General features: G+C 48.1%; 1 protein-coding gene across 2 annotated transcripts; it reads right to left on the bottom strand.

Moving 5' to 3' along the window:
* Positions 1-1,830: 1,830 nt before the first annotated feature.
* Positions 1,831-39,337, bottom strand: LOC141564583 (NACHT, LRR and PYD domains-containing protein 12-like). 2 transcript variants are annotated; one of them, XR_012488659.1, is made up of 11 exons: positions 38,068-39,337; positions 36,936-37,028; positions 30,857-32,579; positions 26,486-26,656; positions 25,463-25,633; positions 25,201-25,371; positions 23,040-23,210; positions 15,467-15,637; positions 11,309-11,479; positions 8,329-9,525; positions 1,831-4,652 (listed from the first exon to the last, which is right to left on the bottom strand). XR_012488659.1 is itself a non-coding variant. In XM_074307222.1 (10 exons), exons 1-10 carry the CDS (start codon positions 38,351-38,353, stop codon positions 9,438-9,440), a joined length of 3,216 nt encoding a protein of 1,071 aa, XP_074163323.1. In that variant the 5' UTR covers positions 38,354-39,337; the 3' UTR covers positions 7,730-9,437. The 2 variants fall into 2 exon arrangements, 1 of the variants encoding a protein (XP_074163323.1); XM_074307222.1 differs by lacking the exon at positions 1,831-4,652 and having other exon boundaries at positions 7,730-9,525.
* Between the last annotated feature and the right edge of the window lie 21,611 nt (positions 39,338-60,948).

The following is a 60,948-nucleotide window of genomic DNA, read 5'->3' as shown; positions in this document are numbered from 1 at the left end:
AACCCCTCCCCCACCCGCGGGGTCATTCCTGGTAACAAGACTGTGGCTTCTCGAGGACAAGGCCAGCCCGCGCCCCCTCTGGGGCAGCCGGGGATCCCGGGCCTCGAGGGAGCGCCCGACCCAGGCTCACGGGAACAAGGAGGCCCGGCACCGCCCCTCGAGGGAGCGTGGATAGGCGTGGGCTGGCGGGGGGGGGGGGGGGGGGGGGGAGAGGGGAGGGGGGGCGCGGGGCGGCCTTTCAGGTTGTTAGGACGCCATTACCTTGGGACCTAGCTTCGGAAAACACTAAGGGGCGGAGGGAACGCGCTAAGGCTCCTCATTCTAATTCGAGGCCGCGCACCAATGGAAGCCCCTTTAAGGGGCGGGCAAGGAGGCGGGGCCAGAGCAGGGCGGAGCTTCTCCGGGAAAGAGCTTGGGGAGGAGGGGGTGCTCAGGGAGCCCTCGCAGGCGCGTTCTCTCTTCCTTCGAACTTTTGATAACTCCAGATGCTCTTGCCCCACCCCTTGCCCCACCCCTTCTCACTCCCCCGAGCACTCATGCTTCAGCTCCTGCCCTAGGCGCATGCGCACTCCCCTTCCCTTCTAGGGAAATAGACGTAGAACAGCTCGTGCTTAACATATATTGGACTACTTGCCATCTAGGGGAGTGGGGGAGAAGGAGAGAAAATGAGAATACGAGGTTTTGTAAGGGTGAAGGTCGAAAATTATCGATGTATAGATTTTGATAATAAAAGGCTTTAATTTAAAAAAAGAAAAACTCCCAAAGAAAAAGGGTTTCCTACAGAGAACCGGAGGGCGGAGAGAGCCTTCCGGCTTCCTTCTGTCTCTAGGCAGCTAGGATTTGGGCTTTTGGGGTTTTTTTTTTCAGTTTTGTTTTTTTTGTGTTTATTCCTGGACATGATGTCATTTTGTCTGCTCCAATCGAATTACGCATCACTGATAGAAGCAGGCCACACAGGTCAGCATGTGGTTCAAGTTTCCAAACCTAGGTCTTGCTCTGTGGGACCCTAAGCTGTGCTTCCAGTTCCCAGCAGAGAACTAGGATTTGAAAGATTCTCTTCTAGTTCATGGAAGCCGGGGTAGCTTTGTAACACTCTTGGCTTCTCTTAACGCACTTTTGTTCTGGTTGGATTGTACAGCAGGTATAATAGTTATCATAATGCTTTGCCTTCTCGATAGGTGGGGGGGGGGGACTTGAACCCTGGACCTTCAGATTAAAAGTCTGATGCTTTACTGACTTTACCAAATTTGTGTCTGACCTGTGACCTCAGGCAGACCTGAGCTCATTGGTGGGACACGTTGTAACTAGACTCAAATATAGTGACGTCATTTTGGTCCTCTGAGTACAAAGGACAGCAACCCACAAACAGTGAGGCAAGGACTGACAGAATGGTGAGAATTTGGAACTCAAAAAAAATTCTTTTGAATGTAAAAAAAACATAATTGGAAAATGTTTAACTAAATAAAAGTACAACAGAAAGTGAAACAATGTGCATGTTTTGCTTTACAAAACATTTAAATATTACACAAGCCGTTGACCGCAAAAAAATTTGTCATTGTGTCCCCTTTGGGGTTGTCTCCAACTCAGATTGGTCCTCCTCAAGGATGATTAACTCAGGTTTATGGCACTAAAACTATCATTTGTGAGCCCCCATCAAGGGTTTTACCTTTAATCATCTGCCAGTGAACACATTTGGCTTTGCTGAGGGCCCCTTTCACAAGGACTGTTGTAAAGAAAGCATTTTACAAAGCATTAAAGCCTTAGTTATATATATATATATTTATATATAAAATCCAATAAGTGTAAACATATTTATACAATTCTCTTGTTGTACATGAAAAATCAGATCAAAAAGAAAAGTAAATGAGTAAGAAACAAAATGCAAGCAAACAATAACAACAACAAAAAAAAAAACACAGTGAGAATGCTATGTTGTGGTCCACACTCAGTTTCCACAGTCCTCTCTCTGGGTGCAAATGGCTCGATCATTGTTGGAAAGAGTCCATCAGAATTCATATAATCTTGTTGCCATGTACAGGGATCTGGTTCTGCTTATTTCACTGAGCCTCAGTTCATGTAAGTCTCTCCAGGCCTCTCTGTATTCATCCTGCTGGTCATTTCTTACAGAGCAATAATATTCCATAACCTTCATATACCACAATTTATTCAGCCATTCTCCAATGGATGGACATCCACTCAAATTTCCACTTTCTTGACACTACGAAAAGGGCTGCCACAAACATTTTTCCACATGCAGGTCCCTTTCCCCTCTTTAAGATCTCTTTGGTATATAAGCCCAGTAGAAACACTGCTGGTTCAAAGGATATGCACAGTTGATAGCCCTTTAAACATAATTCCAAATTGTTCTCCAGAATGGTTAGATTCTTTCACAACTCCACCAACAATGTATCAGTGTCTCAGTTTTCCCACATCCCCTCCAACATTTGTCATTATCTTTTCCTGTCATCTTAACCAATCTGAGAGGTGTGTAATGTGATTCAGGGTAGTCTTAATTTGTATTTCCCTGATCAATAATGATTTAGAATACCTTCTCATATGACTAGAAATGGTTTCAATTTCTTCATCTGAAAATTGCCTATATCTTTTGACTATTTATGAATTGGAGATTGGGAAAGCCTTAGTTTTTAACACCCAGAGCAAGAGAAGCAGTCATGTGCCCTTAAGAAATATTAGATTTTTTTTTTTTTGCTGTTTTGTGTATTCTTACTTTTTTAAAGACACATATCCTACTAACATAGTTTTCTGACTTTGAAGAACCAACCTCTAGTTAAAAATCTTACTACATTCATTGGGGCTTCTCTCCAGGGTAAATTCTCTTAGGTGTCCTGAGTGAAGTCTAAATAATGGCTGAAGGTTTTCTCACATTTGTTATTGTTTCTCTTTAGTGTGAATTCTCTGCTGTGCCCTTGAACATGAAGCCATTACTGAAAACTTTCCCATACTCATTACATTTAGGTGACTTTTCAGTGTCTGTCTTGGTGGGTATTAATAATGAACAGGGGCTTCCCCTTTTTACAGCCAGGTTCTCTTCCATAGTATGTCCTCTCTTTCTACCTTATTTCCCACTTCTTTTTTGTCTTAGCAACCAGTTCTTTATGAAGTGATGAGTGATCATCATCTTGTGACCAGCTCTGGTGCTAAGCCTTCCCAAAACTAAGGGATGTATGGAAGGTTGAACACGGCCAGTGTAGACTTTGGAAACTCCCAGTCATTTTGGCACGTTGAAGAGGTATGGGAGGGGGATGGAGAGAATTAGTGGTGGGTTTCATTACATAGGACCAGGAAAGCACCAGATATCAGAATTTAGAACATGGAGATCAGGCTGGAGAGATCTTGGGATATAGTATTGTGGGACCCATCACTGGAGGATGGGGATGGGGGATCCTCCAGAAAACGCAGGGCTGCTTGTCAGGATACAGGGCAGGGGATTCTAGCTGAGGCACTGTTTGGATTGAACCCTCTTATATAGCTCCCTTGCAGCTCTGGGGTTCTGGGTTAACTTGCATTCATATGGTGCTTTAAGGTTTGCAAAAGGCTTTCTGCAGGATCTCATTCAATTCTTACAACGAGCATCTTGGGAGGCAGCATCTCCTTTTCACGGGGCACTGAGGCACAAAGCGTTGACACCCACAGGCCACAGAGATAGTAAATGTCAGGAGCAGCCTTCCTGACTGTGAGTTAGGGGCACCATGTCACCTGGATGCAAACATGGACTCTGCCCCTTTTGCAAAGAAGAATAATAAGAACAAACATCTTGCAGGATATTAAAAACTCATTATACTTTAACATGAATTTTCTCACTGAGCAGTGGAGAGTCTGAGGCAGTCACTCTCCTTGTTGTCCGACTTTTGGTTCTAGTCCTGCACGTTGCTGTCCCACAATTCCACCAAATACCCAGGGCTCCTTTCTGGGTCCTGAGAGCCTCCATTCAGAGGCTTTCTCGGGTGTGAGTTCTCGGATGTAGAAAGAACTTGGAGTGCTGACAGAAGGCCTTCCCACACTCACGGCCCTCATGGGGTTTTCTCTGGTGCAGAAAACAATTAGAACTGTGATCCGAAGCTTTGCCAACTCGGCACACTGGGAAGGATGCTCCCCAGCACTGGTCTGTCAGTGCTGAGCAAGGACTGAGCTCTGGCTAAAGGCCTTTTCACACTGGACCCACAGATGAGGCTTCTCTCCAATGTGAATTCCCCGGGGCTGAATCCTTGCCTGAAGACCTTGCCACACTCACTGCTCTGATAGGGCTTCCCACCAAGGAAGATTCTGGCCAAGGTCAGACGCCAACTGAAGCACTTCCCACACCCGTCACACACGTGCAACTTGACTTCGTCCTTGAAGAGTCTCTCCCGTGGGACTCTGCCCACACATTACTGGGTTGGACCGCAAATAGACACATCTCTCCAGCTCATCTCATGGGCCCGAGGCTGCTCGTGGAGGAGGGCCACTGGGATGAAATCCCATTGCAGGAAAAGAGATCTACTCTGGGAAAGACCAAAGATTGGCTTCCATGTTCAAGGCAGTCCCACACTTAGGCTCCTGGTCAGCAGTCCTGCTGGATCCCTCCAATACCACCTTCTATGCTTCTCCTTTGGTGAAATTGGGCTCTTTAGTCTCAGGTAAAGTCTTGCAATCTGAAACAAGAAATACGAACGATAAGAGTAAAAGTAATCATAACACTACTGCTGATAGCTAGTTAGCATTTTTAGAGTGCCTACTGTGTGCCAGGCACCAAACTCAGCCCTTTATAAATAGTATCTCGTTTGGTCTGCACAATGGGAAATAGAAATGACTGGTGCAGTCTCACACAGCTAGGAAATGTCTGAATTTGAATTCAGACTTTTCTGCTCCCAGGCTCAGCTTTCTAGCCACTGCTCATGAAAAGGCTTAATGTTCACTGTATCCCACACTTGGACAGGATCTCAGAGCTGATCTAGGTCAGGAGCTTCTTAATCTTTTTTGTATCCTGGACCCTATGGGCCAGTCTGAAGCCCAGAGACCTCTTCTCTGAATTATGGGTTTCCTTTCTTTCTTTTTGAAATGTAAATAGCACTTTATTTTTTCCAATTATATGCAAAGACAATGGTCAATGTTGCTTTTTTTCTTACAGATTTTGAGTCCCAAATTTTTCTCCCTCCTTCCTTCCCCTTTTCTTCCCCAAGACAGTAAGCAATCTGACAGAGATGATGGAGTGATCTTGTAAAACATGTTTCCATATTAGTCATTTTGTAAAAGATAGAACAGAAAAGTTTCATTGGGCTCCTGGCCTCCATTCCATGAGGTATGTGAAGGGCTGCTTCCTACCTTTGGTGTTCATCTGATCCACCTAACTCTTACCTGTGGCTCCAAGAAGCTGTAGCATGCAGTGGTAACACCCCAATAAACCATTTTGGCAAACAGGCTAAACCGGCTTGAGGGGAACCAAAGGGTCTCAAACCCTATGTTGAATTAGGGGGGTGTCTACCCCAGAACATAGCCTTCCTGATGGAATGGGCACGAGAACAATTCGTTCCAACAGCCTGAAGGCAGGGGAAGCACTGTGGAGCGCTGGCATGGAAGATCCCAAAGGTCCACTGCATCTTGAGTCATCAGCAGTCACCTTGATTCTGTCCTGCTTCTGGATAATAGTGGTTTTGGAAGAGAGAGTGAGGCTGATGACTTCGTGCAACTCTGCCTCACTTCAACCCAATTAACGCACAATCAAGACATCACCCCTCTCATTTTACCATTTCTATGTCTCAAAGCCCTGTGATGCTACGTGAGTCATGAAGCAGCAGGTGTGGATACCCTGGGAGCTGGAGTCAGGACCTGCAAACAAGTGGCTCAGGTCACAGGAGTGCCTTCTCACTGGAAGGAGCAGTGGGATGTGGCAGCCCCTCAGGTGTCTGAGCAGCCATTTAAGCATCACACTGCTCCCCTCCGTAGGTGAGGAAGGGGCTAGAAAAGATGCCCTAAAAATTGCTCACCCAGCCCTGGTCTGGTTACCACATCAGGTGGGGATCCCACTTTGTGGTTAAAACATTAATAAATGTACAAAAACTCCTGAAAAGCTATTCCTCTCCCACTGGCACAGGGAATGTGCACACACTTATAGGCAACACAAAACTCAGACCTGAAATAAGAATGGCTTTTGTTGCAGGAGAATTCAACAGGTATCACATCCAAATAGCAGCCCTGGGTGAAACAAGCCTGGCAAATGACAGCCAGCTTACTGACGAAGGAGCGGGACACATGTTTTTCAGCCACAGTGAAAGGAAGAGCTATGAAGCTGGTTTAGATTTTGCAATCAAAACTAATCTAAAAAACAAGCTCACATACCTTCCAAAAGGAGTGAAAGGCTCATGACAATAAGACTGCCCCTTTCAGGAAAACGCCATACCACCATCATAGCCTATGCTCCCACCATGACAAATCCTGATGAGGTCAAAGAATTGTGCTAGAAGAGGACAAGCTTATAATTCTGGTTGACTTTAATGCTAGAGTAGGCTGACTACCAAACATGGTAGGGAGTCCCTGGGAGAAATAGAGTTGGAAATAGCACAGCAATGGTTATTTACTATTGAAGACTTGTGCACCACATGACCTTCTTATCACCAACACTGTCTTCCATTTACCTAAATGCATTAAAACTTCACAGATGCACCCTCGCTGCAAACATTGGCATTTAAGGAGATTGTAAGGAGAAGAGATAGAATGTCAGAATGATAAAGGCAATGTGAGGTGCAGAGTGCTGGACCGATCAAAGATTTATCCTCTCCATACTGAATATTTTCATTCAACAGAAATAGCAGCTCCAAGGCCAAAAGGCTACTAGAAGGATTAATGCCGACACATTAGAGTTCTTCTCTGAGAGAGAACCGTTTGTTGCCAACTTAGAAGGTAAGTTGAGCCAACACACAGTTGGCAACAATATAGCAGAAAAGGAGTGAGCAGCTTTCAGAGATTTGGTGTACCACACTGCATTTGCTCATTTGGGTCAGAATCTTCACAAACATTAAGACTGGTTTGATGAAAATGGGGAAATTCAGAAGCTGCTAAATGAAAAACGAGAACTCCATAGGCTGTATCAGCAGGATTGTTCATCCATCTCAAAAATAAAGCAAAACTGAAACTTAGAGAGCTGCGGGATTCTTGGTTCAGTAAAAATAAAAATGAAATTCAGTTTTATGCTAATAGCACAATTCAAAGCATTTTTATGATGCACTGAAGGCTAACTAGCTATCATGCTAATGGTGTCACACTGATTAGTAATAAGGACATGATCCTAGAGAAAGGGGCCAAACACTTTCATAATATTCTCAACACACCATCATCAATCAATGCTGAAGCTATTGTTTACTTCAAGTTAAAATCAACCATTCCCTAGCTGAAGTTCCAACTGAAAAAGAGGCTTTGAAGGCCATCATACTTTTGTGTGGTAAAGAACCGGGGGCTGATCTATTGCAGTTGATCAAGGTGGTGATGGGAGGATCTACTGCTCATAGAAAAGTTGACTGAAATTTTTCAGATTATATGGCAAGAAATTATGTCCTAGGAGTTCAAGGATGCCTCCACTCTCCATCATTGTAAAGGTAAAAAGAATAGACTGCCCTGTGACAATCAGAGGGAGGTCTCTCTCCCTTGGTCAATCCTGGCAGAATCCTTTTTTTTTTTTTTTTTAATTTTTTAAAAATATTTTTAATAGTTTTTATTTACCAGATATATGCATGGGTACTTTTACAGCATTGACAATTGCCAAACCTTTTGCTCTAATTTTTCCCCTCCTTCCTCCCCCCGCCCATGGCAGGTTGACCAATACATGTTAAATATGTTAAAATCATTAAAACATGGGATGGAAGGCTATAAAAGCTCTTAATGTCAACAGCCTTTTGGCTGTGATCCTGGAGATCATGGGATTGTCAAGGTGGGCAATGATGCCTTTGGCAACTGAGGGAGACTGGGTGGCAGTGAGGAGCCCGAGGCAGGCAGACCCCCAGCAGCTGCTGGCCCAGTCCAGGTCTGAGGTGCTAAGGGCCAGAGGAGAGGATGGAGAGATTTGGGGAATGTGAGGAGGAAGACCTGGGCCCCAGATGGGGCACAAGGCGTTGAGAATATCGCTAGGAGGGCCTGGGACAGTCAAGGGGAACTTGGAGAGTCCCATTCTGGAAATGCAGTCTGAGATGTTGACTGGGTTAGCCAGTCTATCAGATTTAAATGGGTCTGCTATCGGTTGGGGGGGAGCCACTGGCTGAGACAATGGCCAGGGTCTGACTGGAGGCGTAGAAGGTGGAGGATTCTCCCAAAGGGAGGGATCACCTCTCCTGGATCTACCTGATCCCGGGTGCTTCATGATCTCATCGGGCTGAGTTCTTACAAGTGCTGGCAGTCTGGCTGCATTGAGGTCGCCCTCCTCTGCCTACTGTTTCTCAGCTTCAGCCTCTTCCCAGTGCACTGTCCAGTGTCTTTCCTGCTCTTCTTGGGGGACACTGAAGCTCTCTCTGAGGGCCCCCCAAAGTCCGCAGCTGGGTTCTAGAGTCTGAAATGTATGGAACCCTGGACCTGATGCCAGGAGACCCAGCTTTCAGATCCCATCTCTGGCTCGTGGGTGCACACTGGAGATCCCCCAGTCTCTCGGTGCGAGGCTGAAATGGGATGTTTTGGCCCCACACCCGGCTGGGCTGCTCAGGAAGTAGAGGAGGAGTCAAGTGGAACAGTGGAGATGAGGGGGTCTTCACTGGCAGGACCAGCCTCCAAGCCCACTCTCTGTGCCTTGCTGTCTCCCCACCAACGGGCACTCTTCAATTTCTTCCTCCTTAGATGGACTTGGCCAGATGCTTGCTCCCACTGAAAAGTCTGGTGCTTTTGGTCTCTGTCCAGCTGCCATTGGTGACTAAAGTCACCCAAGTCCCCTCCAGCCCATCACAAGGACGGCAGAGTCCCTGATGTCCTCAGACTGACTCAGGAAGGCTTGCCATTCCATTGGGACACTCTGATGGGGAGATCCCAGAGCGTCCAGCCTCCTGGGGTCTTTGCCACAACAGAGATGGGGGATCCTCTGAGATCCTCTCAGTCCACAGAGGAGTCGACTTCCACAGCTGGAAGGTCACAGGGCATCCCCGCCAGAATGCCCAGATAGGCCCAGAGAAGCCTCGAGGGCATCTCCTCCAATCTCTCACCCAGGCGGGAGTCCCTTGCATAGGATCAGAAACACTTGGGATTGGAGGCCATCACAAAGCCCATCTTCTCCCACTTGAGACCCAGAAGGGGAAGGCTCCCATCACTCGGGGACTCACATGTGGAAGTCCTGGCAGGGGTTGTCCGGTCATAAGAGAAAACTGGGAGAGTCTGGGATGGGCCGTGGGGTCCCAAGGTGAGCGTGGCCTCCCTGCAGGGTGATGATGAGTCCTGGGCCGGAGAGGCCTCATCCCTGGCGGAGTTCCTCAGGAGCCGATGTCCAGGTGTGGCTTGGCTCCTCGAAGGGCAGCCAGGGCCTGCTGGGTCCCTTCCGTCAGTTCCGTACCAAACAACCTACGGAGACAGGAGGAGACAGAGCCTTGGTCCCCACCCCACCTGCCTCTGCTTTCGGAGTCCTGGTGACTCGCACCCAATGCCTCTGGAGGACTGTCTTGGAGAAGCTTCCCCTCTGTGTTCTGGCAAAAAGAGGGAACCCGGAGCCATCTCCTCCGGCCTCGGGCCCAATGTGACCCCCAGGCAGAAAGAAATCCTCGCAAGGCTGCATGTGACCCGTCTCATTTAATGGCTGGGACCCTCCAGTGGGCACCCATGGAGTCTCCCACCCAGGGCCAGGCAATCACAGAATCCCCAGGCTAGATCTTAGCATCTCTTCCGGGTCTCATCGCCCAGCTTCCCTTTCCCCTCCACCCTAAACACCGGCTGCAGCAGCAGGAGACCTCTCTCCCTTATATAAAAACAGATTGCTAAAATTAGGCGCAGCCTGAAAGTTCACCAAGTCCAAACTGCCTTGTGTCCTCTGCAGGAGACAACCCCTCAACAACTGTCTCCATGTTCTGGCATTCTCTGTTCCTGGATCCTCCCCCCAGCCCTAACATACCAGGTTTCTCAGAACGTGCTACTCCAACACTCCCTGTCCCGAGGGCCCTCCTGGCTCCAATGCCCCCTATTCTGGAGGTGCTCCCTGCTCTAGCACCCCCTTTTCCAAGAGTCTTTCCTGACTCTAACACCCCCTTTTCCAAGTCTTTCCTGGCTCTAACATCCCCTGTTCCAAAGGCCCTCCTGGCTCTAGCACCCCCTTTTCCAAGAGTCTTTCCTGGCTCTAACACCCCCTTTTCCAAGAGTCTTTCCTGGCTCTAACACCCCCTTTTCCAAGAGTCTTTCCTGACTCTAACACCCCCTTTTTCCAAGAGTCTTTCCTGGCTCTAACATCCCCTGTTCCAAAGGCCCTCCCGGCTCTAGCACCCCCTTTTCCAAGAGTCTTTCCTGGCTCTAGCACCCCCTTTTCCAAGAGTCTTTCCTGGCTCTACACCCCCTGTTCCAAAGCCCCTCCCGGCTCTAGCACCCCCTTTTCCAAGAGTCTTTCCTGGCTCTAACATCCCCTGTTCCAAAGGCCCTCCCGGCTCTAGCACCCCCTTTTCCAAGAGTCTTTCCTGGCTCTAACACCCCCTGTTCCAAAGGCCCTCCCGGCTTTAGCACCCCCTTTTCCCAGAGTCTTTCCTGGCTCTAACATCCCCTGTTCCAAAGGCCCTCCCGGCTCTAGCACCCCCTTTTCCAAGAGTCTTTCCTGGCTCTAGCACCCCCTTTTCCAAGAGTCTTTCCTGGCTCTAACACCCCCTTTTCCAAGAGTCTTTCCTGACTCTAACACCCCCTTTTCCAAGAGTCTTTCCTGGCTCTAACATCCCCTGTTCCAAAGGCCCTCCCGGCTCTAGCACCCCCTTTTCCAAGAGTCTTTCCTGGCTCTAGCACCCCCTTTTCCAAGAGTCTTTCCTGGCTCTACACCCCCTTTTCCCAGAGTCTTTCCTAGCTCTAACATCCCCTGTTCCAAAGGCCCTCCCGGCTCTAGCACCCCCTTTTCCAAGAGTCTTTCCCGGCTCTAGCACCCCCTTTTCCAAGAGTCTTTCCTGGCTCTAACACCCCCTTTTCCAAGAGTCTTTCCTGGCTCTAACATCCCCTGTTCCAAAGGCCCTCCCGGCTCTAACGCCCCCCCCTGTTTGGAGGAGCTTCCCCACTCTAACACTCCATGGATGTTCTAAGCTCTCTTTCTGGAGGCTGAGGAGTCCCCCATGTTTCCCCTCTCCAGCCTGTCCCCCCCACCCTCTATCCCAGGGGCTCTCACCACAAGGTTCGGAGCCTGCAGTTGGGCTGGCTCAGCCTCTCACACAGCAGGTGCACCCCCGCGTCCTCCAGAGCGTTGTTGGTGAGGTAGAGCTCTCTCAGGGTCTGGTTGACCCCCAGGGCCGCGGCGAGGTCCCCGCAGGCAGCCCCGGACAGGGAACAGCTGTCCAGCCTGGGCAAAGGGCAGAGGGAGAGGAGGCAGTCTGTGAGGTTGGCTCAGCAAAGACAGCCCCGGAGCCAGTGGCTGCTGTTCTGGAGTCCAGGCTGGGTTTCCCAGACGCCCTCGGGCTCTTTATGGCCTTGACCTCAGGTCCTTCTGGCTCCCAAGCCAGGCCTCTCTCTACACAAAATCCCGCGCTCTGTCATTCTCTTTTAATATTTTCTTTTTCCCCAGGAACCGGCAAAACAATTTTTTATTTGTTTTGAAAACTCCAAGTTCCAGATTCCCTTCCTCGCTGGCCACCCCCACCCCCACTGAGAAGGCACATGGGAAATCACGCAAAACATTTCTATAAAAGTCAGAGGAAAACGCTCCCCCCTAAAGAAAAACCCTTTAAAAAGTCCGCTTCGATCCATCCGTAAAGCGAAAGCCTGAAGCGTGATTGCTTTGTCATTGCTTTGTCATTCTCCACAAGGCTTGAGTGGGGACTCCCCGGGGCTCCCTGAGGGTGGAGGCCAGCCGCAGTCAAAGCCTGCGCCTCCAAGAGATCCCTCCTGGCTCCAATGCCCCCTATTCTGGAGGCGCTCCCTGCTCTAACACCCCCTTTTCCAAGAGTCTTTCCTGACTCTAACACCCCCTCACACACAGCGCTCAGCAAACAAGACCGGCATTCATGAGGCACCTACTGGGTGATGGCACTGCCCCAAGTGCTGGGAAGTCAGAAGGGGAAAAGGCAGCTCCTGCCCCTCAGGAGCCTCTTGGAGGAGACCCCAGGCCCACAACTATTCCTACTAGATGGGGGGGGGGTGGGCGTAGGGCCTTTGAGAGGGAGAGGCGTTCACAGGGGGCAGGCAAGGCCTCCCGGAGAGGCTGGAATTTGAGCCTCTTCCAAGGGGGTCAGGCAAACTAAGATCAATAAGTGGGGTGCTGTGGGGGGAGGAGGGAGGCTCCTGAGAGCCCTGGGAAGGGGGGTTGGAGGGAGCTGGGGAAGGAGCCGGCACTGCTGATGGAGGAGGGGAGGCAGGAAGGACCCTTAAATGAGGGTCTTTGATTGGGTCCTGGGGGTTACAAAAGTCACTGGAGCTCACCAAACAGAGGGCAAGGGGGTGGAGGCTTGAATGGGGAGGGTCTCAAACCCACTTGGGAGCTGAATGGGGAGGCAGAGACTATGGGGGTGGATCCTGTATTGGGAGGGGACTGTATGAAAGGGACAGGAGCCAGGTCTTCTGGGAACTTCAAGGTTTGTAGAGGATTGAGATGAATCAGAGGAGAGAGTGGGGGTCTGGGAGTTACTAAGGAGCTCGCCAAAATGGCTCCCAAGCATCCCTCTGGCTTTGGGCCCAGCTGCACCTGGCTCCATCTCTCTGCTGCTCAAAGCCCTTCTCAATAAATGAGGGGGACTCGGTCCTCTTTAAAAGTAATTCGGAGAACTCCCCCAAAGTTTTAAAAACAAATGTTTAAAAATTGTTTTAAATGTAATGGGGAAAATTAAATTAAAAAAAACTAAAAAACAAAGCCAAAAGGAGACAAAGCAGAACAAAAACAAATAAAGGCAGATGTAAACAACGGAAAAAATAAAAGCCCCGCCCTTGACTGGCCAGAATTCTGGGTTGGCGCAGCCATCCCTGCGTCGGCCACGAGGTGGCAGCACCATCCCAGAGAGCTGGGTTAGGGAAGCAAGGAGACAGGAGGTACCTGGGGGGGGGGGGGGGCAGGGAGCGGGCCCGGCTGACCAGGAGACAGAATAGTGCAAAGGGGCATTGGAAGGGGCAGCTAGGGGGCGCAGTGGCTAGAGCACCAGCCCTGAAGTCAGGAGGACCCGAGTTCAAATGTGATCTCAGACACTTAACACTTCCTAGCTGTGTGACCCTGGGCAAGTCGCGTAACCCCAGCCTCAGAAAACAAACAAACAAACAAAGGGGCACTGGAGTAGTCTGGTTGGCAGCACTGAATGGAGAATAAAACCTCACGAGCCACAGAACAGAGATGGGAGGCCCTTAGACTTCCCCTAAACCACCTGAGCACTCTGTCTGAAAAGGATCTGGGGGCCTCAGTGAGCCAATGGGGGGACATGGCCACCCCCCAAAAGCTATGTGGCCTAGTTTCTAGGAATGAGATGTGGAGAGCCCCGGCTCTGAGCACGGCCCTTGAGGAGCTTTCTGAAAAGCAGCCAGTGAAGAGTGGCCAAGACGGGGCAGAAGGCCAGGCTTTTGCCAACTGAGGATCAATTGGAGGCACTGGGGATATTCAGCCGGAAGGTAAGATGTCCCCAGTCTGGGGGGACTGCAATTTACCGGCAATGCTCTCGGAAGCGCGCCTGGGAGAAGGACCACTGGGTGGCAGTGGCAGAGAAATATCTGGGCACCTTAGTCAGGGAGAGCATCCTTGTGACTGCTAGAGTGGGTGGAGGAGCCAAGCTCTCTTACTGGAGTTAGACAACTCAGCTGGACAAAGTTGGTTAATTTTGTGCAAAGTATCTTTGAGGAGCACTTTGGGGAGCATCTTTGGGGAGCATCTTTGGGGAACATCTTTGGGGAGCATCTTTGGGGAGCATCTTTGGGAAAAATCTTTGGGGAGCATCTTTGAAGAGCACCATTGGAGACCATCTATGAGGCAGCTGAGAGAAACCCCAGATGGGTCCTGCCTTCAAGGATCTCATGTTCCCCAGAATCTTCCGACAAAGCTTGGCTGGCCAGGGGGTTTTGTAGAGAGGGTCCTTGTCCTAGCCAGAAGGGTCTAGGATTTTGTTGGAAGGGCCCTGTCCAGGTCAAGAGAGGAATAAGCTAAGCCTTGGCCCCTGATTCCAGAGGCTCTTTTCATCATACCAGGTAAGTTATGGTCAGAGACCATAGTTCAAACTCTACCTCTGATGCTTCTGATCTATTGGGACCTTGAGGGAAACTGTGCCTCACTTTCCTTCTCTATAAAATTTTGAGAATTGGCCCTGTGGCTTTAGAGATCCCTTCCAGCTCCTTCCATTCTAAGTCAAGAACTAGGTAGGAGACAGAAGGGCCCCACGGAACTGGGGGGGGGATGATGGCAGCAAAGAATCTCAGGACGGGGAGGAGACTTCGAGTCCAGGCTTGCTAGCCCAATCTCTTCTTATAGAGAAGGAAATGGAGACCTGTTAGGTTCTTACTAAGTGCTAATCAAAAGAAAGGGGGAGATGTTGGGTTCTTACTAAGTGCTGATGAGAAAATGAGATATTAGGTTCTTACTAAGTGCTAAGTCAGTACTTGATAATTCTCTAGTTCCGGCCTTTCCTGGGAGTTTGACTTGTGAATTCCTGGGGAAGGGCTTGAGTGCTTGGGAGGAGCAAGCTCATTGGTTGAAGTGGTTCTTCCCAGAAGCCCTTGCATTATCCCACGCCCATTCTCTGGGAGGATAAAGAGGGCAGCTCGGGAGGAAAAAAAGTCAGTCTCTGCTTTAGACCAGGCTTGAGGCGGCTCTCTGCAGGAATTCACAAGTCAAACTACCAGGAAAGGCCGGAATAGACTTAGCACTTAGTAAGAACCTAATATCTCATTATCTCATCAGCACTTAGTAAGAACCTAACAGAGACCCATGGGAGTGTTGGGAACTAATGGATGGGGCCCCAGTTTAGGATTTAAAGAGACACTGGACTGGCTCCAGCTGGGCTCCTCACTCCCTCTGCAACCCTGGGGATCATTACTCATCTCTGAGTCTCAGCTTCTACCTCCATGAAACAAGGGGTGGAGAAGCTGAATTAAGGTTCCTTCAAAGCCGAAGTGACCTTAAAACTAGAACATTAGCCAAGAGGGGCCTTGGAACACAGGGCACAGAATAAGGGACCTTAGAACATAAAAAGTAGAAGTTGAATGGAAGTAGATCTCCGACGCTAGTATTTTTGAGCTAGAAAACATGAGAACACAAGATGTAGAATGTCTGAGGTAGAGGGACTCAGAAGCTCTTCATTTCAGATGACGAAATGACCACAGTGAACTCTCCCCACTTTCATTCCAAACCCAGATGACTCACCACAGCTTGTGCAGCTTGCAGTTGGGGTGCTGCAGTCCCTGACAGAGCAGGTGCACCCCCATGTCTTCCAAGTCATTGAAACTCACATCCAGAGCCTTGAGGTGAATGTTGGACTGCAGGGTACTGGCTAAAGCCTCACAGGAGACAAAGGTGAGCCGGCAGATGCCCAACCTAGAAGATAAGACACCCGGGGAAGGGCAGGATACTATTACTTATATTAATTCTCTTACTCTGTGCTCAAGTCTTAGCTCCTTTAACATTCTTTCTCTTTCTTTGAGGAGTCCATTATCTTCCTCCCACCCCTTCATTGTGTTTGCCCTGTCTCCTTTCCCCTCCTCATCTCCTGTCTCCCTTCCCCTTCTCCTGCCTCCCTTCCCTTCCTCCAATTTATCTTCTCTTTTCTCTGTCTTTTCTTTACCCATCCCAGAGGTTTCAATCAGCCTCATAAGGCAGACTCCTACATCTGTATTTTTACTTGCAAACTCTTCCCTGACTTGGAAAACCCCATCTCTGAACTCTTGGTGAGTGACCCCTCCCCAGGGAATCAGCATCAGTCTCCCACACTCAACAAGTTCCGAATTGACACTGGCTACTACTCCACCTTCCTTCCCAACTTTCCCCCGCCCCTTTGCTGGAACCACTCTCTCCATCTCAAGCCTCAGAGGCTCTTGGGATTCTTTTCTCTTCGTCCTCATGACAAATCCAGTGGCCAGCCTGCCCAGCCTCATGCTGCAGGTTATCAGGGAGAAAGGAGTAAGCCCTTTTAAAAATAAAACATGGAAGAAGGCTTTCAATATTAAAGCAAAGAAGAAAAAGATTCTGTAGAGTCCAGTGGGAATCCATGACCCTGCAAAGAAGCCTGGGGGTTGGAAGCATGTGATGCAGAAAGGTAAGGTCCCTTACCAAAAAAAGAGAGCAAGGAGACAGATTGCATTCTGGGTGGGAAACAGCTCCTTGTCCTCCAAGAAATAATTAGATGCATCCAATGGTACTTCCCAAATCAGCCAATGAGGGTCAGAAGCATAACTAAGCTAGGATTGCTGGCAGTTCCTTTTCAGGCGATAAGAACAGTTTTTTCCAACCTGACACAATCAGAAACATCAGCTGTTTCTGGGGGAGGGAGAACCTGTATCTAGGAGGCGAGAGCTTCCCAGGAATCATCAAATGAGACGATTCAACTCATTCTTTGGCCTCGTACTCCAGGCTCGTGGCTTTGTGCCTGCCACACAGTTGGGGTTCAGCTATTTTTTAAAATTCAGTTTTCATTCCATATCCTTTCTCCCTCCCTCCCGTCTCCTCCTCCCTCATTCATTGAGAAAGCAAGAAACATAAGGCCCATTACAAACTGTTTAGTCAGGCAAAATCCATTTCTTCATTGGTCATGTCAAAAGAAATTTGTCTCAAAAATCTGCACCTTATCTTGATTCCATCAGCTCCTAAGTGGACATGGGTAATGTATTTTATCATCAGTCCCCTGTACTTTTAATTGTAGGAGCTTAACTGTTGATTAAATTAATAAGGTCAAAAAGAGATAGCTCAAGATACAGGAAATTCCTGTCTGAGGAGAGATTAAAGGAGATAACTTGAGACACAAATGAAATTCCTGTCTTATTTACTAATCTCTCCAGATCCTCTTGGATAACATCTCTATACAAACTTTGTTTTATGATTCTGGTTATGTATAAAAAAGAATTTCTAAAAATGTATTCCTCGCACTCAGTATCCTTTGCCTTGTGCCCGCCAATTGGTGTCCCCTTGCCAGGCAGTTTGGCCTTTCTGGAGGCCAAATGCCTGTCTATCCTTTTTACTATCATAATTATAACTTTTTTTTGACAGTACATATGCATGGGTAATTTTTTACAACATTATCCCTTGCACTTACTTCTATTCAGATTTTTTCCCTTCCTTCCCCAACCCCCTCCCCCAGATGGCAGGCAGTCTTATACATGTTAAATATATTACAGTATATTCTAGATACAATATATGTGTGTAGAACCGAATTTCTTGTTCTTTTTTACTATCAATAAAGACTTTGTTTTGACATAGCCCTGAGTAGCAAATTCATTCGCTATCCGGTACTTGGTACTTTGGGGAAGGAGAGAGAGGTAATCAGACAACCAGAAAAAGAGCTGATCCATCTCGGCTGAAAGCCTCAGTTTCTCCTCATCAAAATGTTTGGTTCAATTTATCCAGTTGTGATGATCTGTGTGGACCAAACAGAAAGAATCTAGAAGTCTTTGCTAAGGCTTCTGGAATCTGGGGCTTAAAAAACATATCGGTGGCGTCGGTTACCAAGCATATAATAAGGCTGAATTTGGCCATATCTAAACTTTGTGCTTCCAGAAGTCCAGAGCATAGCACTCAGGAAGTAGTAAGTTATAATTAGGTCACTGTGCCAGACATTGTCCTAAATTCTGGGAATACAAATAAATGGGAAAAAAAAAAAGAGAATCCTTACTCACGAGAAGCTCTAGTCTAACGGGGGAGACAACATGCAATCCAGTATGTGCCAACAGCTTCTGCACAAGGCAAATATCAAGGAAGAAAGGCTTCTTGCAGAAGGCAGGATTTCAGATGAAATTTACAGGGAGCCAGAGAGGCTGCGAGGCAGAGTCAAAATGAGAGAGTTCCATCCAATTGAATTAACCAAGAAAAATGGTTGGAGTTATGAGATGGAGTGGCTTTTGTGAGAAATAGCAAGGAGCTAGTGCCACCTAATGGCAGAGTATATTAGGAGACGGGGCATGGGGGATACGTGATATAGAAATGTTTAAGAGGGCCAAGTTTTGGAGGAATATTCTATTTGCTCTTGGAAGCAATAGGAAAGCACTCAAATTGATAGAATAAGGAAGTGACATGGCAGGACCTCAAATTTAAAAAGATTGATTTGGATTAACATAGAAATATGTTTAAAATGATTGTACGTCTAGCTTACATCAAATTGCTTGCTATCTTGGGGATAAGGAAGGAGAGAGAAAAATTTTTAGAACTCATTTTGGAACCAAAATGAATGTTGAAAACTACTTTTAAATATTTAAATATAATTGGGGAAAAAGGGAGAAAGAACCATTGAATTTTGAAAAATATATATATATAATGATCCAAGACAATTACAAACAAATAAACAAACAAAAAAGATGACAGCTTTGTGGAGACACTTGAGGCAGGGACTCACCCGTGGGCTGTAGTCCAGGTGTGAGGTGATGAGGCTTGAACTAGAAAGATGGTAGTATCAGAAGAGAGGGGAGAACGCATATGAGAGATGTTATAAAAGCAGGATTTGACAGTATAAAAGGAAAAGTAGAACAGTCCCTGCTCTCAAAGAGCTCATATTATTTTTCTTTTAAATTAAGTATTTATTTAGTATTTCACTTTCCCATTACATATAAAATAATTTTAAACAATCATTTTTTAAATTTCTGAGTTCCAAATTCTCTTCCTTCCTCTATGCCACCTCATTGAGAAGGTAAGCAATTTGATATAGCTGTACATGTATAGTCACACAAAACATATTTCCATATGTTGTAAAAGAAAGCATAGACTAGAAAGAAAAAGAAAAAAAAAATTCTTTGATTTGCATTCAGATTCCATCAACGTGGCTCTTTTCAACAATGAAATGATTCAGGGCAGTTCCAATGATCTTGTGATGGAGAGAGCCATCTGCACCCAGAGAGAGGACTGTGGGTGTGGATCACAACATAGCATTTTCACCTTTTTGTTGTTGTTTGCTCGCATTTTAGTTTCTCATTTTTTTCCTTTTTGATTTGATTTTTCTTCTGCAGCATGATAAATGTGGAAATATGGACAGAAGAACTGCACATGTTTAACATAAATAGGATTACTTGCCATCTAAGGGAGGGGGGTGAAAGGAAGGGAGGGAGAAAAAAACTTGGATTTTTCAGGGATGAATGTTGAAAACTGTTTATGCATGTGTTTTGAAAATAAAAGGCTTTAATTTTTAAAAAACCTTAAAAATTTAAAAGATTTAAAAAGATTTCATCAGTGCTTTCTCTGGGGATGGACAGCATTTTGCATCCTAAGTCCTTCAGAGCTGTCTTGGATCATTGAATTGCCGAGAAGAGTTAAGTCATTCACAGTTGATCATCACACAATCTGCTGTTATTTTATACAATATTCTTTTGGTTCTATTCATTTTACTTCGTATCAATTCATGTAATTTTTTTCCAGATTTTTTTGAAATCTACCTACTTATCATTTCTTATGGTGCAATAATATTCCATCATAATCATATGCCACAACTTGTCCAGTCATTCCTCAATTGATGGGCATTCCTGTGATTTCCAGTTCTTTGCTACCAGAAAAGAACTACATTATAGGTCCTTTCCCTTTTTAAAAAATCTTTATTGGGATACAGACCTAGCAGTGGTATTGCTAGGTTGAGGGGGATGCAAGGGTTTTTTTTTTTAATTTTATAATTATAATTTTTTGACAGTACATATGCATGAATAATTTTTTATAACATTATCCCTTGTATTCATTTTTCCAAATTTTCCCCTCCCTCCTCCTACTCCCTCCCCTAGATGACAGGCAATCCCATACATATTGAATGTGCACTGATTGCAGGGGAAGCATGACCAGTCCCAAGACTCTTCTCATTACTGGGCTGGAAGCATGAATATTCCCAAGGCTCTTTCCTTCACAGAGTTGGAAGCATGGCCATTCCCAAGGCTTTTTTCTTCATTGAGCTGAAATCATGGATATTCTCAAGGCTTTTATCATCATTGGAATGGAAGTGTGGAAATTCGCAAGATTTTTTCCTTCAAAGGTTTGGAAGCATGGCATTCCCAAAGCTCTTTTCTTCACTAGGCTGGAAGCATGGATATTCCCAAGGCTCTTTTTTTCATTGGGCTGAAATCATGGATATTTCCAAGGCTCTTTTCTTTTCTTGGCTGCAAGTATAGATATTCCCAAGGCTCTTGGCTTTAAGGTCTTAGGTATTCCCCATCCAGGTCTGTGGGAGTTGGTGATCAAGGTGGTAATGGTGATTTGATTTGCCTGGCCTATGCTGCCTCCCGTCTCTCTCACTGCTTCAGCAAGAATGGCTTCCCTACCCCACATGAAACATTTGATGCATCTGCTTCTTCAGATGTTGACTTGGCTGGAAGTGAGTCCTGTGGTCTAGGGGAGTTCTGTCACTCCCAGAGTTCCTGTGCCTATCTGTCTGGGGCTGGTAATTGGTCAGCGTTAGTGATAATAGTGAAGGTGTTGTCCCTTCTCATAGAGGGAAAGATAATAAATGTAGTTTTAGACACGTTGAGTTTGAGATATCTGTAGGACATCTAAAGAGGTCTTCACACAGTTGGAGATGAGGAAAATGGAGATCAGAAGAGGGGTTAGAGTTGGGAAAACAGGAGATGAGACAGAGTAATCAGAGAGCTAGGAAGTGAGCCAGGAGAGAGCAGTGTCACTAAAACCTAGAGATAATAGAGAATCAAGACGAAGAGGACGATCAGTGGTGTCAGAGGTTTCAGAGAAGTCAAGGAGAATGAGAAAGGGCCATCACAGGTGACTTTGGGAAGAACGGATTCATTTGAAAGATAAAATTGGAAGCCAGACTGTAGAGGGTTGAAAAGAGAGCGGGTAAGGGAAGTGAAGGTACCTAGTGTAGATGGCCTCTCCCCAAAAAGAAGGGGAGAAATGAGGCAATAATCAATGGAGATGAAAGGGTTGAGTGAGAGCTTTTTGAGTTTGGAAAGACATAGACATGTTTGTGAGCAATAGCGAAGAAGTTGGTAAATGGGCAGGGATTGAAGATGAGTGGAAAAGACTGAGGGCACAATCTATGGCTAAATATCAAGAACCACCCACCAAGCAGACTTAAAAGGCAGAGGTGTCTTTTATTTTTTTTTCCTTCTTTATCTGTGGCTTGAAAATACTTGCTCATGGACTTTGGAGAGGGTAGGGAGAAGTTCTTCAAAATCCTCTCTGCCCTCGGTTGTATTGGTGACTGCCCACAAATGGCATCGAACACTGGGGCTGATCATCCAGATGAGCCTGAGATGGCATTTCAAATCCCTGGCTATCTGTTCTGCTTTGTATTTCTTTCCCTGGACACAGGTGACTGAACTGGGATTCTGGGAAAGATGTTCCAAGATTTGATAGGATTTGTGAGGAGCTCCTGGATCTGGGTGCTTATTTTCCAGTAAGAGATGATTTTTACGACTACTTTAGTCATTCTTAGGGGAGAAGATGAGATGATCACAGCAGGATGAGCCATACCCCAATGGCCAAAAGATGTGTATTTTAAGTAAATTATTCAAGAACTGAAGAGAATACCCAATCTCACTCTGTTTACTACTTCTGCTGTGTGTATGTGTGTATGTGAGTGTGTGTGTGTGTGTGGGGAAACAAATATATTTGACTCAGCGAGCAAAAAAAAAAAAAAGCTAACAATATACATTATAAATGCATATATGTTAAGATCAGTCAATAAATCAGCATTTATTAAGTGCCCACCATTTTTCAGGCAAAAATTCCTTGATAGATGCAGCAACAGAGATAATAAGCATCTAATTATTAATGTCAATCTGTCCATAAAATAGAGATAAGAACAACCCAAAGGTGATGGCCAATGCTGGGGAAGAAATGAGGAGCCCAAATACAAGAAGATTCCATGGGCATGGGATGCTCATGCTTGTGGATGACACTGAGCTGATTATACCACGTCCCAGAACACTACGGGGACTCCAGATGAGGATGACAGTTACTCAAAAAGTTCTGCCTCCTAGCCAAGCACACAGAAGAAACCAAATGCAGGTAGGATGCCCGTTTTCCAGACCTCATGGTGAGCGTATCTGATCCTAGATCTTAGCTTTCTTATGTCCAGTGAGCTGGATCCAGAACTGAACTAAGAAGGGCCTCCTGAGATCCTAGACTTAGAACTCAATGGGTCATTCATAGTCCAATAGAACTAGGGCTTTAATCCATAAGACTAAACCAAGTAGCTACAAGGAAAAAAACAAGGGCAAGGGCAAATCAAGGTCCTTCGATACCCGATCTGGTGTTCTTTACACCAGGAAGTTTCCTTTGGCCTGTGGAACCCTCACACACCTTTCAGTACCCCCAAAGTGTCATCTTGTTAACATTTGTGTTTTTTCCGGTGCACGGTATGGAACAGCACAAGCACTGAGGAATCAGACTTGCCTACGTGGCAATAAAGGGTGGTGGATGCACTTGGTTTTAGCACATTACCCAGTGGCAGGGTAGTCCAGTGGATGCATTATTAGCTTTAAAGTCAAGAAAACTTGGGTATAATGGGCTCTGAGAGGGTCTGGGGGGGCCCTACCCCACATGTAGCCTCCAAGGGGTGGGGGGCAGTGTGAACAAAGGCCACAGGATATTTTGCCAACTTGTTCTTGAGTCCCACATGGTCTGAATTTGGCCCTTTTTGAGAAGGCAGCGGTGGTCCACAAACCGCAAAGCAGAGCATGATTGTGGACGCCAGAGCCTTTATGACACAGCAGGACATGAGACGCACTTCAATGACTGCTTCTAACGCCCACCCACGAGGTGGCTGAGGGGACCTCTCAGAATGAAGGCAGCAGCTACTCACCGAAGCGTCTGCAGCTGGCTCTTGGAATGGCAGAGGCCCTCACAGAGCGATTTCACCCCTTGGTCTCCCAGGTCGTTTAAGCTGAGGTCCAGCTCAGTCAGGTTCTGGTTGACACTGAGGATGGAGGCCAGATCCTGACAGGCAGAGGGTGGCAGGTGGCAGATCTTTAACCTAGAGGAAACCCCCCAAGGTTCAGCTGCCAGCTTCCACCTTGGTCCTCCCCCTCTCTCTCCTCTCTCCCATTCACTCCCCCTGCCATATAGGCAGATGGCTCCCATCTCCACATCTCTGCCCCCAGGATCCCTCCCCTAGATGAGCCCCAGAAGCCTCCCCTACCACCTCTGACCTCTGTCGTCACATCCTCCAAATATTGGGAGTTGGCTCTGTATTCTACTGGGGCCCTCTTCGTTCTGAAAGGTAGAGCCCTGACTGGTCCTCCCACCTCCAGCTCTCTAGTCTTCACTGCCTTCTAGAATCATCTACTCATGTCCTTCCTCTGGGCAGAGATCTCCACTAATTTCTCATTTTCTCTTGAGCAAGGTTCAAATTTCTTTTGCTTGACATTTGAGGCCCTCCCTCCCGTGGATACATCTTATATTTATTTCTGGTTCTCCTATACATCTTACACTCCAGCTGCCTTACATTGTCTTGTACCGTCCCCTGCTTCCTGCTGCTCCCAGGGCCCGACTAAAACTCTCCTCTGGGCCTGGAAGGTCCTCCTGCCCTATATTCCCCTTTGAATCCTTCGCTCTCTGCAGCATGGTCAGATTTGGAGGGCTCAGGAAATCTTTTTACATCTGGAAAGAACCTGAAGATCATCCATCTTTATGGAGAAGAAAACAAAGGGCTGGGCTTATAGAGATCCAGTTAATCCAGCCTCTGGACCCACATATTCTGAATCTAAATCCAGGGCCTCTGATACTGAATGACGCCACTTCTCCACCTCCAAGTCCCTTCCCCCTCTGTACCTCACTTTCTTTCTCTGCAAAATGAGCAGCCTCAATGATCCCTAAAACCATGAGTCCGGGAGCCTACAAACCAGGAAAATGGACACAAAATGGTTCTGATGCATCTGTAGTCAGGGAGGCTTCCTGGAGGAGATAGCTCCTTGGCTGAGCTTTGAAGCAAAATGAGGGTCCAGAAAACCAGAAATGAGGAATAAGTATCTCTGGGAATGAACACGAATGTTGGCCAGGAAATGGAGGGCAAGGGAAGCAGCTTGGTATCAGGGCAGCAGCACTGGATTAAGGGTGAGAGGACCTAGAGGCAAATCCCAGCTCTCCTCTCACCACATTGGGTTGGTTAGTTCCCATCTCTAGGGCTTCAGAGAAGGAAAGCCAGATGAGGTACTTCTAGCCCTTGCCAGCTCTAAGTCTGGCCTAAGGCAGACCTGGAACATTGAGGAGACCAATTTAAATAGAAGGTGGGATTGTGAAGGGGACTTAAAAATGCCCAGGTTTGAGGAGTCAGGGGGTGGAGCCCTTCAGTGCCAGCAGGAGTTTATATTTTACCCCCGACGCAGTTGGGAGCCAGTGAAGATTTTAGAGTAGGGGAGGAAGGAAGGCATTTTCTGTCTCAGGAAGAAACATAAATGTGTATTTTCATTGGCAGACAGAAAAAAAAGCACAGGGGAATGCCCCCCAACTACAAAGCTTGAGTAGAAAATGGTTAAACACTGGGGATTCCGAGGAATGGAAGGTTGTGCATTCTAGGCACAGAGAAAGCCAGTGTGTGGAGTGGGAGATGGAGAGTTCAGTTTGCAGGACAGGAAGATGGCCACTGTACTGGGACCACAGAGCTTTGAATGGGAGTACTGAGCAAAAGGGGGAAAGGTAGCTTGAGCCAGACTGGAGCTGCCAAACAGAAGCATGTCAATCTGCTCCAAGCAGTAATAGGGAGCCATAGAGGTGGTAGAGAGAGGAGCAACGATAGCACTGAAGAAAAACTTGCTTTGGCAGCTTGTTGGGGGGGAGTTTTTTAGGTATGATCTCGCCAAGATGCCCTCTGTTCCTTCTGCCTCTCCTACCTCAGAGATCAACAGATGGGGGAAACCCAAGGCGAGCAGTCACCAGGCTCAACCACTTTCATTCCAGAAGAGCTGAGGCCCAGGGAGGCAGAGGGATGGCTCAATCGGGAGGCCCCGAGTCCCGGCTGGACTTACCACAGTGTCTGCAGCTTACAGTCTGGGTGGCTCAGCCCGGCGCACAGCTGCCGCAGCCCCAGGTCCCCCAGGGCATTGCCCGACAGATCCAGCTCCGTTAAGTGTTGGCTGGCGCTCAGCACCTCGGAGAGCTCCCGGCACGCTTCCCAGTCCAGCCCGCACCACCTCAACCTGGCCAGGAGAGCGGCGGTGAGGAGCCAGAATCGGAAGAGGAAGGGAGCTGCCGCCCCTCCCCCCTCCTTGCCCCCCGGAAGGGACTTACTGCAGCATCTGGAGGCGGCACTTGGGGTGCCGGAGGCCCTCAGCCAGCAGTTTCACCCCTGCGGCCCCCAGCGAGTTCCTGCTCAGGTCCAGCCTGGTTAAATTCTGGTTGCTCAGGAGAGCGGAGGAGAGGTCTTGGCAGGATGCACTGGAGAGTCGGCATCGCTTGAGCCTGGAGGAGGAAGGGGGGGATGGGCAGAGGGAGCAAGGCCGAGGGAGCGCCCAAGGGACGCTGTCAGCCCCTTCCCCAGCTCCCAGAGGACCATGAGCTCCCAGAGGGAGAAGCTCCTACAGACCATTCACCCTACTCTCTCCTTCCTTCCAAACAACAAAGAATCTCAGAGCTGCAAATCCCTCCAACTCTCATCCGGCTATAGTAGAAAGCCCAGAAGTAGCGGGACCATAAAGGCAAAGCAAGCACCATATTTGCTGTAAATTCCATAAGCAAATATTAATCGCCTACTGTATGCTGGTTACCTGAGCTACAGAGGGGAAAGGACATGACTTTGTCACAGTGGAAGGTGACTCTCAAAACCTCCTCACCGTCAGGGTGTCATTTTTTTCTAACAGCCCATGCTATTTTCTATCTGCCACAACTGGAGATGAGTCACCTTGGTCCTTAGGGACCACTTGACCAAAGGGAAGCCTGATTTATGCCTGACAGATAAGAAATGGGATAAAGCCCCTTAAACCTTCTGAGAGCAATGGCCTCCAGGGTGCCATCTTTCTTCAACAATCTGTGTCTCATCCTGCTGACCCATTTCCTGTGTGCAGTACCACCACTCATGCACTTACTGCTTACCAATAGTCAGAAAGGGGAAGTGATCACCCAAGAAGACGGTGACAGAACAGGGCCTAGAAGCTGGGGCTTGACTGCCAGCTCAGTGCTTCTACTCTTCCCTCTAGACCCTTCACCCCGGATACTGGTCAGTTCTGAGCTCCGTCAGTTTCTCAGCCCTCTCTCCCTCTTTCTTGAAGATGCTCTGGTCAGTTGTCCTAAGCAAAGGAACCAGCCTGTCCTTACCGAAGGTTCTGGAGTTGACAGTTGGGATGTCTGAGCCCTTGGCACAGCAGTCTCACTCCACGGTTCCCCAGGATGTTTCGGTATAGAACCAGCTCTATAAGATTTCGGTTGGTGCTAAGGGCAGTGGCAAGATGCTCGCAGTAGGCCTCTGGAAGGACGTCCTTCTCTGACCTACAGGAAGAAGAGACAGACCCAGGAGGAAAAACATAGGCACGGGAGAAGAGTCTGGGCCAAACAGAATGTGCTAACTGGGAAGGTGGTGAGTTTGCCATTGAGGAAGGTCGTAAGATGGAACCAAGAGGACCCATTTGCCAGCACAGATTTAGCAAGGATGTCTATTCAGGGGAGGATTGAAACCTCTCATTTCTAGTCCCAAGTCTCTGTTGGAGAAGAAACTCCATCATTAGGCTTATCATGGCCTAGTTACTATACATGATAAGCATGAATAAATAAATGCTTGTTGACTGAATATGGGATGATTCAACTCTTCCCATTCTCTGTGATTTATACAAAGTGTGAATGAGTTCTCTTTCTGAAGAAGCTAAGAATCACACAGGACCTCAGAAGTTATCCCATCAAGGTGCACACGTCCCCTCTAGAGCATAAAATTTAAAAATTCAATACAGTGCAATTCTACAGTTGCAGTTATTAAGTGCTGAAAGAATTCTCCCTATGAATTTGGTTCAAGGTCCCTTTGGGTCTTAAGCTGTCCATGATCCTACCCTGAAGAGTTTTGTCACTTTGGACAGCTTAAGACCCAAAGGGACCTTGAGACAAATTCACAGGGAGAATTCTTTCAGCAATCTCCCCAGAGGACCTGGGCTGGGGCTGCGGGGACAGCAATTCTACATCGTTTTGTAGAGCTAGGAGGATCCTTACAAAATCCCTGAATCCAACCTTATTAATTGCCTACTCTGTGCCTGAGATTGTATGGGAGGCTAAGGAAGGAAACAGGCTCAGGAAAAAGGGAGTTAATTGAAACCAGTCACTGATCAAAATTTTAATCCAATGTATCTATTCTGTATATACTTATATATGAATTTGTTGTCTTATCCATTAGGCTCCTTGGAAGCAGAGTATTTTATTCCTTATATTTGTGTGAGTTAGGGGCCTAGCTCAATGCCTAGCACAAAGTTAAGTGCTTACATGTTAACATATATGGGATTTTTTTTGCCATCTAGGGGAGAGGGTGGGAGGAAGGGAGAGAGAAAAAAAAATCGGATGCTTGAATAAAGAGAGCAGAACCAAAAGAACATGTAACAGCAAGACTGTGGGATAACCAACTATGATAGACTTAACTTTTGTCAACAATACAATGATACAAGGCAATTCCAATAGACATGGGATGAAAAATGCCATCTGCTTCCAGAGAGACGCCAGAAGGCAGATCAAAGCATATTATTTTCACTTTTATTTGTTTGTTTTTTTATTTATTCTCGTTTTTTTCCCTTTTGTTCTGAATTTTCTTTCACAATAGGACTAGTATAGGAATTGTTTAAAATAAAGTTAAATCAAAATGGTTTAAAATTATTGTACACGTGTAGCCTGTATCAGATTGCTTGCTGTCTCGGGGAAGGGGGAGACAAAAAAGGGAGGAAGAAAAAATTTGGAACTCACAATCTTACAAAAATGAATGCTGAAAACTATTTTTACATGTAATGGGAAAAACAAAATACTACTAAAAGAGAAAAACATTTATTTAAGGAAAGTGCTAGGACTGGATACTATAGAGCAATGCACCAGTCCTTTGAAAAGATGACTTGTCATGGAAGTTACATTGTGTCCTCAGAAAATACAAATAGAACTTAATAAAGTGATTTCAAGAGGAAGTAGTGAAATTAAAATGAACAGGGAGTGGGCAGTCTAGGCATGAGGCACTGCTTGGGCAAAGGTATGGGGTAGGAGATTGAGCATCATGCCTAGGCAACAGCTAGGCCTGAAATGGAGAGTGTGCATGGGACAAAAATACAAGTGATGGTACTAGAAAGGCCTTCGGAGATCTTGGGAACATGGAATGGGAGAACTTAGTCTGAAGGACACTGAGAGAATGAGCCTGATCTCCTCATGGCACAGGTAGGAATGAGGGACTTTGGCAAACAGGAAAGACTTGACAAAATTCTGCTCCTGATGCTTTTGACTTTTAGCAAACTATGTGTCCTTCTAAGCCTCAGTTTCCTCCTCTGTAAAACAAAGATGAGAATGCTTTTTTTCACCAGGACAAAATGAGATAAGATGTATAAAGCACCTTGTAGGCCTGAAAGTTCTATGTAAATGCAAGGTTTTCTTGTTATTATTGGAGAAACAGAAACTCAGAGAGAGAAAGAGAGAGACCGGCTGGGTCAAAGAGAGCCAGTCACCTGAAAGAGCAGAATAATCAGAGCTGAAAAGATCTTAGAGATCAGGCAGCTGACTTGGAGATGGAGTTCAGATCAGCTTCAGTTCGAAGCAGTTCAAGTCTAGCCTCATGCTAGCTGTGGAAACTCTGTCTGCCTCAGGCTCCTCATCTGTAAAATGGGAATAATAAAAGCATCGACTTCCAAGGGTCGTTGTGAGGAATAAATGGGATAATAATTGTACATGGCTTAGCACAGTGATGGGCACTTAGTGGTATCTTAATGTTAGCCATCACCATCATTATCATTATTGTTATCAGAAATCATCTAGTCTAACTTTCTTGTTCTCTAAAACCAAGGCCCAGGGGGGTGAGACAAAGAAAAATCTGAACCCAGAAAGAGGAATGATAATAGCCTATTTCTCAGGGCTGTCCCGAGGAACAGATGACATCTTATTTCTCTGTGGGTAGGTTTATGTTCAGATAGCTTATGTACAGGATTATATAGGCACACACACGTCTACATGTGTTTTGTATATGAGTATATACATACGTGTGTGTTTATATATGTATACATTCATACAGACTATACTATATTTAGGATATTTACTTGTGGCTTGGATATACACACATGTATATTTATATATGTTCACATCCACATAGAGTATATTATATATGGGATATTTACATGTGGTTTGCATATATATATATATATATATATATATATATATATATATATATATATATATATATATATATATATATGTGTGTGTGTGTGTGTGTGTGTGTGTGTGTGTGTATTTATATTTACACATCCACATGGACTATATTATAGATAGAATATTTACAGGTGGCTTGGATATACATACCTGTGTGTTTATATATCTACACATCCACACAGACTATACATATATAGGATATTTACATGTGGCTTGGATATACACATATGTGTGTTTATGTATCTAACATCCACACAGACTATACTATATGTGGGATATTTACATGTGTTTTGCATATACATATATATATATATATATATATATATATATATATATATATACACACACACACACACACACATCCACATGGACTATACTATATATAGAATATTTACATGTGGCTTAGATATACGCATCTGTGTGTTTATGTATTGTAACATGCTCTCCTAGCAGTTACTATTACCAGTAACTGCTAGGAGGGCATGTTACAATGTATCTATATATCCACACAGACTACTATACATAGGATATTTACATGTGGCTTGGATATACACACATGTATATTTATATATCTACACATTCACATGGACTATACTATACATGGGATATTTACATGTGGTTTGCATATATGTGTGTATATATATATATATATATATATATACACATCCACATGGACTATACTATATATATAGAATATTTACATGTGGCTTGGATATACACATATGTGTGTTTATGTATCTAACATCCACACAGACTATACTATGTGTGGGATATTTACATGTGTTTTGCATATATATATATACACACACACACACACACATCCACATGGACTATACTATATATAGAATATTTACATGTGGCTTGGATATACGCACCTGTGTGTTTATGTATCTACACATCCACACAGACTGTACTATATATGGGATATTTACATGTGGCTTGCATATATGTGTGTATATAAGTAATTATAAGTAATTCTTTTTTTCCAATTCAAGCTTCCTGATCCAGATCAGGAAGGCCTGGGTTAATGTTCCAGCACTACCACTTACTTGCTAAGTCATGCGGCCTCATTGCCTCACTAAGGGAGCCCACTGGATTTGGGATTTCTAAGGCTTCCTCCATTTCTGGGCTCCCTGAAGTCCCAGCCCAGGCCCTGACCTGGTTCATTACATGAACTTGAGGAAGTCTGTCTAGACCTAGGTCTGGACAGTGGACATATTGCACCAGATGCCTTTTGTGATCTCTTCTAGCTCTGATATTCTGGGATTTGGTGGCCCAGCCTACTCCTCCATTTCACAGACGAGCAAGCTGAGGACTCACCGCTCCAGAGTCTGGTTCCTGGGCTGCTCCCCGCCCTCGGACACCGCCGGAAGGCCATCTCGGTTCCCGATGTCTTCCTCACAGTCAGCACTGAACGTGGTAGAGCCCAGGTGGACCACCACTGCGCTGCAGCAGTTCCTCACGCAGAAGGAGGAGACCATGTGTTCCATCTTGGTGGCCATGTCGCTGACCACGACCACCTGGAAGTGGTCCAGCGCCCTCTGGATGAAGTCCTCCTCTTGGATCTCGTAGAGGCACTGGAAGAGCTCCAGGGCGCCCCGCTGCAGCGTGGAGCCCTCACTCAGCGCCTTGACCTGGATCCAGCGCAGCAGCTCCCTCTTGGTGCGCGCTGAGGTCTTTCGGCCGATCTGCTTCTCCAGGGAGCTCCGCCTCTCATCGTTAAGGAGCCCGAAGAGGAAGCGCACGGTGAGGGTCAGGTAGCTCCTCTCCGAAGTGGCGTAGTGCTCGAGAAGCTTCACCACGTCTGCCGAAGGGGCCCCCGGCTCCCCCTCCAGCACGTAGAACATGGCGCCAAAGAACTCCTGGAAGCTCAAGTGGATGAAGCTGTAGTATCGCTCACACTGGATGTCTTTGTGGAAGATGTTCATGTTGAGGAAGGCCGAAAAGTCGTCTCCCTCCAAGCCGTGCTTGTGCAGGTCCTCCTCCTCGAAGAGAATCCTCTGGCTCCAGAGGCCCCCCGCAGCCAGGGAGCAGAGCCCCCGGAGGTTGGGCGGAGGCTGGGCCCGGGGTCGCCCCGGTTTGGGCTGCAGCAGGCTCAGCAGATAGAACATGTAGACGGCCGTGGTGGTCTTGGAGGTGTGGGGGAAGGGCCAGCCGGCCTCCAGCTGCTGTTTGAGGCAGGTGCAGACTATCCAGCACATCAAGGGCACGAAGCACATGGTAGAGAGCGGCTCGTTGTCCCGCACCAGGCTGAAGCCCTGGCGGGCCTGCTCCTTGTGGCGGAAAAACTTGTAGAAGTACTCCTGGCGCAGCGCCTCCGAGAAGCCCAGGATGGCCACATGCCGGGGGTGCTCCAGCAGGTGGTGGAGGGTCTCCAGCGAGGTGGGTCTGGTGGTGATCAGCAAGGACAGTTCCCGAAGCAGCTTCCTCCTGAGCAGGCAGCTCAGGAGGGCCTCCACCGGCTTCCTCTCCCCCCACTGGATGCAGCCGCAGTCTCTGGGCTCGTGGAAGGAAGCCCTGAGCTCGTTGAAGCCATCGATGATGAACAGGAGCCTTTCGGGGACCCGAACAATCTCAGAAATGGGCACGTTCCTCTCCGGCCAGCAGACCGAAATCAGATCGTCCATGCTCCTCTCCCGGAACTGGTTCATCTCTCGGCAATTCATGTAGAAGACGTAGTCAAAACGGCCGGAGTAGAGGCACCCGTCGGCCCAGTCCAGCATGACCTTCTGGGCCAGAATGGACTTCCCAATCCCAGCAGCCCCCTGCAGTACAACCGTGTGTGGCGAGTGTGGGCGCTCCTCGTCAGGCTCAAACAAGGTCTCTATCTGGATGGGGCTGGCCCGCTGGTCCAAGCCCAGCGCATGCTGCCGCCCCACAGCCAGGAGTTCGTGCTGGGCTCTGGTCAGGGTAGTGTGCTCCTTCACCAGGAGCAGCGGCGTGTATCTCTGGCTGAGGTTCACGAGTTCTCCCAGGCGGGCGTTCCTGTCCTCAATAAAGCGATATTTGCGCCTGACATGCTCCCGGTACATTTCTTGGGGATCTAATGGAAAGGTACAAAGGGATCATTGGACATTTATTGGGGCGCACATTATTCATTACAGGCCTGTAATTTCTCTAAGATGGGAAATGGCCCCAAAAGTTAGCTCTGAGTGTGTGCTGTCCTGGCCAACTGTCTGCCATTGGAAGTGACTTGGTCACTCTTTGAACTCAGGACTCCAAGTCCAGTGTTCTATCCATTGTCACCTATCTGCTTCCCCTCTTTTGGTTTTGGTTTTTCATTTGATTTGATTTTTTTTTTTTGACCCAATAGAATTTTTCCAATTACATGTAAAGATGTTTTTCAACATTCATTTTTTCCCTGAGGCAACTTTGGTTAAATGACTTGCCTAAGGTCATATAGCTAGGAAGTATTAAGTGTTTGAGACCAAATTTAAACTCAGCTCCTCCTGACTTCAGGATTGGTGCTCTATCTACTGCCACCTCGTTGCCCCTCAACATCCATTTTTGTAAGATTTTGAGTACCTGATTTTTTTCTCCTTCCCTCCCCAAGACAATAAAGTCATTTGACATAAGTTATACAAGTAAGATCATTTTAAATGTATTTCCATATCACTCATGTTGTGAAAGAAAAATCAGAACAAAAGGGAAAAATCACGAGAAAGGGGGGGAAAAAGGTGAGAATAGTATCTTTGATGGGCACTGAGTCTCCATATTCCCTCTCTGGATGGGGATGGCATCTTCCAGCCCAAGGCTCTTGGAATCATCTTGAATTGCTGCCCTGGATGAGATGAGCTAAGGCTACCATGTCGTTTCACTTCTGCAACCACCTTTCCCAACCCAAACCTGAAGCAGAATTTTGGACCTAAGAAATGGTCCCCCAGCCTTTGCTTGGAGATTTTCAAGAAAAACCAGGGTGACTATTTCTTCAATGATAAGGCAGTCCATGGAGCTGGAACTGTGGTAAAGTTCTTCCAGAGAGCCTGCCTCAATGGTCTCTCCCATTTCTCCCCATTGCTCCCCAAGATGCTATCTGACCTTAAACTGAGGCTGCTCTTTCCTCTACAGGAGAGCCCTCAAAATACTCCAGAGCAGCCAGAGGGTGCCTCCTGGATCTTCTCTTCTTTAAGATAAACACCCCTAGTTTCCTCAGTAGCTAATTCACTGCTGAGGCAGGTAAACCTCTAACCCATTTCTTATGCTTATGGAGTCGATCCATTGAATTCAATTGGCATAAGTCCCTATTAAACGCCCTCTTACAGGAGTCAGGACAGGGCCTTAGCTCCTTTGTTTCCTGTCTCCCATCAGCCAGCTCCTCCAGTCTCCCTTTTTTTATCCTGAGCCTTTAGCAAATAATTGTTAATGATCATTAGGAACTCACTAGTCAAACCACTGATTCCAGCAAATCCCAAGTCTAGCTACGTATTTCTTTCTTTTTATTTTCTTTTTCTTTTTTCCCTGAGGCTGGGGTTAAGTGACTTGCCCAGGGTCACACAGCTAGGAAGTGTTAAGTGTCTGAGACCAAATTTGAACTCGGGTCCTCCTGAATTCAGGGCTGGTGCTCTATCCAGTGCGCCACCTAGCTGCCCCCTAGCTCTGGATTTCCATGAGTTCTGATGGTACTTCTCTCCCGCTTCCCGGCTGAGCAGCCTAACCACAAGCCTCTCTCAAGGGTCTCTCCTGGACCTTCTTTTCTCCTAGTAACTAGTCAGGCTCATCTCCAGTGGGCCAGCCACCAAAGGACAGGTGCCATGAAGGTGTGTGTAGGGAAGAGGAATCCATGCTTGGAAAGGAAAGCCCCTATGCCTAGTCAGCTTCCTTCCAAGCTCTCTCTGTTCCTGCAATCAGTCCTAAAATGCTAAAATCTCTGGGGTCCGTTCCATGATCTTATGTGTGTTCTGACCTCAGGAGTTCCTTCTAGTTCTTGGAATCCTATGAGTGGATCCAGGGAGTTAGAAGGATCTCTCAAAGCTGGAAAGGACATTAGAGATCACCTTATCCATTCTGTCTCTTCCTGATCAGTCATAATTGATATTTTCAAAGTCCTTTAAACCCATTTTCCCACACACTTTGGGGTGCAGCTGGATTCTCCCCTACCCCAAACTTTCCAAGCTGGGAGGACTTTCAGAGGCTTTGAGACCAGTTTGTGCCCCACAAGAAGCCCCTACAAGACATCTGCCTGAAATCTTTCAGGATCAGAAGTTCCTTTCCACCCTTCAGCTGGGGAGTTGGGGATGAGGGTGGGATAAGGCAGGATGAGATGGTAGGAAGGAGAACACAGCTCTGATTGTGAAGAAATCCATCATTTCCCCCAGCTGAGATCTGCCTCTGGCTGCAGAGCCAGCTGCTTTTCTAGCTGGGATGGACAGCTCCATCCCCATCCCTGTCATCATCTTCATCCTATCCCCATTCAAACCTAGAACTTAGCTATTGCAGGGTTCAGTAGGGGCTGAACCTGCTCACTGGACTGGACTGAACTGAATATGAGTTTTCCATTGCATCCTCCCCCTTTCTCATTTCAACAGATGCTACCACCAAATGTTTCAATACAGGCCCTGGAGGTGAGTGGCTTCCTGATACCCCTCAGAAAGCCTTTTCAGCAATGCATCCTGGGATCAGCTGGAAGGACCCTGGGGGCTCTCCCTTATAGAGGAGGAAGCTGAAGCCCAGGAAAGGAGAGGATTTGCTCTGGTGATACCGGGAACAAGAAGCAGTTAGGAAAAATGAGAAAACTTCTGGCTCTAGCCTGACCCTTGGCTCTGACTGCATCTTTTGACAAGGGAGGAAACTGAGACCTAGAAAGAGGAAGCCTGAAAGGAGGTGGCTCTGAGTCAGGAAAAGGAAGTCGTGCAAATCTCTGAGTGATCTGCTTTGCTACCGCCAATCCTGAAATTTAGGGCCACACATGGGGCCCGAGAAAGCCGCAAAATCCTTTTTGCCTTTTGCTCAGTTTCAGAAAAGGGAACTGTTTTCACGGATCATATATTCTCAGAAGTAGTGAAGGAGGCTGGCTGATGCCTCGGCCACCTTTCCATGTCAGGGTCTCCCCGGGGCAGGAAGGGCCCTATCTCTTACCTAGAACAAGGGGCTCCTTTCCCATCATACACCTCAGTGCCAGAAGGGCCCAGGCATCCATGTCTGTCCCTGTGGGATGTATCAGATCCCAGGGTCCCAATAACCACGCAAGGGAGGTCCCATGGATGCTACTGTTCCCATTTTGCAGGTGAGATTTGAATCCAGGACTTTTTGGCCCCACTTACAACATCCCACACTCTGTCCTACAGCATCTCTCTTGTGACCACCCCCAAACCTGAGCAGAAATCTCCTCGACAGCATGTGGCTCAGAATGTGTTCCCTTGTAAAGATTTCACTCTGAACTCCTAGCGCTTCTGGCCTATGTGACCTAGAAAGGCTGCAATTGGTTCCCCATTTTGTGGATAATCAGAGCTTCCCAGAAGCTAGGGGATTGTCCCACAGACTTGTGGGGTCTAGTGAAATTCGAACCCCTGTCATCTGGCACCCAGAGCAGCAGTCTTTCCCAGGGGCCATCTTCTCAAATCTCCTAGCTGAAGGGACTTCGCAGGGCATTGAATTCAGGTCCTCCCTGAACCGAAAGCTTCTCTTTACCCCCTCCATCAAGGAGGTGGTCCTCTAGCCTGTGCTGATGGGGAGCTCATTATCTTACCCAGTGGATAACCTGTTCAGGAGCAGGATCAAGCTGATTGGGACCCATTCACTCTTGTTGAGTCCTAATCTGCTGAACCTCAGACTTCCATTCACTGCCCTGGTTCGGTTCATTTTTTTCCTCCTGGGGATAGTCCTTTACCTATTGCAAGAACTCTCGTGTTCCCCCAAGTCTCCTCCTCTCTAGGCTCATTTCCTGGCTCCTGGGCCAGTCCTCATGACATGAGATCCAAGGGGACATGATTAGTGAAGAAAGGAAGACCCAGTTCAAAGGTCATCTCAGCCACTTAGCCATCATCTCGCCACTGTTTGCCCAGTCTCCTCATCTATAAAATAGGGATGAGCATTGAAAAGCAGTCTGTTTATGAATGCTAGCCACTGCTGTCCTGGCTGTTCTGTCATGGGCGTTGTCTAGCTTTTATATGTCATTCCTCAGGGTCTTGACCCTTGTTGGCCTTCCACTTTGGTCCACCCATCTATCCAATCCAGGCGTTCCCTTACTCTGGGGTCAGCAGATGAAGGGCAAGGTGCCCCCAAAACTGAGACCCACATCCCAAGAGTTTCTGGACACTAACACACAATAGAGGGCTAAAACATGGAGGTTTACCAAGAACAACATGCTGGCCATTGGGCAGCCCCAGCCTGACAGAGATGAGTCCGAGACCCAACTGGCTGGCTTGAGGGGAACAGGGTCGACACGGTTCTGGCTGCTCACCTTTCTTTGTCATCCCTGGAGAGATGTCGGCCAAGCATCCGGGCTCTCTACCACAGGAGTCTAACGTAGTGACCTCCAAGGAATGAGGGATATCTGGAAAAGGAAAAGCCCATCACTGGAGAAGGCTCAATCTCCTGCCATGGCCTGGACCTCTAGAGATCAGCTAGGCTCACTCAACTCAATTTGAGCCAACTAGACTCATTCATTCATTTGTTCATTCACTTATGCATTCAATCAGTCGGTCAGCTAGTTGGTCAGTCAATCAGTCGATCAGTCAGTCAGTCATCGGTCAGTTGGTCACTCAGCCAGTCAGCCAGTCAGTTGGTTGGTCAGTCGGTCAGTCAGTCAGACAACCAGCCAGCCAGCCAGTCAATTGGTTCGTCAGTTGGTCAGTCAGTCAACCAGCCAGCCAGTCGGTCAGTCAGTCAGCCAGTTGGTCAGTTGGTCAGTCAGTTGGTCAGTTGGTCAGTCGGTCAGTTCAGTTGGTCAGTCAGTCAGTCAATCAATCAGTTGGGCAGTCAGCCAGTTGGTCAGTTGATCAGTCAGTCAGTCAGTCAGTCAGTCAATCAGTCAGTTGGACAGTCAGTCAGTCAGTCAGCCAGCCAGCCAGTCGGTCAGTCGGTCAGTCAGCCAGTTGGTCAGTTGGTCAGTCAGTTGGTCAGTCAGTTAGTCAATTGACATTTTTACTGACTCTCTGAGTAGAAAGGGCCCTTGGTCATGGCTGTCTGATGGAGAATTCTCACTACCGCATACCCACAAGTGATTCTCAGCCTCAGCTCAAGGCTCCCGGGGATGGCGGGACCACTGCCTCCAGAGGTAGCCCATCTTCCTCTTGGATGGCGCTGGTGGCTGGAAGCTCATTCCTTACAAACTGCCATCTCCCCACCCAGGGCTGGACAGTTCTAAGCAGGTTGCCACACAGTTGAAGTTGGAGGAGCAGAGGGAGCCCCAGAAGTCATGGAGTTCAGTCCCTTATCTTTCAGAAGGGGAAAGGAAGGCCGGCCCAGAGAAAGGGCTGGCTTGCTTGATGTCACGTGGTGAGTCCGGCCACAGCCAGGACTAGCAGTGGAGCCTTCAGGGTCCCAGGCCAGGGCTCCCCTGCCCCGGGGAAGAGAGGCCTTTTCGTCCTTACCTTTCACCAGAGCCTCTTGGCAGCCTCGATCCCACAGGTCTTTCCTGTTGATCCGGTTGAAGACCCGGAGGGCCAGCTCCCAGGCCTCGGCTGGGCCCCAGTGGGCCACCAAGATTTGCGCCATGTCCAGGGGTCCCGCCTTCTCCATCCGCCCCCGGGGCACTCTCCCCTCCCCCACCCTCTCGGCCTCCAGGCCCAGGTACATCTTGAACTTCCTCAGCTCCACAGACTCCAGCTCCTCCAGATAGGCTGCCAGGCAGCAGAGGATGGCGTCCGCCATGCCCATGGGCAGGGGCTCAGCCGAGGCCCGGAGAAGCCCTCGGGCCCTGCTCCGAGGAAGGGTCCAGAGCCCCTGGAACTTGGGCAGGACAGGAGGCTTCCTGCCCAGGCAAGAGAGTGCCCAGGGTCAGCCTCTCTCTGCCTTGGCACTGGAGGAGGAGGACACAGGAGCTGCCACTGTGGACATGGGGAACTGTCCCACAGCTGACAAAGAGGGGGTAGTGTGGGAGGGGGGGGCTACAGGGAGGGGAGGAAGGATGGTTAAACGGCAGCCGAGAGCAGGGGGTGCAGGGAAGGCTAGCTGGAGCGATTAGCTAGGCGGGCAGAGGCAGAGAGAGGGACAGAGAAAGAAAGATGGCAACAAAGAGATGAGAAAGAAGGAATAGGAAGGTCAAAAGAAATGGATGGAGAGAAAAAAAGCTGAAGAAACCCAAAGGGAGATTGCAGAGGAGAGAGACGGACATAACCAGTAAGAGAGAAAGAGAGAGCTGGAGGAAGAAACAAAGAGAGAGGGGGAGAGAAAGAGAGAAGTGGGGGAAGAAGGGGGAGAGACAGGGAGAAAGAGATAGAGATACAGAAGCAGAGTGAGAGAAAGAGAGAGACAGACAGATAGGTAGAAACAGAGAGAGACAGAGGCAGAGGCAGAGAGACAAACAGACAAAGAGAGAAAAAGACAGAGACACAGAGACAGGTAGAGACAGAGAAAGACAGAGAGAAAAAGACAGAGAGACAGAGACAGAGAGACAAGTAGAGACAGAGAGAGACAGAGGCAGAGAGGCAGCGAGACAAACAGAGACAGAGACAGAGATAGAGACAGAGAAAGACAGATACAAGGAAACAGATTGAGACAGACAGAGAGAGCTGGTGATGAGGACAGGGAGAGGCAGGGAAAAGGACCAAAGAAAGGAGGTAGGAGAAAAGAGAGGGATGGTGCCCAAGGTCTGAGAAGTTTGGAGATGGGGCAAGGAAAGCCTCCAAGGTGCTTCACCCACTCCCAGGCGGTCTCCTCCCACAGAGCCCAGACTCAGTCCAGCTCCTTTGTAAAAGGGGAAGTTGGGCATTTGTTTGTGTTGGGGGAGGTGTACTGGGAAACTCAATGTGACATTTGAGAAATAACCCCTCCCCCTTCCTTCATGACCCTCCCCCTGTCCATTTCCCCCTCCCATTCTCCTTTGGCCTTTTCCAAAATCTGTTGGTCTTTTCTCACCCCCTTTTCCTTCCCAACCCATCTTTTGTATTGGACACTGCTGGCCAGCCTCTCCTCCTAGATGCTCTTCTTTCTCTCAGCCACCTCCTCCTCCTCCTCCTCCTCCTCCTCCTCCTCCTCCTCCTCCTCCTCCTCCTCCTCTTCCTCTTCCTCCTCCTCCTCTCCTCTTCCTCCTCCTCCTCCTCCTCTTCTCCTCCTCCTCCTCCTCCTCCTCCTCCTTTCTCCTCCTCCTCCTCTTCCTCCTTTCTCCTCCTCCTCCTCCTCTTCCTCCTTTCTCCTCCTCCTCCTCCCTCTTCCTCCTTTCTCCTCCTCCTCCTCTTCCTCCTTCTCCTCTTCCTCTTCCTCCTCCTCCTCCTCCTCCTCCTCTTCCTCCTCCTCCTCCTCTTCCTCCTCCTCCTCCTTTTTCCTCCTCCTCCTCCTCCTCCTTCTCTTCTTTACTTTTGCATATTTCCATATTATCATATTGTCAAAGAAAAATAAGGAAAAAGCATAAGAAAGAAAAACCAAACCCAAACCAACAGTGACCAATGCCCACTTGGATCCACATTCAGTCTCCGTGGTTCTCTCTGGATGCAGATGGCATTTCCCACCCCGAGTCTATAAGAAATATCCCAAATCACCCCACTGCTGAGAAGAGCCCCGTCCATCATAATTGGCGACCACCTCATCTTGCTGTAGTGATCTCCTGGCTCTGCTCCCTTCACTCAGCATCAGTTCATGTAAATCTTTCCAGGCCTTTCTAAAATCAGCTTGTTCATCATTTTTATAGAACAATAATATTCCATAACTTTCATGTACCACAACTTGTTCAGCCATTCTGCAAGTGATGAGCATCTAGTCATTTTCCAATTCTTTGCCACCACAAAAAAACAGAAAAAAAAACCTGCTACAAACATTTTTGCACAAGTGTGTCCCATTCTCTCCTTTATGATTTCTTTGGGATACAGACCCAGAAATGGCACTGCTGTGTTGATAGCTCTTTGGGCATAGTTCCAAATTGCTCTCCAGAATGGTTGGATCAGTTCACAACTCCACCAACAATGCATCAGTGTCCCTATTTTCCCACATCCCCTCCAAAATTTATCATTATCTTTCCCTATCATTTTAGAATATGGCAGTTTTTTCACCATTGCTGGTCATTAAATAGTGGACTAAGAAGGAATTGAATTGAATATCTGATGAAACAAGATGGAGAGAAGTGAGTTAGATAATAGTGAAATGGGTGAAATGGAACTGGTTGATTGTTTAGACCTAGAGAGGAAGTGGTCATGGGGCCACGTCCACTTGCCAGAAAGGCTCCAGCAGAGTGCCTCAGAGATTACAGTTTTATCAACAACCAAGGTATGAATGGCATGCTCACCAAATTTGCTGATGACAAAAACAAGCATTTATTAAGCACTTATTGTATGTCAGGCATTATGCTAAGCATTTTACAATATTTCATTTGAAACTCACAAACTTAGGAGGTCATATTACCCTCATATTACAGTTGAGGAAAAAGCAGACAGCAGTTATTTACCCAGAGTCACACAGTATCTGGGGCTGCATATAAACTCGAGTCTTTCTGACTGCGGACAACTACTTGTCTCAGTTTCCTCGCCTGTAAAATGAACTAAAGAAAGGAGATGGCAAACCACTATCTTGGCTACAAACCGAATTGAACAGTCAGACTTTATTGAACAATCTGCATGCTTCCTGACTCCAGACCCAGTCCTCTGTGCACTGCAGCACCTCCTTGCAGCCTCTAGCAGCTAACACCCTTTCTAAAGTTTGAATTTGAACAGATCTTGACAGGTTCAAAAATTGGGTCTAATCAATTAATTTGTTGTAATTTAATGAGTAAAATGTAAATTCTTGCATTTTGGCTAACAAAGGATCATTTCAGAAGGGTAAGTTGAGAAGTCAGAAGAAGTTCTGGGGGTTCTAGTGGACAGCAAGTTTAATAATCATGAATCATGTGATTTGGTAGCTAAAAATGGTGATTCCCTCATGACCCGATCTTCCAGAAAGGAGTTGATCGTCTCATGGTCCTAGACCAGCCCTGCTCAGAACACATCTTCATAATTGCATGCAGTTGTGGTTCCACTCTCTTAGAATATTGAGAACCCAGGGAGAGTCTGGAGAAAGACAGCCAGGAGGGTGAAGAGCTTTGAGATCAGTCTGTAGAAGGGTCAGCTAAAGGAGCTAGGGATGGTTAGCCTGGAGAAGAGTGGCGAGGGATATATGGCTCATCTCCAAGTATTTTAAGGGTTATAGTGTGTAATTGAAAGTAGATTTATCCAGTTTGGACCCCAAAGGGCAAAACCAGCCTAATCTGATCATAGACCTAGAGCTGGAAGGGTCTTTGGAGATGAGGAAACTGAGGTATAATAATATAATAAGGGATTTGACCACAATCATTCTGATGAGAAATACCTGAGGTAGGATTTCCATTCTGGTCTTCCCCAATTCCAAGCCTGATTCTCTACCTGCTTTGCCACCTAGTGGGCATGAGGGGAAGCACTGGGCAGCAGCTGCAAAGAGGCACAGTTAAGTAAAAAATGTCCTAATGTTTGGAAGGATGGCCTGCCCCCAGGACCTCCTCGGCAGGTTTAATGGCATCCGTTGGACATGTTGGAGCAGGGCTTTCTTCTCAGGGTTGGTTAAAAACGTTGGGGTCCTTCCCAAATAGTATTTTGTGACTTGAAGATCTGGAACCAACTTAAAATCTAGGAATGACACTTCCGGCTGGGGAGAAGAGCGCTTCACAGAGATACATGTATCTGCTTTCTGGCAAAGCCGAGCAGAAGGGCTCGGAACTGGAATGGGAGAGGAGGGCATCCTCCCATCGATCTATTATTTGTCTCCATCCATCTACCTATTGGTCTTCCATCTTTATCACTGCTCTATTCTTTCATCTATCCGCTATAGAGGCCGACCACCATGGTCAGCGCCCTGGAGTTCATGGAACTGGGTGAAGGAACGGGGCAAGTTTAGCTTAGAGACAGAAAACTCAGGGAGACCATGATGCTCTTCTGGGGCCATTTTAAGGGCTGTGACAGAGAGAAGGGATCGTGAGGTTTGTTCTCTTTGTCCGAGAGGCAGAACAAGAACCCAGTGGCCTGAAGGTACAAAAAGGGGGTTTTGTCTTGAAGGCAGGGATGACCAGGTGAAAACAGAAGCTGTCTAGCAGTGGAATGGGCTGTATCGGGAATCAGTGGGGTGCTTCCAACCAGCCAGCTCAGGCAGTGACTGAGTCAAGTATATTAGAAACAACTGGCTAGTAAAATAGAAAGAGCCAGGCTGGATCTGCTTTCAGGAAGACTAGTGACTAGTACATAGTAGACACTTAATAAATGCTTAATCCATTGCATTCTATGTTATAGTAGGGATTGCTTCCTCTATTATCCATTGGACTGGATAGATGCAAAATCCCTGCCAAGTCTTGAGTCTCTGTAACTTGTGAAGCTCAGATTCACTTCCCTTCGCTTGGTCCTCAGCTGTCAAAACCTAAGTTCTTTCTAGACCAGCTCAAGTAAATAAGCAGGGGAAGGAGGGGGAAGGGGGGAAAGAGTCATAGATGATTTCCTGTATGTCTGTAAATATTAGGGCTATTCGCAACAAAAACCAGGAATACTGGTAGCTGTATAAATACATGTACAAATACAAAAAATTACATGTATAAATAAAAAAAATGCAAATGCATTTATCAAGTGCCTACTGTATGCCTGATATTGTGCTGGGCAGCAGGGATACAGAAAGAAAAGTGCCCTCAAAGAGCTTCTATTCTCCTGATAGACATATCATGTGGGCAGACTTGTGAATGCTGGATAATTTGAGTTTGGAGAACCCAAATAACCGGTAGGAGAGTTCAGGGAAGCTTCTAGGAAGCAGCAGCAGCTGGGGAGAGCTTTAAGCGGTAACTACTCCTTCTTTCTGAGATTCAGAGCTCAAAGATCCAATGCACCTCTCAAGCTTCCATGTCTGGGGCCAGCCCCAGCGCTGGATGATTCTTTTAGGATGGGTCATGCTAGTGGGCTGGAGGACAGAAGAGGAATATGGAGGGGGATGGGGACAAAGTGGGAGGGACTCATCTGGATGCTTCCTGCCTGGGCTGTGGTCACCCAAAGTGGAGACACACTCCGGAGGGGAAATTGCATAAGCCCTGGTCTGCTCCTTGTCCGGGCTCTGAGGTCTGTGGCCTTGGACAGGGCTTTTCCCTCTCTGAATCTGCTTTCTCTTGGTAAAATGGAGATAATCCATCAGGTGGCTAAGGAGTGCTAAGAGAAGCGGAATGTGAAGTCAACTGCAGCTAAGTTCTCATTCTGCTGCGTGATCCTGGGCAAGGCTTTCGGTCCCACTGTGTCTCCTCTCTAAAAAGGGGGTAATAGAACTCCCTCCAGGGTGCAGGAGTCAACGGGGAAATGGATGTAAAATATTTAACGGACATTAATATGCCACAGAAACACCGGCTATTACCATTGGCTCAATCTAAGAGTCAGAGATGGCCATTGTAATAGTCAGTTACTGACTCATAGGTTGGTAGAGAGGGGAGGAGGAAGGGCTTCTTCTGGGGTCTGTTTCTAACCAAGGGGTTAATTCTCCAATTGATAAATGGTCAAAGGATATGAACAGACAATTCTCAGATGATGAAATTGAAATTATATCCACTCATATGAAAGAGTGTTCCAAATCACTACTGATCAGAGAAATGCAAATTAAGACAACTCTGAGATACCACTACACACCTGTCAGATTGGCTAAGATGACAGGAACAAATAATGATGAATGTTGGAGGGGATGTGGGAAAACTGGGACACTGATACATTGTTGGTGGAGCTGTGAAAGAATCCAGCCATTCTGGAGAGCAATCTGGAACTATGCCCAAAAAGTGTATACTCTTTGATCCAAGGAAATACTAAAGAAGGGAAAGGGACCTGTATGTGCCAAAATGTTTGTGGCAGCCCTTTTCGTAGTGGCTAGAAATTGGAAGATGAATGGATGTCCATCCATTGGAGAATGGTTGGGTAAATTATGGTATATGAAGGTTATGGACTATTATTGCTCTGTAAGAAATGAACAGTAGGACGAATACAGAGAGGCTTGGAGAGACTTACATCAACTGATGCTGAGTGAAATGAACAGAACCAGAAGATCGCTGTACACTTCAGTGCTGTATGAAGATGGATTCTGATGGAAGTGGATATCTTCAACATAAAGAAGATCCAACTCACTTCCAGTTGATCAATGATGGACAGAAACAACTACACCCAGAGAAGGAACAGTGGGAAGTGAATGTAAATTGTTAGCACTACTGTCTATCTATCCAGGTTAGTTATACCTTCGGAAACTAATACTTAATGTGCAACAAGAAAATGGTATTTATATACACATATTGTATCTAGGTTATATTGTAACACATGTAAAATGTATGGGATTGCCTGTCATCAAGGGTAGGGAGTAGAGGGAGGGAGGGGATAATTTGGAAAAATGAATACAAGGGATAATATTTTTTAAAAATTACTCATGCATATATAGTCAAAAATTATAAATAAAATTTAAAAAAAAATTCTAAAAAAAAAATAAATAATAACCAAGGGGTTAGATTAAATGCCCTTAAGTTCCCTGCCATCTTGTCTTTGGACTTGGAGAACAGCTGTTCCAGCCCCTGACTGAAGTGAAGAACTTTTGTTTGTTTTTTGTTTTGTTTTTTGCTGAGGCATTTGGGGTTGAGTGACTTGCCCAGGGTCACACAGCTAGGAAGTGTTAAGTGTTTGAGACCAGATTTGAACTCAGGTCTTCCTGATTTCAGGGCTGGTGCTCCATCCACTGCCCCACCTAGCTTCCCCAAGTGAAGAACTTTTAAGAAGCTCTCCCTCATCTCCCAGACTCCAATGGGCTTCATGCAGAGCAGAAACACATGTTCCATGCAGCTCCCCACTGCAGACACATAGCCCATTTGAACAGTGGGAGTGGACACGTCTCTAAATTGTTTCTTTGGAGCCCCTGAAATTCTGCTTCACTCGGAGAGCCTTATTTGACAGGCCATGGTGGGTAGTCTTATGTTTCCCATGAATCACTGATTCTAAAGTTCTCCAGAGACACCTTAGGCGTCCTTGAATCGCCTCGTCTGAGCACTAGCCTTATGTGAATTCCCAATAAAAGTCTTCTAGGCAAGTACCCGTTTGATACAGACCATCAGAACCGTGGTCTCTGCTGCAGTAGAGTTGGAAGGCTGGGCAGTTTAGTTCAGGACCTCAGTGTCTGGTACCTTATCCTGTCAGGCGATCTTCAAAATCTTCCGAGCCAATTCAAAGGCAGTGATTTCAGTTTCCTGGCACAGCATGGGACTGCCCAGGTATCCCAGTCATACAACAATGAGGTCAGCACAAGGGCTCGGCAGACCTTCCAATTAGTGGGCAGTCTCATCCCTCGCTGCTCCCACACTTTCCTCCGGAGCCTCCCCACCACTGAGCCAGCTCTCAATGAGTGAGTCAATCTCATTATCAGTGTGGACATCCCTGGAAAGCAGACTGCCAAGGTAAGTGAACTTATCCACGGCATCCAAAACTTCTCCATTTGGAGACTGACATGAACTGATGCTACGTGAAGTGAGTAGAACCAAGAAAGCACTGCATACAGCAACAAGATTCCGTGATGGTCCACTCTGATGGCCCGCTCTTTTCAACAACGAGCTGATTCAGGACAGTTCCGATGTCCTGATGATGGAGAGAGCCATTCAGAAAGAGAACTATGGGAACTGAATGTGGATCACAACAGCATTTTCACCTTTTTTAATGTTTGCTTGCTTTTTGTTTTCTTTCCCATTTTCCCCCCTTTTCAGTCTGTTTTTTCTTGTGCAGCATAATAAATGTGGAAATATGTATAGAAGAATTTCACATGTTTAACCTTATTTTCTAGGGGAGGGGAGGGGAAAAAGGGAGGAAAAAGAACACGGACAAATGTTGAAAACTATTCTTGTATGTATTTTGAAAAATAAAAAGCTACAATTAAAACATTTCTCCATTTGCTGTGATCAATGGTTCCATGAATGGACGTGGTGCTGGCTAGTGGAACATCCATTTTCCTTGGTGTTGTCTTAGCATATTCAGCAGAGAATTGATGCATACTTTATTACTTCTCAACCTGAGGTTGCACTGAATGCAAAACCATCTATAAGCAAGAAATCATGTACTCCCTCTCTACTTTATTCTTGGCTTGTAGCCTTTTCGAGCTAAATAAATCACCATCACTGCTATAGCTGCCCTTGACTCCATGTTTGTTCTTTTTTTCTTTCTTCATTTGAACACCGGTTAAAATTGGAATTTTTAAAAATTATTTATTTTATTAATTTTTATAATTATAACTTTTTTTGACAGTACATATGCATAAGTAATTTTTTTAAAACAACATTATCCCTTGTACTCCCTTCTGTTTCGAATTTTTCCCCTCCTTGCCTCCACCCCCTCCCCTAGATGGCAGGCTGTGACTTGCTCAGGGTCACACAGCTAGGAAGTGTTAAGTGTCTGAGACCAGATTTGAACTCAGGTCCTCCTGAATTCAAGGCTGATGCTCTATCCACTGCGCCACCTAGCTGCCCCCATAACTGAGCAATTTCTAAAGGGTTGAGGGGAGGGTCAAAGTCTCCCTTACTGTCTGGCCACTCACTCTCTTCCTATGGCTAATTACTGACAAAATGGGGGAAGGGAAAAGTAATCTCGTTCATCTAAGTACTAGAGCTGAGGAGGTTGGGACACCAAAGAGGAGTCTGGGCTGACATCCATGTTGTTGCTTTTGAAGAAACACTCAAGTTTCAGTTTCTTTCTTACAGGACCCAGGAGAATGGGAGGGAAAGCTCTTAGAATTTAGAAGTCACTAAGGCCACCACTCTTGCTAGTGGTACTTCAATGAGGCAATTGGGGCTCAAGATCACACTGCTAGTACCCGAGGTGACATTAGAACTCCTGGACTTCTGACTAGGGCCACTGCTCTATCCACCGGATCACTTAGCTGCCCAAAAGTCACCCCGTAAAGCCTTGCTTAGATTTGACTTGGGAACTTGGATAAAGCCAACTTTCCTAGGATTCAACTAATCCACCAGGCGGGGCTAAGCACCCCCTGTGTAGTGCACTGTACTAGGTCATAAGGAACCCCAACTCCCTAGCCCTGAGTTCAGAAAGGAACAGCTAAGCCCCTGGCTGCAATCTACTCAGAAGCGATTTATTTTTTCTGAGAGTGGATGTTATGGGCCAGAACCCTGAACTTGAAACAAAGGGTTCTTAGAAGGTGCTAAGACAGTGGAATTGATGGAGACAATAGTTGTCTAATTTAGCACGGTTCGGTATGATTGATCTGACCCTACAAGCAGATGTTATAGGCCAGAACTTGAAACAAGGTACTAAATGGAATTGAGGAGACAATGTTGAATCTAGCTTAGCTTTGATTTAATCCTACAACAAATAATGGTTTCCCAGTGATGTTTATGATTGGAGTAGGCTCAGTGTGGGGCATCTAAGGAGGAGTTCTCAGGGCCAGAGATAACAGGCGAACTAGAATCTCTGAGGCTGAGACAGATTCATCCCATCGTGCACCATTCCATTCTCCGAGCCAGGAAGTACATTTAGAGACTATTACAGCTGGCAGGGGAACGAGGGAAGCCTCTCGGGCGCCTCAGCTGTCCTGAAGATGGCACAGCCCAAAGGCCCAGAGTGGCAAGCGGGGTGCCAGCATGGCATGACCCTGGAGGCCTTGAGGCGCCAGGCTGTGTCCCGGGGAAGGCAGGTCGAGCCACAGGAGGGGAAAGCTCTGGTTTTGGGGCAAAACCGGGCCACACAGGCTGGGAGGCCAGGAGTCCATGCTGTGACAGGGGGAAGTCGGGAGAAGTGGGGGAAGAGGGTCTGATCTGAGCTAATGAATGAGCTGTGGGCAAGAGGCTGAGCCAAGGGAAGAGAGCCCAGGCAAGAACCCGGGGGGAGCGCCCAGGCTTTGGGGACAAGGTATGGCTGGCCAGCAGCGCTGAGCCCCTGCAGGGGCCTGGAGCTGCAAAGAACAAAATAGGTTCTCTTCGGGACTTGGTGCACCTGGGAGTCATTGTGGGGAGCCCAAGGGTGCTTAGGAGGTAGGTGACTGTTCTGCAATGGTTAACTTCTGTTCCTAGGAGGCTGGCTGGGTCAGGTGTGGAAGTTGGGAAGGTAGCGACACCCCGTGCTCCTCCCCGGGGGTCGGCCAGTGCTGCACGCGGTGGGGGTGAATGCAAGGAGGGCCAGGAAAACCCAGAGAGCAGGCAGCCCACAGTAATGCCAAAAAGGCCAGAGGCCTCGGGGAGTCCGGTGCTCCCGGAAGCTGCTCCTCCACTCAGCCCCTATCGCCAGGCAAGCAGGAAAGCAGTCACCCACTTCCGGCCGTGGCTGCACCCAGTGAGGCGGGGACAGGAGCCAGACGCACAAGTCCGGGGGCATCAGGACCCCCCAAAACAGAGGGGCCTTGCCTGGGAGTCAGTCCAAGCCCAGCCCCGCGTAGGGGAAGCAATTCGGAATTGCACGCCGGCTTTTCCGGGCCAAGGTGGCTAGGACACTACAGAACCGGAAGTGAGCAAGATGGCAGACGGGCAGTTGCCACGGTAACTCCAAACAGTGGAGCAGTGGGGACCACTCACTCTAGGCCACCTCCCTTCGGAGGCCGCCGTTCCCAGCTGCAATACCGACCTAGGGGGACGTGGAGCGGAGGTTTCTGGGAAGCGAAGTACTGAACGAGGTGGGGGGGAGGGTGCCGCAGTGCGCACATGCGCCCATCTAGAACGAATCCATTTCAGTAGATAAACAGATGACGTAATGACTAAAGCAGCTCAGCCCCAGAGTAGCGTAGTGGAGGACGTCGCCATGGTTACAGGAAAACAGGCGGGACATGCGCCGTAGTCCAGGCTGCCCCGCCCCTCCCAGTAATAGGACAGATGTAGAGCGCGCGGCTGGCGGCGAGGTCACACTGCAGGGAGCACCCCGCACCGCACTGAAGACGCCCCAGACCCGAGACTGAGCCTGCGCAGTAGGCGGGGGCAGGAGTTGGGGCGCACCCCCTGGTGCTCCCAGTGACAGGAACTGCCTAACCTTAGCCCTAAAGAGCACAGCTGTGCTACCTGCTCCCCTTTATAAAGCCTCCCCAGCCAGGACTAAAACGTTAAATGCAACCCCCTCACTTATGTCATACACCTTTTCTCCTTCCTCGCCAGGAGCAAACTTTCCGAACCTGTTCCTGGAAGTGGAACTGCTGCTCCTAACCCCCTTCGTTTAGGTTTGCTGTGCTGGCTCCAGCTCCAATTTGAGACCAAAACTTCTACAGGCTTGGGGGGCCCCCACACAAACGGGGCACTGGCCCCTGCGAGGGACTGAAAGCCCATTTCCCTAGCTGCACCCCCACCTTTGTCTCAAAGGGAGTGGGAAAAGGACACTGAAAATAAAGTCAAAGATCTTTGTTTTATTAAAAAAAAAAAAAAAAAAAAAAAAAAAAAACAGAAGCCAAACCCCAACAACTGTGCTGGCGGCTCTGGGAAGGGGGGGGCACGGGCATGCTGAGAGGGCTAGTACAGTACCTCAATCCAGCCCCCCCTACCCCCCCCCGGTGCCAGAATAGCTTCCCACACCTTCTGATGGGGGCCCAGCCAATGATCTTTGCAGAAGGCAAGTGGGAGCTCCCCCTGGGGCTTCCTTCCCCAGGCCAGATGAGGCCCTTTGTCACCCACATGCAGCAGGATTGGGCTCAAACTGTCCCTTCCTCACTAGGAGCACTTCTCCCTCAGCTTGCTGAAAAGTGCCCTTAGTAAGGATGGAACAAATTGATGTCTCCATTCACCTCTCTGGTCCGGGCCCTCCCCCTCCCCCACCCCCACCCCCGCCAGCCTCAGCTTCAGACCGAATCCCCAAAGTCAACCACCACAGGCCCACTGCCATGCCCATTATGCTGCCCCCCCCAGTCCTGAGAAATCAAACAGGAGACACTTAGAAACTGGGTCAAGTTGGCGCCGCTGCATCGAGAACTTCCTGCCCAACTTTGGAGGGGGGTCCAGCCAGGTGATCCAAGAAAGAACTTGTCCATGAATGACGCCATCTGTCCCACACAATCACACCCAAAGAAGACGCCTGTCCAGGACCAGAGAGTGCGTCTACTTTGGATGTGATTGGGTTAGACCAGTTTTCCCTGGTTCAAAAGGCCTCTAAGGACTGAGACCCCCATCAAACCTAACCTGGGCATTAAACCTTGGGAGTAGGAGGGCCCGGGCCCAGGGTGAGGGCCAGTCCCCCATGGCTCATTTCATTCCAGTTCTTCAGGAACTCAATGACTGGGGCGGAGGGTCTAAAGCATCCCTTGAGAACATGAGCAAGTATTTCACAATTTACAGCAAAGGCTTCTGAGTTAACCTAGAAATAAATCCTCCCCTCCTGAGGACACTGAGGACACCCCCCCAAACCACTCGGGACCTGTGCCAAGGCTGATGGCCTTTCCTGGACCTATGAGACCTTTTTCAGGATCATCTCTAAGCTTGGATCCTTCTACATCTCTAGTTGAATTAAACTATGAAATTGTTAGACATGCAGAGAACTAGTTTGATTTTTATGCAATTAAATAAATTACTACATTATAAAGGAGATCTGGGATAGTTCCACCCAATCAGTGCCTTTTCTCAAGGTGTCCATATGTCCCCCCCCTTTTGAAGCCATTCAATTTTTCACCCTGGAGCCACCAATTCTTTTCCTACACAGGCAAGGAAACTAGACTTAACTGGCATTTCTTGTATAAAAGGCAGGACTTGGGACTCTTTCGGTGTTGGAATGGAGCCCCTGCACCCCCAACTGTCGGCTATTATTCCATGAATCTTCCCCAACGTCACCCAAACCTTCCTTAGCCGAGCCCTTTACCATTTCAGGACCTGGAAAGCCAGAAGCCATCACTGGACGTCCGTCCCATTGCAAACTGCCACATCCAAACAAGCACACCATCTGTCCATCATCACAACAGTGTGCCCAGTTGGGATGTCACAGGTTGAAGGTCATAGGCGAATACTGGAACTGGAATCCCTCCATTCACTGCATTTCGGGTTGACGAATCCTCAACAGAATCATTCACACCAGGACACCCCATTCTAGATCCAGATAAGAATGAGAGTGTGGTATGAATGAGGCAGTTGAGACTGCAAGGGGCACAGGTGGGCACCTCAGACATCACCATGGCAACAGATACTGGCTCAAAAAAGGAGCTTCAAGAGATCTGAACTAATTTCCCTCATAGATCGAGTCCTGAACCACTCAGTTTCCTGACACTAAGGGTGAGAAGGGAAGGACTGCCCACCATGACCTCAGCCGGTGCTGCTCCTCCACAGAACCCAGAGGGAGCCAACCAACCGGATTCTGCCAAATCAGACCTGAAGCTGGAAGCAACCCCGGTGCTGCAATCAGTTCTCGCCCAACAATATCCAAAGTGGACGCATATCCTGGTCATATGGGACAGTGCGTCCAGTTTGGATGAGGTTGGGCTGGACCCTGTCTGCTCCCCAAACTGCCGAAAGGCCACTGGAGCTAGAACCGGAGGGTGGTGCGCCTGGCTGGGCCAATTTCCTTCCGGGTCAGGTGGGTGGCTGGAGCACATGGCTCCAACCTGATCCTAAAGGCAAAATAAAAACAAGTTGGCTTTCTGCAGGGTGCAAGGATGTCTGCGTTGTCCTTGGGAGATCTCCTCAACACAAAAACCTGGGGATGGACATAGGGCAAAACTTATCAACCAACAGTCAAAGGGCCTCAGTTCCTGGCCCAGAGGTGTTATGGGAATGAGCAAGGAAGGGGCTTCCAGCCCAGTCCTATCCCCTGGGTCATTGGGTTCCCTAAGGATCAATGTGAAAAGGGGCACTGAACACAGCAGTGAGGAGCCCCAAGGACCCAAGGAGGGGGGACAGTAGGCAGCCCAGGTGTCCCGGGAGTCTGGGAAGCAGATCAGGAAGCAGCCCCGCAGTCACCTGAACAGAACCGTGGGTGGAAGAGCTCAGCTCTAGTCATTAAATGCCCTCAGGGGGACAATCAGGGAAGAGGTAGGTGAAAATTTTAGGAGAATGAGGAATTATCAGCACTTACTGCAACAACTGAGGGACCAGCCTCAGAATTGCCCACAGGACAGTCCTTTCCAGCCTTAAAAGCGATGGTGGAGGGTGCTAGAGGTACAGGAAGGATCCCAAAAGGCTGGCTCCGGGACCAGATGTTCTGCCAGCCAAATGGCCTTTCCGGGAGAGTCCCCATTGGGGGAGAGGCCCTTGTGATAGCGAGCCAACAGAGATGGGGAGGAAGGCTTTCCTCTAGCCCTTTTAGCAGCCTAGGAATGGGAAATCAGTGAAAGTTCACGAGTTTAAGCCAGTTAACAGGCTCAAGGGCTAAAATGCAAGGCAGGGCGCTGCCTCGCTACTTTAGCAGAGAAGGGAAGCAGAGGTTGGCAAAGGATGCCCACGTTTCCCACCCCTACTTGGCCATGACTTTTTTAAAAATTCAGGATTTTTGCTTTGGGGGGGTTTTGGATGGGGGGAGGAAGGACAAAATGAGAACTGGGAGAGCGGAAGAGCAAGAGAAAGGGATAGACTCACCTAAAGGAGGAGGGAGGTTCACAGGAAGCTCATCTGGCCTGGAAAGGACTGGGAGGGATTCTCGAAGAAAATGGCTGGGGAAAAGGGTCTCCTCATCTGCCCTCTCCTTTATATAATCCCACCCTTCCCCCACCTTCAGTTAAAGCCCCACCTCCTATTACCTCATCCTTCCACCCAGAGGGGAATATTCCCCTTAGACCATAGGACTGCTAATTTAATTACATTTTACATTTTTCTAGTGGGGGAAATTGAGTCCGAGAGGAGCTAACTGACCACCCAGCTCTTCCGGAACTCAGTTGCCACCAAAGTCAGGTCCCCCAACTACCCCTCTTTCCCCTGTAGGCCTCCGGCGGAGCCGAGCGGCTGTAACAGACGAGCATGGCAGTGCAGTTCGGACTCGGGGATGGGGAGTACATTACTTCCTCGCTCACACCCCATTCCACATGACCCCCAAGTCCTTTCCCCCCCACGCTACCTTCCTCTGAAATAAAGCTTCATTTCTCCCACAGTGATGCTCTGATGAGGCAGACTTAGAGACTGAGGCTGGCCCAAGGTCACCCTCCGAGCAGGGATCACAGTGCGCCCCTTCCCCAGGCCCCTGAACTTGCAGAAAAAAGCCCTGCCCTCGTAGTCTAACTTCCTCCCTTAAAATGAACATTTTCCTGCAATGGGGCAGACGGCATCTGGGACGGGAGAGCTAAGAAATCGCTCCTTGGTTCTGGCTGGACTTCCCTGGAGAAGCAGTGCCCAGTTCACAGTAAGTGCTTAATAAATGCTCGTTCAATTCACCTTGGTTTAGTGCCTCACGTATACCACAAACTGGAGAGTACAAAGAGGTAAAAGCTGCTGCCCTCCGGGAGCTTACAGTCTAAGGGGGGAAGGCTAGGGGCCAACCAATGTGGCGCTGAGCTGGATGGGAAGGCTGCTCCCCCCAACCTGGCAGCCCCCGAGGCAGAGAGGGACACCCCTGGCACTCCCAGCACCCTCTGGGCCAAGTCTAGGACCTAGCCGCCAGGTGGCCCAATGATTGCAGCCCTGGGCCGGAGTTCGGATCCCGTCCCAAACTATTAGTGACGGGCCAAGTCATTCAGCCACCGCGCCCACCTAAAAGTGGGGAGCCCGGGAGATGTTTGTAAAGGCCTGGGAGCCAGCAGTCACTTAATCCGTGCTCCGGGGCCGGAGGCCTGGGCACAAGGCCTGGAGCCCGGACAACCTGACCCGAAATGGGGCCCGGGACAGTTTCCTCCTCTGTAAGATGAGCTGGAGAAGGAAGTGGCCAAGCACTGCATCCCAGGAGGGGCCAGGAGGCAGACCAGACCGACTTCCTCTGCGGGAACTTGCCTGCAAACCTGCCCTTGGTTCAACAATCTGGAAGCTGGAAAGGGCCTCCCTGGCCCTTGTGTTGAACCCAACCAGGGGAACATCCCTGCCCAAGAAAGGCAGGGCTGAGCTCGGGGCCCCTGGCTCTGGGGCGCCCGGCCCTGCCCCAGGGAGGCCCACTTTGGGTTCACTGACCAGCGAGTCCGTAGGTGGCTGCCCTCCGGAGCCACGAATTGTTCCCTTCCGGGAAGGTGAGGGCTTGGGTTTGGTGAGTGAATTCCTACAACCCCCACCAGCCTCTGCGGCTGATTTCTGCCCCTTCCCCCTTCCCCAGAGCCTTACGTTTGCAGGGAAGCCTTCTGGAATTGAAAAATGGGGGGGCCTCAGCTAGAGCCCCAGGCCCCACTGGAAGTATGAGCCAGGCCTGGCTCCTGACCAAAGTCGGGCTAAATCGACCCCCTTTCCCCGGCCCAAGGTCCTGGAGCCTTTTGGGGGTTCCTGTTCCCAGAAGTCCAAGGCCAAAGGACGGAGAAGAGATGGAGGGAAGCAGCGGCCCTGGCGCCCACAGGAGGGTTTGGGCCTGAGGACAGCGGCCAGCTTTCTGCACTCAGGAGCCCAAGGCCTGCTGCAGAAGCTCAGAGGCCCCATGGGAAGGGAGACGCTCCCCAGCCGGGCTGTTTCTGCCCACCAGGAGGCCCAGCCTTGGGAGAGGGCCTCAGGACTGACCGCCTTTCGGCTCTATTTTCCCAATGCCTCTGTGTCCTGGCCCCCAGGCTCCGGAGCCCACTGGCAAGATTGAAAGGCCCGGGGAGCCTGGGATCTCGGGGTTCTGGGGACCTGGAGGCTCCTGAGCAAACCCTGCACCACAGCCCGGGGTTCAGTGGGGCTCAGTCCTTCCTGCCTGTGGTGTCTAGGATGCTCACCACCCTCCCCTCCCTCAGTCCGTGTGTCTCTCACAGTACCAAACTCTCCCCCACTTAACAGGGCTGGGGGCGTATGAGGCCCCCCCCGACTTTTTTAGTAGCGTTCCCCCACCTCAGAGAACCGCTGTGCATGTATTCATAATTGTTAGCATCAGTACAGCCCAAGTGCTTTATAAAACAGGTCTTTTGAATCTAGTTAGTTGGTCGTGCTATTATACCCATTTTACAGATGAACAAACTGATATAGAAGCTAATTGAGCTGGGAGTCCAGGGCAGACTTAGATTTGAAAACCAATCCCCAGAAGAAATTGGGAAATTGTCTGGAAGAGCATGGTAGGTCCCAGGCCCGGCCATTTTCACTCCAAGATCTTCGATTTCCAACACCCCATCCCCCTCTGGGCCCCCAAACAACCTTTGTCTTTCCCTCCCCAGCCTAGCTCACGGCCTCAGGGAAAAGATTTCTGGGAAGAAACAAAGGGGGCCACTGGAAGCATCCCTGGCCCCAGGGAGACTCATTTCCATTCAATTCCATTTAATTCTGGACTGGGTAGAGAAGGATTAAGTGCCTAGCCTGGAGTCAGGAAGTCTCCCCAGCCTCCTACTCTTCCTAGCTGTGTGACCTTGGGCAGGTCTCTTCCCTCAGTTTGCCTCAGTTTCCTCATCTGTCAGAAGAGCTACAGAGGGAAATGGCCAACTCCTTCAGAGTCTGCCTAGAAACCCCCAAACGGGTCATGAAGAGTGAAACAGGGCTGAAATGGCAGGCCCAAACCTAAACTCTAGGCTTCCCAGGCCTGGAGAAGGCTCCCCACCCATCGGAAGAAAAGCCCCCTTGAAGGCAGGGCCGGGCCCACTTAAGTGTTTGTGTCTCAGCTGTTTAGCAGCTGATCTTTAGAAAGGCTTTTTTCATTCTTTCCTTCCCTGATTCCTTCTCTTTCTGAGCTTCTCCCACTCAGCTCCGGAAAGCCTCCCCTCATTTCTGAGAGGGAGCTCCCCCAGTGTCTCCCCAGGGAAAGTAGGGCTAAGTGACTCTCCTGCCTAGCCCAGCTCCTCAGTGCCCTCCTTCCATGGCCTACAGACTGGCACATAGTAGGTGCTTAACACATATTTATTAATGTATGTATTAGTACAGACATTATGGTGGGGATTTGGCCAGAGAAGACCCAAGAGATCCTAGCAATGGAGAGAGGTTGTTCCCGTGGGCTCACGGACCCAGGCAGGTGACCTGTCCAAGATCACACAGGGCTTAGGGGGTCACGCTAAGTGCTGGTCCTCCTCCCTTCTCCCCCAAAAGACTGGGAGAGTCTCCATGGTGGTGGATACTGGGCCAACTATTTAAAAATCAAATTTGTGTTTCTTGAGGCTTTGTACTTAATGGATACCTTTGCTTTTAGTTGACGATCATTTCCTAAACCAGCCTGAAATCTTTCTTTGTAAGAAAGCAAAACACTTGGGAAAAAACAACAACAACAACAACAAAAGCAAATCAGCCAAAGGACCCAGAAGATTATCGGGGTAGTCTGGGACTGGTGATGTCCTGCAGGGTGGCTTGGGCAGAGAGAAACAGGACAATTGCACTCCCTGATCTCGTGCTCTGGGGAGGTTGTGCAGTCAGAAATCCAAGTTATGTTAACCCCCTAGTCCCCTCCCCCCCGGGACAGCCTCTCCTTGCCACGTCCTATCAGAAATCAGAAATCCCAGTCATGACATTAAGGCTAAAATGTCCTCATGGCCCTGGCCTACAGACTACCTTAAATCTACCTTTTGCCAAAGAGAAAGGCCATTGGGAATGCTTCACGTGACCGAACCCCAACTTTGGTGCCAACCCCCCATCACAGATCACATCTCCATCCTCTGGGGGCCGGATCAAAAGCAACAAGAATGGCTGAGTCTGCCTGGCCCAAACCATCCCATTGGTTCTGTGGGTTTCTTTTCCATGTTTTTCCTTTGTATATGTGTGTGTTTGTGTGTGTGTGTGTGTGCGCGCGCGTGTGCTTGTGTGTGTTGCTAATCCAGAAATAAATGTAATCAATCACATTTATTAAATGCCTACTAGGGGCACTACTAAGCGTACCTACTATGTGCACCATGGCACCAGGCCCATAAGTACTGGTGACAAAGTATGAAACAATGCCCAGGTAGAGTGACCTCCTGTTAGAATGAGGGAGACAATCAATTTCATGTTAAAATATAGGCGTTAAAGGTACCTGGGGGTCTCCACATCGAGCCACCTGAATCACTTTCCCTCCCTGTCCCCCACTCTGACCTTGGCAAGCCTGACTCAGTTTCCTCATCTGCAAAGCTATCTAGCCTAGAATCCAGAAGACTCCTCTCCCCAAGTTCAAATCCTGCCTCACACACTAGCTATGTAACCCATGGCAAGTCATTAACACTGCCTCAGTTTCCTCATCTGTAAAATGAGCTTGGAGAAGGAAATGGCAAACCAGCCCAGTGCTTTTGTCTTGGAAACCCCAAAATGGGGTCACAAAAAGTCAGGACGGAAAAGGACTGAACAACAAGATTCCTCATTCTCCACCGGAGAACAATATTCCCAATTCCGGTAGCAGAGATAGGAAAGAGAAAGGTGGGGCAGCTAAAAGGATTAAATGGGAGAATGGCCAGGAAGTATTTTGTAATGGCCTGTTTCATGCAGAGCTTTGAGAACCTCCCTATTTTAGCCCCAGGACAAGCCCTCCCCTCCCACCTCATTCCTGGGACTTTTAGTCCAAACCAAGTGGCTTCTCCTGGCCTGAGGGGTGATACCTCTGAGAGTCTCTTCAGTTCTTGAGTTTGGGAGGGCCAGGAAATCTGGAAGGGCTTTCCTAGGCCAATCAATGTTGGAATTCAATTCTATTGAATTCTATTCAATTGTGTGCTGGGCTGGGGCTAGGTACTAAGCTGAAAGCTCTCAAGGTGCTTAAAACAAAAAAGTCTGTTTATTAAGAACTTACTGTATTTTGTGCTTGAAAAAAGTTCCTTGAGGGCTGCCATCAATTTACATTTTTTTCTGTATCCCTAGCATTTGTCCCAAGACTGCTTCCTGACTTCAAATCTTGCCTCAGACACTTAATTAGCTCTGTGATCCTGGGCAAGTCACTTCACCCTGTTTGTTTCAGTTTCCCCATCTGTAAAATGAGCTAGAAGGAAATGGCAAACCATTTCAGTACCTTTACCAAGAAAACCCCATCTTCGGTCAACAAGAGTCAGATGGGAATTAAAGAACACTTGCCTGGCCCTTTGCTAAAAGCCAGGGAAACCGAGGCAGAAACAGTCCCTCAAGAAGCTGACTTTCTAAAGTTTGAAAATGCTATATACCCAGCAGATAGAAACTAAGATGGCCTAGAGGACACTTTCTAAGGAGTGAGTGCTACATAAGCTTGTTCTTAAAAGGAATGCAGAGGGATTATCTGTGGATTGTTAGAGAATGACTCAATTCTCTTATTTGGGACCTATCGTGCTTCTGGTTCTGTGCCAAGAGCTAGAGAGGACTCAAAACAGGAAGCAATCTGTTCTCAAAGAATGTAAGGTGGGTAGGTGGGGAAGAAGTAAAAAAGGTGCACAAAAGAACAATTTACAAGGTTGTAAAGAAAAGATGACACAATATAATTTCTTCTGTAAATATATATACTTTTTTGAACTGGCAATTTGTCATAGATTTTGAATCCTTCCTGATGTTCTGCTGGTCACATGACAATGTTCTCTTTTGTTTTATTTTGCTTTGAATTTCTTTTCTGTTCTTTTTTTTTTTTTTAAATAAAACCAGTTTTAAAGAAAAATTTTAAAAAGCATAAGGTTAGAAAAATGAGCATTTATTAAGCACTTTCTGTGCTACAGATCCCAAGTCATGCGTAACTGGGGCCCCTCCTGATTTTCCAGATTTTTGCTGATTGGCTGAGACACCAAAAGCCCCAAGAAGAGGCACAGAGAGAACCCTAGACTCTGAGAAAGGTGCCCAGGAGCTCTCTTAGTAGGTCACTGCTGGAAAAGAAAGCCAAGGCCCTGGAACAGTGAGATGACATTTGCAAAGAGCTCCCCAACCTTCATGGACTAAAGCCATGCTGGCAGATAGATGCTACTGAAAAGATAAAGAGGAGATGCTCAGTGTGGAAGGGCCACTGTCTAAGAAGAACCTAGAAGATTAGGGATTGGATCTGGAGGAGGGAGGGAGGGGAAGCTTCCCAGACATCCCTGCTGACTTGGCTTTACCAGTTTGGGGTTTGTTGAATTTGAGAGACCAATGAATGATCCCAGTGTATTTTTAAAAAACAGAATAAGAAAAAAGAAGCGAAAAGAAATTCTAGGTACCTCAGGGCCACAGCAGATTGGGGTCAGAGGAAAGGGGAATGACAAACAAGACAAGGACAAGAGAACAGGAGAGGAAAGTCTGTAGAATGGAGACCAGGAAAGGGAAGAGGGAGTACACACTTTTATAATACCCCCGGCCCTGTGTGGGATACTTCACAAATAAGATCTCAAATATCCTCACCAAATTGCAAGGTCGATGCTGGGGTGATGTTGCACACTTTACAGGTGAGGTTCACCAGAGGCTGAGACTTGCCAGAGTCCCCAAGCGAATCAGTGTCCGAGCTGGGCTGGGATTCAGCTCTTTCTGATTCTGGGCTCTATAGACTGCTTTAAAAGTCGGGCTTTCAACTGAGACTTGAAGGAAGCCACGAGACAGAGGTGAGGAAGGAGAAGATGGCAGTCTAGGGCAAGGAACAGGCAGGGGACCCCTGGGACTGAATGGTGAGTGGACTGGAGCAGGCAGCAGAGCCCTCTGGTGCTGAATGGAGAGCGCACTGAAGCAGGTAACAGAGCCCCCTGGTGGCTGAATGGAGAAGGGACTGAATCAGACAGTAGAGCTCCCTGGGGCTGAATGGTCGCAGAGACCCCTAGTGGTCGAATGGAGAGTGGGCTAGAGCAGGCAGCAGAGCCCCCTGGGGAGATCACAGTAGTTCCGGCATGAGGAGGTGGTGCCCTGTGGCTTGGAGCTGTTGGGGCGTTTATGAGGAATGTTGGGAAAGCCAAATGGCTAAGATGTGGAGAGTGAGAGGGAAAGTGACTGCTCTGGGTTTGGAAGGAAGACGGTTTAAAGAAAAGGGAATGACTTCAATCCCTCCTCCCCCCCCTTCCTTTTTAGTGGCATGAAATAATTTATTTCACTCTGGCTATGTTGCATCTCATTTTTCTTTCTTTTTTTTTTTTTTCTCTTTTTCTGAGGCTGGGGTTAAGTGACTTGCCCAGGGTCACACAGCTAGTGTTAAGTGTCTGAGATCAGATTTGAACTCGGGTCCTCCTGAATTCAAGGCTGCGCTACCTAGCTGCCCCGCATCTCACTTTAAGGACATATGGCATGGGTGCTCCTTCCAGTGACATAGACTTCAACTCTTCAGTGTTTCTCAATCTGTTTTGCTGTAGTTAAACATCATGACTTAGCAGAAAAATCTGGTGATGGACATGTCCAAGCTTAGGCCAGTCCTTGGACAACAAGCACACAACAGATTGCAGGACCAACCCTGGGTTGTCTTTTCCAGCTTGGTGCGGTTTCCAGATCTATGTCA

This window comes from Sminthopsis crassicaudata, chromosome 3, assembly GCF_048593235.1.
Source record: "Sminthopsis crassicaudata isolate SCR6 chromosome 3, ASM4859323v1, whole genome shotgun sequence".
Taxonomy (NCBI): Eukaryota; Metazoa; Chordata; class Mammalia; order Dasyuromorphia; family Dasyuridae; genus Sminthopsis; species Sminthopsis crassicaudata.
The sequence above is the reverse complement of the archived record's forward strand: the minus strand, read 5'-3'. Positions and strand labels throughout refer to the sequence as shown.

Excerpts from the sequence above, each read along its gene's own strand:
- LOC141564583 (XM_074307222.1), bottom strand. The coding sequence starts at position 38,353 with ATGGGCATGGCGGACGCCATCCTCTGCTGCCTGGCAGCCTATCTGGAG. Across the intron at positions 23,211-25,200 it reads TGTAAGCTGCAGACACTGTG|GTTAAAGATCTGCCACCTGC; the intron begins GTAAGTCCAGCC and ends GGTTTCCTCTAG. Across the intron at positions 11,480-15,466 it reads TGCAAGCTGCACAAGCTGTG|GCTGGACAGCTGTTCCCTGT; the intron begins GTGAGTCATCTG and ends CCCTTTGCCCAG.